The sequence below is a fragment of the Asparagus officinalis genome, chromosome 2 (genome assembly GCF_001876935.1).
Source record: "Asparagus officinalis chromosome 2, Aspof.V1, whole genome shotgun sequence".
Classification (NCBI taxonomy): domain Eukaryota; kingdom Viridiplantae; phylum Streptophyta; class Magnoliopsida; order Asparagales; family Asparagaceae; genus Asparagus; species Asparagus officinalis.
Window position 1 is genome coordinate 75,793,117 of NC_033795.1, and position 72,089 is coordinate 75,865,205.

The 72,089-nt window shown below is 42.4% G+C and overlaps 2 protein-coding genes and 2 long non-coding RNA genes across 9 annotated transcripts; 1 reads left to right on the plus strand and 3 right to left on the minus strand.

Annotated features, from left to right (window-relative positions):
- Positions 1,329-3,241, minus strand: LOC109831332. The gene is made up of 5 exons (XM_020398663.1): positions 3,164-3,241; positions 3,022-3,043; positions 2,837-2,919; positions 2,676-2,730; positions 1,329-2,265 (listed from the first exon to the last, which is right to left on the minus strand). The coding sequence occupies exons 1-5, from the start codon at positions 3,239-3,241 to the stop codon at positions 1,535-1,537; spliced, it is 969 nt and encodes a 322-aa protein (XP_020254252.1). The 3' UTR covers positions 1,329-1,534.
- LOC109831646 lies at positions 9,971-16,454 on the minus strand. The gene is made up of 3 exons (XR_002244494.1): positions 16,294-16,454; positions 15,438-15,515; positions 9,971-10,250 (listed from the first exon to the last, which is right to left on the minus strand). It is a non-coding gene; the product is annotated as an uncharacterized LOC109831646 (long non-coding RNA).
- LOC109831645 (NAC transcription factor NAM-B2-like) lies at positions 17,414-19,128 on the minus strand. The gene is made up of 2 exons (XM_020399007.1): positions 18,731-19,128; positions 17,414-18,531 (listed from the first exon to the last, which is right to left on the minus strand). Exons 1-2 carry the CDS (start codon positions 18,972-18,974, stop codon positions 18,305-18,307), a joined length of 471 nt encoding a protein of 156 aa, XP_020254596.1. The 5' UTR covers positions 18,975-19,128; the 3' UTR covers positions 17,414-18,304.
- On the plus strand, positions 20,291-26,578 carry LOC109831647. 6 transcript variants are annotated; one of them, XR_002244500.1, is made up of 6 exons: positions 20,291-20,378; positions 21,083-21,167; positions 22,770-22,949; positions 24,095-24,264; positions 25,606-25,696; positions 25,905-26,578. It is a non-coding gene; the product is annotated as an uncharacterized LOC109831647 (long non-coding RNA). The 6 variants fall into 6 exon arrangements; XR_002244495.1 differs by having other exon boundaries at positions 25,606-26,578; XR_002244496.1 differs by having other exon boundaries at positions 24,113-24,264; positions 25,606-26,578.

Consider the following 72,089-nt stretch of genomic DNA (forward strand, 5'->3'; position numbering starts at 1 on the left):
CATGCACAGGAAATCCATTCTCTCGGACTCTACTACACTACCTTGCTCTCTGTGGAAGAAATGTGTTGTCCGCGCCAGGTCTTCGGACGGCTCTACGCTATCGAGTCTCTTATGCGACGTTCACACGTGCCACAGCCCGGACGCATCACTGCCGGCAGCGTGAGTCTCCACCGGCCCGCCACGTGCCCCGCGAACACCACAGTGCAGGTCCACTGTACTGCCAACGTGGCCTCCCCACGTCGCGACACTATCTAGAGGACTGAAGCAACCGTGACAAACTGTTCGAGACTCTCCATCACGGCCCGAAGCGATCGACTGTCTCCCGCGAATCCCGTCAGTGGAGCTCGTCCTCGACCTCTGTGTCCTATCTCCCTGGACGGCCCAGACCGCCTGGCGATCTTCCTCCTGCGTCTCGAGCATGAGCTCAGCCTCCGCCCTCGTCCCCAAATCTGGCCCACTCCTCCCTCCCCGCCGCTACCCCTCCCTCTACCGCCCCTGCTCCCCTTCCTCAGGCGACCCCGCCACGTCTTCTCCTCCTCCAGACTCCTGCCTCCTCGGCCGCGCGCACTCCCCGCGCAATCTTCTCCGTTCCGACGTCGTCCTCTCGGCTCGACGTCTTCCTACGCGCAGGCGGCGGCGGCGGCGGCCACGTGCTCTCGGTGGGCTGGAGTATGGGCGGCTACCGTAACTGAATCGAGAAAGGGCGTTGGTTTTCGGTTTCGACGTGGAAGTCGAAAAGCGGGCGGTGCGGTGGTCCGATGCGGCTAGGGTAGATGAGGGTGGTGTGGAATGTTGTGTTTGATGGAGGGGTGGCGGGGCGGTGGCGGTGATTGGACACGGTGGAGGGGGAGGCGCGGTCGACGGCGGCGAGGACGAGATTTGGTTTTGCGAGGAGTTGCCGCCATGGGAATGGCGGGGTTGTTCGGTGTCCGGACCGGGGGTGCTCGGGCGCGCGCGTGTGCGTGGCGGAATTGGGGCTGGGGGCTGCATGGGGGAGGGGAGGGGGGTGGAGCAGGGTGAAGTTTGGGTTGATGAGCAGCGTGAAGGAGTGGAGGTACTTGACCGTTGAGGATGCTCTGCTGCATATGCAGCCTTTTCTTTTGCAATCAAATGTGTGGATATAATTATTAGAGGAGAAATGTAATAGAAATTAAGCAGTGTAATTCCTCAATGAAATAGTCTACATAATGCAGTTTATGCACTTAATACAAAAACAGAGAGGTGATAACAGAACCCGCAAAATTTCTTATTGAGCTCTTAATTGAGCTCTTAACAGAACCCGCAAAATTGCTTATTGAGCTCAAAATTGCTTATAGAGAGAGTGTGAGTAATACAAAATAAATTGTTCCTTGGACTCTTCTTGTCATAAATAAATTTGATCGTAGTACATATATTATGTGTACCTGTTCTTTTTCCACACTCTCCTTACATATGATTACATATGATAAAACAACCTACACATACGCTCTATGCTATCGGCAAAAATGATCTTACACTTTCACAGAAATGAAACAATAACCAAAACACTGACGGCCTAAGATACAGACTTCTCCCAATGCCATGCATTGCCTGATTCAGGTGACCGCCTATAATGAACAGGCCTACATCGCCTTGGCTTCGACTCTCGTGTCGATCTCTTCCGCTCATCACGCATCACCTTCTCATACTGATACCCTACGATGTTCTCCTCAGTGCGCTCGTTCATCTTCCTCGATTTTGAAGATACCGGTTCACAGTAGCCATCGCCATTTCTTTTCCTACTGTTTCTCGCACCCTGCTCATTCTTCCACAGATCATTACATTCGCTATTCCATAGAGTATCACTTCCCCCATCTTTTTCCACAAACTTATCCCAATTCACAGAATGTTGTTCTTCGGTATTTCCATCCACAGCCTTGCCCCATCCTGTAACTGGAATTACTTCATTCTCAAAGATGACTTCAGTTTTCTCATCAAACTCGGGAAGTGAGTGAGGACTTTCCAAATCTTCTATCAGTTTCGTATCAATCACAGCGTTGTGATCAACCTCATCGATACATTGATCTGGGTCAGGCAGAGGGATCTCGAAAGGGAGACCATTAATGTCTGCGTAGTAACGGGATTTTGAGTTCTGGAAAGCTTCGAACGCCGCAGAATCGTCCCAATTCAGTATGTTTTTATGTGAAGAAAGATAAAATTTGGCCCAACAAACTTTTTCCCAAGGAATTGAGCAAACCGATGTGCAGAATTTCTTCTCCCATAAGGAAGCTCCAGATTGTGACGATCCTGGAGAATGAATACAAAAAATAAGTATCAGTTTCAGTATCAGAACTCAGATACTCAGAACTCATAGATAAGTAAATGAAACATAGACTGTTGGCAACTCTCGGTGTATTGATAAAACATTAGAGCATGAATTCCCACTTCAAAGTTAAAAACTAGAGCAGACGAGCAATAATCTACTAACAAAATAGTGACACGCACAACACGGAAATAATGCTTTAATGAGAGGAAAGCACGAGAGGTGGGCAGCAGGAAAAGATGGCTATTATGATATGTTATTTACTTACCAGGCAAGAAACATCAAAAGATTATCCTGAAATGTTTTCAAGTTGGAGAAGAATCTGTGACTTCAAAAACACGGAACTATCAGTACTTAACGGCCTACTGTACATAAATAACAGTCTCAACCTAACGCAGCCAGTCACTGCTCAGTTTCTCATTCTTCACAGAATGAAATAAAACATGATCCTGAGAAATGAACAATTAGGAAGTAAATTAAAGAGCATCATTCCATCAGACAAACATTGCATTGTAACTACTAGAAACACGTTCAAATACAGAACATAAACTGAACCGAGGTCAAGCATTTGGTAGAAAACTTGACAGAAAGGGAAAATGGCAATACATCAGATATAACGAACAATTTTAGAAACCCATCTTATACGAAATTGCATGAAAAATGGTGAGAAATCTACATAATATAGAGGAAGTGTAAAAGCTCTTCTCCCACGAGGGAGCTCCGGATTGCGAAGAATTTACCATCCACATCATACTGATGATACTAGAAAAAAGAGCAGTAATAACATAAGTAAATCTTGATGCACACAGCATAACAATGCTTAACATAAGGAAGAAATACCATGATAGAAGCATAAACTAACTATTATGATATGTTATATACCTGCCAACGAAGAGACATATGAAATGAATTGCCAGAGAAAAGAACATATATCTGGAAACCTTCACAAATACTAAGCATTTAGTATTTTAGGAATCTACTATCCATCTACAAGGAGTAAGAGACTCAACCTAACAATTGTCAGAATTCATATTCTAGTTTTTTTAATACATGTGAAAAACTACCTTAACAAAACAAAAGCAATTGTTAGAATGTAGACTTTATAATCCTCATCCCTTACCACACAACTTAGGAGTTTCGGTGCAATGAAAGGATCCTTTGACATGGTATCAAAGCAATCTAGGAGAAACAGATACCTCTGCATGAGTCTATATTTTGACCCATAAAAAGGTTTTCAACCTGTAGAACCGTGTTAAAATAAAAATTCAATACCCTCAACTTACCATAATTTCAGAGTTTTGGTGCAGTGGAAAGGTGCTTCAACAGTAATCCTGAAATGAATAAGCAATCAGGAAATCTTAAGTCTCATACATGTAGGTAACATTCTAATGCAACTGCACAAAACACTAGGAACTGCATCTAGATCAAACATTTTATAGATCCTAGAAGAGAAAAACTATGATACATCAGTAAACTAATGGTACAAGAAATTTAAAAAACATATACCCGATTTGAAACTTCATGGTGACCAATGAGAAATCCACATAATAAACAAACCAATACCTAAAATGGAGAAGTTATACACAACATACCGCACGACTACTCAGAAAGAATTAGGACGCAGAGAGAGATTTACATAATGAGGAAATTCCTACATCGCACAGGGATTATGGATCTAACGATATATTAAAGGAAACTTCTATGGACATCCCACTTAACAACATACACCCATCACTCAAAAGACAGTATTACTTAAAAAACGAACAGCAAACATGGGCATCGTGTACAAGCACTAAATGGTGTCCAATATGGAACCTCCTACATAATTCACACGGTAACACAGTGAAACTAAAGATGCAAATGCTAGTATGTATGTTATATCTAAGTTCAAAAATAAACAGAGAACGGATCTGGACTCAACAGCCCAACATAACATCGCACGTGCTGTTTTAAAAGCGAAGCAAAATGTATGCCATACACAACGATGTAAATTGACATAAATCACAGTATGAACACTAAAATTACAATACATCAACAAAGACACCACACAAGATCCGATCTTTCATAAGTAATCATTGATAAACCCCAAAACCCACTCATATTCCCCCATCAAAGCAGGAACAAAACCCTAAAAGAAATCAACTTGAAGCCTAAACACAAAACCCATCACAATTCTCCATCAAAGTAGCAAAAACCCTAGAAAGCAATCGATTTCAGTTCAAAACCCCAAAAACCCTAAAAAAAACAATGGCTTCAACCCTAAACACACACACACAATGATAATCATTGATAAACACACACACACACACACACACACACACACACACACACACACACACACATATATATAGAGAGAGAGAGAGATTAATGGGTATCATTGTCAAGGAGGGGATTTCCCTCCTTGACAATGATGTGGCACAATCCCCATGGTGGGGATTTCTCTCTCCTACTTTATTCTTGTGTTGGAGATTTCTCTCCTATTTTATTCCCGTCATAGGGATTTGTAGACGTCAAAAATTGCCTATAGTTTCCCCCGCACGCAGCTTGAGATGAATCGAAGACGACGAACGCCATCATCTGAGTCAAATAAGATTATCCAATGCCGTAGAGAAGCTATCAAGTACATGAAGCGGGTCGGCGAAGCGTATGAGTCAACGGAACGACGAAATGCGCAAAACGGCGGAACAAGATCAAACCGGAAAGTCCGAAGAAGCCCCTGGCAGCCGAGTCGCATCAAAACAACTCGACCAAGGCCAGGTGGCTCGGCCTTGCCACTCTAGGGTGGCTCGCACAGTGCCAAGCCACCCTAGGGTGGCTCGCACAGTGCCGAGCCACCCTAGGGTGGCATAGAAACGCCCAAAACGCGTATTTCGACACTTTTCGCAGGATTTGATCATTCCAGAACCTCCCCAACAGTTTTGATATCATTTCTAAATATGGTTAAGTGGTTATTAACTGAAGATAAGATCAAATCATCATATCTTATCCGAAAATGCTGTGACCGAAGCCTATAAATACAAGCCTAGGACCCTATACACGGAGGATCTAAAATTAGAGGCGAGGCGTTGTCAAATTGGAGAGTGAACCACGAATTTCAGAGGAGGGCTAGCAGATCTTAGCGAACTCTAACATAAAGAGGGAGATATTCGAAGGATCTGAGGCTCTGTTTCATCATTCCTTGAGATCAAACTTTGTTTTGATCTCGAGAAGAGTAGTAATCTTACTTTGTTGAGATTATTTACTTCTATGATTATTTCCCTCGTGAAGCAAGAGCATTGATCTTTTATCTTATTAACTGGATCTGATCCACGATGGTCCACGGATAAACCCCGACACAGGCAAAAATCTCACGTAAGCAGCGGGTGATAAACGTCCTCTGCGTGTGTTTCTAGAGAGTAGTAATTTTTGTTTTATTCGTGTAAGAAAAGTCTTATAAAAAGAGTAACTCTTTCAAACTTATTGTAAACGATTGAAGTTGTATTGAGTTCCATGAATAAACCAACTTTCGATACAAACACGCTGGCGATCACAGTGGGAGGCAACAGTCTCGCTGTCGAGGTTGTCGTGTTACAACCGTTGATCAAGATCCTGGTTGAAGCAGAGGTCGAATACGAGTTCGACCGACAGAAGTTCGAGGAGTACGTCGCATCATCCTCCTCCAGATCCTCCCCTCCTTGCAAGCACAGGAAGACCTCTTCGTTGAAGAAGGTTCATTGGTCTTCGGATCTGATGCTGATAACAATTCCTCATCAATCAAGGAGTTGCTTATTAAAAGCTGTGCCAATTCTGACGAAGAGGGCTCGTCAGAGACGGCGCCAACGTCTTGCCCGTCAGTTCGCTAAAGTTCTGGAGCAGGTGAACGGACTTCGCTATCAAGCGAACTTAGAATTAAGGAGGCACCAAACAATGTCACGCCCCACTTCCCAAAATACCCAGGAATCGGAATGCGAACAAGCCCGCGACATATTAGGCCAAGGAGAAATAAATAATAGACCATTTCTACTCAATCTAATACGCTAAGCGCCAAACAATAAAGTGTGAAGTTACAAGTCCCCGATCACAATTAGCAAGAATATAATAAACAACTAAGAACAGAAAAGAGCCATGTCACAAATAGTATATCATCCGAGACACAAAATTTAGGTCAAACTTGCCCTTATTACAAAACAGTCCAACTAAAGAAATATGAAAATACATAGTCCAACAAAAATAGAAAGGAAATACTGTAAAAAAATAAACTAAGTCCATCAAATGACTAAAAGCGGTAAGTAAGCTTCGGCTTCTTCTTCAGCTCTGTTTGCAAAACACTCCTGCTGAGGGTACTCGGGCTCTGGCGTGTCTCCAACCTAGATTTGTCCGTCCTCTAAGTCTGACGTATAACCCAAAAAAACAGGAGTACGTCAGCGTGCATGGTACACGGCAAGATCCCGCAAGGGAGAATAGAAACGGTCGAGCGACCAATGCAAGAATAGTAATAACAATAAAAGAAGCATGGTATTGAAATTCTAACAATTTAAATGAAATCCACCACTATAATAATCAGTAGAATCTAAAAATCAACCGAGTAACGAGGTCATGCAGCTAGTCATCCTATAATAGATCACTGATCTATATCTCACATAGAGTCAACGTTCATATTCTCGGATAACTGACTGTTCATAAATCCTCTACCTGCATCCAATGCCGCTACACGAATCGATCAGAGGACTACACGCAATCCAATTTCGGCCTGATCCGAACTCAAACAAAACTCGGATGACTACACAAATTCACTGACCACATGAAAATAACAATCCACTGGCCCAACAGACTAACCCCAGTGCGAAACGATTCAACGGAGCGAGCTTGGAAGATACATCAATAGCCATATCCGATCACATGAACCAAGACTTTCCCATCCACACTCTTCTTGTTTTCTAAGTCAACAAACATGACCTATAATAGATCTCTGGTCCATCTCCTAAATTTAGTCAACCACACGTCACTAAGTTTTGTTCATGACGCGCAAAGTCACTAAGTCATGAACTACTAATGGTTCTCAATTACCACAAGAAATAATAAATACAGCAGATCATGTGTAATAATATCATGGCATATCACATAATCAGAATTAAGAATCATAAATTATGAATAGCCTCTATGTAATTCAGAAAATAATTTTTTTCCAAAATAATTTTCTTTAAATTATTTTCTCATATACTAATTCAACATAAACCCTTTTTCAAAATAACTCCTTTTAAATTATTTATTATTATAACAATTCAAAATAATCCCTTATTCCAAAATAAACTCTTTTAAATAATTATAAAAATATTCTTTAAATATAATAATCTATTAATTCAAATAATCTTTTTCTCTGAAAATAATGTTTATCCTTACAATATCAGTTATTCCCATCTATCATCAACCAATCCACGCAGATAATAACTAATCGCATTCTTATCTATGCAACTAATTTAATGACAGATATAAATATGAAATGACGAGTTAAGAGAAACAGAACCTTGCCAGCGAGGCCAAGGGGCCTCTGGATGAGGCGACGACGATGGCTGAAGGACTGTCGAAGACAGATCTGGACTGCGATCGGAGTGAAGAGGAGTTGAGGAGGGGCTGGTGGTCGGCGACGTGAGGCGAAGAAAGGTCGATGGGTTGGGGCTGACGATGAGTCGAGAAGAGGAGATGGAGGCGGCGAAGCAGGGGAAGGGGCGGCGTGAATTTGGGTTTGAGCGGGGGCGAGGCGATCGGAGGCGGCACGGGGCTAGGTTGACGACGACGGTGCAGATCTGGAGGTGATGAGGACGACGACATGGGGAGGAGCAAACAATGGCTTCAACCCTAAACACACACACACAATGATAATCATTGATAAACACACACACACACACACACACACACACACACACACACACACACACACACACACACACACACACACACACACATATATATAGAGAGAGAGAGAGATTAATGGGTATCATTGTCAAGGAGGGGATTTCCCTCCTTGACAATGATGTGGCACAATCCCCATGGTGGGGATTTCTCTCTCCTACTTTATTCTTGTGTTGGAGATTTCTCTCCTATTTTATTCCCGTCATAGGGATTTGTAGACGTCAAAAATTGCCTATAGTTTCCCCCGCACGCAGCTTGAGATGAATCGAAGACGACGAACGCCATCATCTGAGTCAAATAAGATTATCCAATGCCGTAGAGAAGCTATCAAGTACATGAAGCGGGTCGGCGAAGCGTATGAGTCAACGGAACGACGAAATGCGCAAAACGGCGGAACAAGATCAAACCGGAAAGTCCGAAGAAGCCCCTGGCAGCCGAGTCGCATCAAAACAACTCGACCAAGGCCAGGTGGCTCGGCCTTGCCACTCTAGGGTGGCTCGCACAGTGCCAAGCCACCCTAGGGTGGCTCGCACAGTGCCGAGCCACCCTAGGGTGGCATAGAAACGCCCAAAACGCGTATTTCGACACTTTTCGCAGGATTTGATCATTCCAGAACCTCCCCAACAGTTTTGATATCATTTCTAAATATGGTTAAGTGGTTATTAACTGAAGATAAGATCAAATCATCATATCTTATCCGAAAATGCTGTGACCGAAGCCTATAAATACAAGCCTAGGACCCTATACACGGAGGATCTAAAATTAGAGGCGAGGCGTTGTCAAATTGGAGAGTGAACCACGAATTTCAGAGGAGGGCTAGCAGATCTTAGCGAACTCTAACATAAAGAGGGAGATATTCGAAGGATCTGAGGCTCTGTTTCATCATTCCTTGAGATCAAACTTTGTTTTGATCTCGAGAAGAGTAGTAATCTTACTTTGTTGAGATTATTTACTTCTATGATTATTTCCCTCGTGAAGCAAGAGCATTGATCTTTTATCTTATTAACTGGATCTGATCCACGATGGTCCACGGATAAACCCCGACACAGGCAAAAATCTCACGTAAGCAGCGGGTGATAAACGTCCTCTGCGTGTGTTTCTAGAGAGTAGTAATTTTTGTTTTATTCGTGTAAGAAAAGTCTTATAAAAAGAGTAACTCTTTCAAACTTATTGTAAACGATTGAAGTTGTATTGAGTTCCATGAATAAACCAACTTTCGATACAAACACGCTGGCGATCACAGTGGGAGGCAACAGTCTCGCTGTCGAGGTTGTCGTGTTACAACCGTTGATCAAGATCCTGGTTGAAGCAGAGGTCGAATACGAGTTCGACCGACAGAAGTTCGAGGAGTACGTCGCATCATCCTCCTCCAGATCCTCCCCTCCTTGCAAGCACAGGAAGACCTCTTCGTTGAAGAAGGTTCATTGGTCTTCGGATCTGATGCTGATAACAATTCCTCATCAATCAAGGAGTTGCTTATTAAAAGCTGTGCCAATTCTGACGAAGAGGGCTCGTCAGAGACGGCGCCAACGTCTTGCCCGTCAGTTCGCTAAAGTTCTGGAGCAGGTGAACGGACTTCGCTATCAAGCGAACTTAGAATTAAGGAGGCACCAAACAATGTCACGCCCCACTTCCCAAAATACCCAGGAATCGGAATGCGAACAAGCCCGCGACATATTAGGCCAAGGAGAAATAAATAATAGACCATTTCTACTCAATCTAATACGCTAAGCGCCAAACAATAAAGTGTGAAGTTACAAGTCCCCGATCACAATTAGCAAGAATATAATAAACAACTAAGAACAGAAAAGAGCCATGTCACAAATAGTATATCATCCGAGACACAAAATTTAGGTCAAACTTGCCCTTATTACAAAACAGTCCAACTAAAGAAATATGAAAATACATAGTCCAACAAAAATAGAAAGGAAATACTGTAAAAAAATAAACTAAGTCCATCAAATGACTAAAAGCGGTAAGTAAGCTTCGGCTTCTTCTTCAGCTCTGTTTGCAAAACACTCCTGCTGAGGGTACTCGGGCTCTGGCGTGTCTCCAACCTAGATTTGTCCGTCCTCTAAGTCTGACGTATAACCCAAAAAAACAGGAGTACGTCAGCGTGCATGGTACACGGCAAGATCCCGCAAGGGAGAATAGAAACGGTCGAGCGACCAATGCAAGAATAGTAATAACAATAAAAGAAGCATGGTATTGAAATTCTAACAATTTAAATGAAATCCACCACTATAATAATCAGTAGAATCTAAAAATCAACCGAGTAACGAGGTCATGCAGCTAGTCATCCTATAATAGATCACTGATCTATATCTCACATAGAGTCAACGTTCATATTCTCGGATAACTGACTGTTCATAAATCCTCTACCTGCATCCAATGCCGCTACACGAATCGATCAGAGGACTACACGCAATCCAATTTCGGCCTGATCCGAACTCAAACAAAACTCGGATGACTACACAAATTCACTGACCACATGAAAATAACAATCCACTGGCCCAACAGACTAACCCCAGTGCGAAACGATTCAACGGAGCGAGCTTGGAAGATACATCAATAGCCATATCCGATCACATGAACCAAGACTTTCCCATCCACACTCTTCTTGTTTTCTAAGTCAACAAACATGACCTATAATAGATCTCTGGTCCATCTCCTAAATTTAGTCAACCACACGTCACTAAGTTTTGTTCATGACGCGCAAAGTCACTAAGTCATGAACTACTAATGGTTCTCAATTACCACAAGAAATAATAAATACAGCAGATCATGTGTAATAATATCATGGCATATCACATAATCAGAATTAAGAATCATAAATTATGAATAGCCTCTATGTAATTCAGAAAATAATTTTTTTCCAAAATAATTTTCTTTAAATTATTTTCTCATATACTAATTCAACATAAACCCTTTTTCAAAATAACTCCTTTTAAATTATTTATTATTATAACAATTCAAAATAATCCCTTATTCCAAAATAAACTCTTTTAAATAATTATAAAAATATTCTTTAAATATAATAATCTATTAATTCAAATAATCTTTTTCTCTGAAAATAATGTTTATCCTTACAATATCAGTTATTCCCATCTATCATCAACCAATCCACGCAGATAATAACTAATCGCATTCTTATCTATGCAACTAATTTAATGACAGATATAAATATGAAATGACGAGTTAAGAGAAACAGAACCTTGCCAGCGAGGCCAAGGGGCCTCTGGATGAGGCGACGACGATGGCTGAAGGACTGTCGAAGACAGATCTGGACTGCGATCGGAGTGAAGAGGAGTTGAGGAGGGGCTGGTGGTCGGCGACGTGAGGCGAAGAAAGGTCGATGGGTTGGGGCTGACGATGAGTCGAGAAGAGGAGATGGAGGCGGCGAAGCAGGGGAAGGGGCGGCGTGAATTTGGGTTTGAGCGGGGGCGAGGCGATCGGAGGCGGCACGGGGCTAGGTTGACGACGACGGTGCAGATCTGGAGGTGATGAGGACGACGACATGGGGAGGAAGCGTTGGTGGGTTGGCGACTGTGGTCGAGGTGGAGGGGGGTGAGGGTGGTGCTGTGTGATGGGGGAGGTGGCGAAGATGATGGTGGTCGGGTGGCGGATGGCTGTGGGAGAGGGCAGGAGGTAGGAGGAGGACGAGGGGCTGGAGTTGGGAGTGAGGGAGATGGAGATGAAGAGAGAGGGTGGGATCTCAGATCTGAGACCTGATTTAGAGAGAGGGAGAGAAAAAGTGAGAGAGAATGAGAGGGAATACGATTATAAACTGTTTCTTACATTTGACGAGAAGTTCCTGGAGGATATTACCCATAGTATTCTTAAGGATAACCCGGCCGACTCAAAGAGTATACGAGTATAAACTGTTTTCTACCTTTGACGGAAAGTCCCTAGAGGATATTACCCATAATATTCTTAAGGATAACCCGACCGACTCCAACGGGTATACGAGTATAAACTATTCCCTATCTTTGACGGGAAGTTCTTGGAGAATACTCTTAAGGATAACCCGACAACCTCTAACTGGTGTATGAGGCTAAACTATTCCCTACATTTGACGGGAAGTTCCTGGAGAATACTCTTAAGGATAACCCGACAACCTCCAACTGGTGTATGAGACTAAACTATTCCCTATATTTGATCGGAAGTTCCTGGAGAATATTCCTAAGGATAACTCGACAACCTCCAACTTGTATATGAGGTTAAACTATTCCTTACCTTTGACGAGAAGTTCCTATTCTTAAGGATAATCCGACAACCTCCAACTGGTATACGAGGCTAAACTGTTGGATAACTCTTGCAACCTCCAACTAGTACACATGGTGAAACTGCTCCTTTCTTTCAACTGGTGACCGAGATTAAACTGCTCCCTTTCCTCCAACCGATGCACGAGGTGAAACTACCCCCTTCCTCTAACCAGTGCACGAGGTGAAACTGTTCCTTTTCCTCTAACCGGTGCACGAGGCTAAACTGCTCACTTTCCTCTAATCGGTGCACGAGACTAAACTGCTCACTTTCCTCTAACCGCTTCACGAGGCTAAACTACTCCCTTTCCTCCAACCAGTGCACAAGGTGAAACTGTCCCTTTACTCTGACAAGTATACGAGTATAAACTGCTGCTCATTTTCTCTAATCAGTGCACGAGGCTAAATTGCTCCCTTTCCTCCAACCGGTGCACGAGGCTAAACTGCTCTCTTTCCTCCAACCGGTGCATGAGGTGAAACTGTCCTTTACTCCGACAAGTATACGAGTATAAACTGCTGCTCCTTTCCTCCAAACGGTGCACAAGGTGAAACTGCTTACTATCATCCAACCGGTGCACGAGGTGAAACTACTTCCTATCCTCCGACTGGTATACTGCTCCTACCCTCCGACTGATGCACGAGGCTAAACTGCTCCTACTCTCCGACTGATATACGAGGTTAAACTGCTCCATACGCTCTTAATCCAAACGCCTCAAATGGCTAAGAATAGAGGAGAAATCTTAACATTGAGCCTAAGAGAAACTCCTCGATAACTTACCATGCTAAGGGCAAGAGCATAACTAGTCCAACTCAAACGGTAATTGGTAAAGATAAATCAAGTCTGTTAATAGCTAAGGATTTGCTCAAAATCCTAGATGGCGATCATCAGCTGCGAGTGAAGAGGTCAAATTCACCGAGCTCGTTGAAAGGTTCCTCACTCCGTCTGCACAGTGATCACTTTGCAGGTCTTCATATCCAAATTGTTCCAGATCCCATGCGATCTGATTCAGGTCTGAAAACTTTGAAGGTGGTTCTATAGGTAATAAAAATTATCTTTAATCCCTATCAGAGAAGTTCAAAACAAGATTGCTAAAACCTCGCCTGAAATAGCAAAAAAGGAAAAAATATTGATCTCTCAAACCAGAAGGAATTTGACGAAACTAACAGAGGAAAACTGAACCCTTTGGGTCAGTTTGGTCAGCTCCGTCTCGTCGAGATAGGCGATTTTCATATATAATTCGTCAAATTCTGACTTACGGTTTGAAAGTTATGACATGTTTTTCGTAGCATGTTCTGAAGCTCGCCTGCAATAGAGTTTAGCTAGCCTGAATGAGGCTTGCTCGCCTGATAGTTAGAAGCTCGCCTGCATGCTTGAAGTTCGTCTACATAAGGCAAGCTCGCCCGACGGCTGGAAGCTCGCCTATATGACCCAAGCTTGCCTGTACGCTTGAAGCTGGCATGCTTGCTTGAAGCTCGCCTGTACAAGGTAAGCTCGCCCTCATCAAAAGTGACGTTTCTACTCAGCATAATTTTCTTTTCAACTGGATCCCAAAAGTTGTATCCTTTTACACCATATTTGAATCCCATAAATATAACCTTCCTAGCTCAAGGTTCCAATTTATTGTTTTAACATAATAAAATGCTGGCCACCCAAATACCTTGAGCTGATCATAATCACGTGCTGGTTCTCCCAATCACATCTCCATAGGGGTCTTCCCCTCGATCGCAGATGAAGACAGCCTATTAATGAGGTAGCTCGCATATGTAAGTACCTCAACCCAAAAGATCCAAACCACTCTGTGATAAAAAACATCAGATCTTCTCCAGTAAAGACAGATTCAACCTTTCTGCCACTCATTCTGCTGTGGTGTATGACTAATTGTGAAGTGTCTATTTATGCCTTCGTCTCGACATAGCTGCTGAAAGGGATCTGAAGTATACTCTCCATCATTGTCGGATCTCAACGTCTTGATCTTTCTCCCTGTCTATAATTCCAATATCCTCTTTCACTCTACAAATATCTCTGGGACTTTATTTTTCGGTCATGGTGTATACCCAACAACGCCTAGAATAATCATCTACAAAAGTGACTAACCAATATCGACCACCAAATGATGTCGTCTTGGTAGGACCCCAAACATCCGTGTGCATATAATCCAATATGCATGTCGTCCTATGAATGGCTGTCCCGAACTTAACTTTAGTTTTCTTACCAAGAACACATTGCTCACATAATTCAATCTTCTCACTCTTGGCTCCCTTCAATAGCATCTGCTTGTACAACACCTATAGTGACTTTTCTCATGTGTCCTAATCTGTAGTGCCAAAGTCAAAAGATTGAAATATCTTAAGTTTCTATATTGGTGGTCTGACTTCTTCTTGATAGGGACTGATATCTCACAAAATCATAAGATTGAAATATCCCAAGTTTCTATATTGACTTACTGGGACTTTGTGATATATCCATTCTGACACATAATAATTATTAGTATTTAAAATTAGAACCATGTCATGTGATATATCCATTCTGACACATAATAATTATTAGTATTTAAAATTAGAACCATGTCATAGACAAACATCCACTGGTTTCTAAATTTTGAAAACAATTATTAGTATTTAAAATTAGAACCATGTCATAGACAAACATCCACTGGTTTCTAAATTTTGAAAACCTTTTACAACTTCTAATTACAGGAAAAAGAACCGAAAACTAGGTCTTTTATGATGAGAAATTGAGAACAGAACAAATCTATGATACTAAAAGTGAGCACGCCAATCCTTTTGACTGAAAGAAAGATGCGAGGAATAAAAAGCAAGGAACCATCACATCATAAAATGAGCATAACATGGACACGGAGAGTTAAGTACATATGTTTGCAAGAATTAATCAAAATGAAAAAATTAGCTCAGGCATGTAGGTTTCCAATTCTTTGTTTCTGACTAGCATGAATGAACACAGAAATCGAAAGAAGTAAAGTTGGGAAAGCTAAAGCACTACCGACCTGAGGATAGTCTATCCGAGATATTAACCCAAGGAAACAGGGAACACCCTTTAGCCTACTCAATTCCTCAAACAAATGCTGCAAACATCCATACAAATTGATTATCAAAGTAGCATAATTTAATAAGAGGAACAAGAACATAAAATTCAAGTATACATGAGAAGATTTTTTTCAAAAAAATATAAATAAAAACATGTAACTTAGAACCAAAATCCACAGTCCAAATTGTGATATACTCTTTGAAAATTATATAACAACCACCACCAAAGCCCTTATCCCAAGGTTTTGGGGTTGACAATGTGAACTTCCTCATCAATTATCCTCTGATTATAACCAACGGCAACAAATCATAACGACAACTATCCACTTTTGAGTTTTACAACTACAATCTCTTTAAAATAAGAAACATTTGGATGCATTAATATATATTTCATTATGTGGTAAAGCAATAATAATTCAAATTATTCGAAGCAACTTTAATTTCACTAGTAAATGGTTTACTTGATTCATTGAACAGGAAAACATATTACATTCCGATTCATCCTCATATATTATTAGAAGTACAAATCACTATTACAAGAAGATTCTGAAAATTCAATAACTATAGGGACTATGGGTTATTTTCCTCACAGTATTCCCTTAATTGTGAAAATTTTATTCCAATCTAATTGCAGACGAAAAACTAATTAAGTTAGGGTATTAATCTCGAAAGAAATCTAGCCGATGTTAGTTAGGGTTAGGGTTCAGTCGCCACCAGAAGAAGGAAGATTAATCTCGAAAGAAATCTAGCCGATGTTAGTTAGGGTTAGGGTTCAGTCGCCACCAGAAGAAGGAAGAGGAGGGAGAAGGAAAATACCTCCAAGAAGCTCCCGAAGCTGAACCGATCACAGGATTTCTCGAGGGTCCAGAGAGGGGTTTTGACATTTTTTAACCCGAACCCGAAAATATCAAATGGGGTTTTTCCCCCTATAGAAACCTGCTTGGGATCCTATCGGGTCGGGTATTAGCGGTGACAATTAGCTTTTAGTTTAAGCTAATTGTCACCGCTAATACCCGACCCGATAGGATACCAAGCGGGTTTCTATAGCGGGAAAAACCCCATTTGATGTTTTTGGGTTCGGGTTAAAAAATGTCAAAACCCCTCTGGACCCTCGAGAAATCCTGTGAATTTTCATCATTGAGTTTCTAGTGTTGTGATGTCCATATTTCTTCATGTGCAGTTACTATCTGTGATAGTGATGAGCCTTGGATGTATTTCTTCGTGTACAAGACTAAGGAGAACTCAGACCGTTCCACCCTGAAAGGCTATTGGAAGTTAGATGTGAGCAATGAGCCCATCAATGATCCTGATACCAAAGATATCATCAGGTTAAAGAACACATTTTTCTACTATAGGAAAGAACTTTAACCAAATGGGCGGTACATGCAAGAATTTCGAGCAACCAATATAAAGAACCTTAAAGATCCCAAGGTGAGATACTATCTCTTCTTGCAGGTTAAAAAATTTATTCTCTTGTGATGTATAGTTTGTGCTAATGTGCGATTATTTTCTTCCTTGTAGATGAAAAATTGGGTTATATGCAAAATACGAACAGTGATTCCTCGGGAATATGAGGTGAAGGTTTCAAAGAGGGTAAAAAGAGAATTCGTTTACATAAGCAATAAGAAGTACTTCCCCCTTATTAAGAAGGGGAACCATCATATTTCCTTTTTTTGAGATTGGTCAATATTTTATCAAAGTCTTTCAGTTGATCATGAAATTTTGTAGTAGTTGAAGGAAATTCAAAGCCAGTTATCTTTTGTTTCTTTTTTATTTTCTTTTAGCATTTGTAGTTTGATGTTGATTGGGCTATTTGCCCATAGCAATTTAGTTCAATAGGATATTACATGTAACTGTTTGTTGCCCTTTTCTTAATCAATGATGAAGGCTTCAAGTCAAAAAAGGCGGTTATGTTTTTTTTCCCAGTTATCTTTTGTTTTTTCCCTGTTATTATTTCAGTGTTTATTGCTCAATTTTGAATTGCATTTTAATTTCTTGACTTCAGTAAAAAAACAGACTTTTGCCACCTCAAATCCTTCTTAAAAAGGTTTCTTCACTTCTGAACTTCCTCGAATAACAGTTTAGATATCTCGAATAAAAACTGTTATTCGAGATTTGATTGTTTAGATTCAGCAGAGCAGATCGACAGAAGTTCAGAAGTGAAGAACCTTTTTAAGAAGGATTTGAGGTTGCAAAAGTTTGTTTTTATACTGAAGTCAAGAAATTAAAATGCAGTTCAAAATTGAGCAATAAACGCTAAAATAATAACAGGGAAAAAACAAAGCTTTCATCCGGGAAAAAAAACATAACCGCCTGTTTTGACTTGAAGCATTCATCATTGATTAAGAAAAGGGCAACAAATAGTTACAAGTAATATCTTATTGAACTAATTGCTATGGGCAAATAGCCCAATCAACATCAAACTACAAATGTTAAAAGAAAATAAAAAAGAAACAAAAGATAACTGGCTTTAAATTTCCTTTCAACTACTATAAAATTTCATGATCAACTGAAAGACCATGATAAAATATTGACTATCTCAAAGAAAGGAAATACATGATGATTCCCCTTCTCAAAGAAGGGAAATACTTCTTACTGCTTATGTAAACGATTTCTCTTTTTACCCCTCTTCGAAACCTTCGCCTCATATTCCGGAGGAATCACTGTTTGTATTTCGCAAACAACCCAATTTTTCATCTACAAGGAAGAAAATGATCGCACATTAGCACAAACTATACATCACAAGAGAATAATTTTTTTTAACTTGCAAGAAGAGATAGTATCTCACCTTGGGATCTTTAAGGTTCTCTATATTGGTTGCTCGAAATTATTGCATGGTCCATTTGATCTTGTACCGCCCATTTGGTCCAAGTTCTTTCCTATAGTAGATAAATGTGTTCTTCAACCCGATGATTTCTTTGGTATCAGGATCCTTGATGAGCTCATCGCTCACATCTAACTTCCAATAGCCTTTCGGGGTGGAACGGTCTGAGTTCTCCTCAGTCATGTACACGAAGAAATACATCCAACGCTCATCACTATCAGAGATAGTAACTGCACATCAAGAAATATGGACATCACAACACTAGAATCTCAATGATGAAAATTCACTATGATAGAACAGGATACGTGTTCTCCTTTTATTTTGCTAGAAAAAGAGTTTTAGATGCCGATAAACAAATAACTACGAAAATTTATCAGATTAAACAAAAACCACTAAATCCATATAAAATGAAAAGAAAGAAATACTCACTGGGGAGTTCATCAGGTTCAAAGAGATAGACATCAATCTCTTTGATTGGGTTAATTGGTAATGGCGCTCCCAAAACTTTGTTGCGCAAAAAATGCCTGATGACGACATCGCCGGTCGGGTGAAATAGAAACCCTAACGGCAAACAAGGATGGGTTCCGTCTTCATTGTATGGAAGCAATGGCGACGGCGATTTCGAAGGAGGAGAAGAAGGAACTGCAGGCGAAGAAGAAGAAGAAGAATCCATGGGTTTTGATGTGAGTTAGGGGGGGTTTATATAGAATTGGAATCCGAGTAGGAGTAGGAGTCGGGGAGGTGAGCGACGGTGAGTTTAAGCTAATTGTCGCTAATTCATTCGAATCCGAGGAGGAGTAGGAGTCGGGGAGGTGAGAGGAAACGACGGTGAGTTTCAGCTGATTGTCACCGCTAGTGCCCGACCCGATAGGATAAATACAAGCGGTTTCTATGGGGGAAAAGCACGTTTGTTATATCCACTCCCAATCAGTAATTTTGGGAGTTAGATTTCCAAAAATGTTCTTTTTGTTACTCTTGTGTTATTAAATACCCTATGTAATTTGTGTTATTAAATGCCCTTGTGTTATTAAATGCCCTAAAATCCATCAATAGTCAAAGGTTGTTTGCCTTTTCAGAAATTCGAACTTTTTACTAATTTGATTTTCTAATAAATTTTATTATTATCCTTCATTATAGTGTAACACTTCAAACATTTCAAACACTTAAACAAATTTTATTAACGATTTTAAAAATTCAAATTATATTAAAATTAAACCAACATTTATATATGTTCTCAAAAAAAATTTAATTTTTTAATAACACTTCAAACATTTTTAACAAATAAAAATCATTAATAGTTTTCATAAAAAATCAATTAACGATATAGTTCCAAATCCTACAATTAAAATGCACAATTAAAATGGAATTAGTTAATAAAACAAAATAAAAAAATTTATAACCTACCGGAATTTACAATAATAACCTTTAACTAATAAATTGTATTATTTAAAACCACTTATGTTAACTCTAAATTAACATAACACTATAATACTATAACATTTATAATCATAATAATAACATTTCTATTAAGTTATAGTTAACATTTTCATATTTAAAACGAATTTATTAAATACAAATTAACATAATTCTACAATTTAACATAATTAAATCCGAATTAACATAAAATAACAATATTATTTTATAATTAATATCCGAATTAACTTTAAATACGAATTAACAAAATAAGACTATAATTTTAAACCCGAAATAACAAACTAACACTATTATTTAATTATAAAAAACGAAATTGACATAATTAAATCCGAATTACAAAATAACAAATACTAATGAAATAATTTTATAAATCTAATAATAAGTACTACTAACAACATTAATAATAATTGTAATATAAAATGAGGAAGAAATAAAGAAGATAACTTTAATGCCCAATCCGGTGGGAAAAGGACAATTTAGTCTTCACACACCCCCAAAGTTACTGTTTGGGAGTGTGAATAATTGGACCCGGGGAAAAGATAACCCATTTGATGTTTTCGGGTTCGGGTTAAAAAATGTCAAAACCCCTCTCTGGACCCTCGAGAAATCCTGTGATCGGTTCAGCTTCGGGAGCTTCTTGGAGGTATTTTCCTTCTCCCTCCTCTTCCTTGTTCTGGTGGCGACTGAACGCTAACCCTAACTAACATCGGCTAGATTTCTTTCCAGATTAATACCCTAAACTCAGTTTTTCGTCTGAAATTAGATTGGAATAAAATTTTTACAATTAAGGGACTACTGTGAGGAAAATAACCCATAGCACCTGTAGCTATTGAATTTTCGGAATCTTCTTGTAACAGTGATTTGTACTTCTAATAATATATGAGGATGAATCGGAATGTAATATGTTTTCCTGTTCAATGAATCAAGTAAACCATTTACTAGTGAAATCAAAGTTGCTTCGAATAGTTTGAATTATTATTGCTTTACCACATAATGAAACATATATTAATGCATCCAAATGTTTCTTCTTTTAAAGAGATTGTAGTCGTAAAACTCAAACGTGGATAGTTGTCGTTATGATTTGCTGCCGTTGGTTCTAATTAGAGGATAATTGATGAGGAAGTTCACATTGTCAACCCCAAAACCTTGGGATAAGGGCTTGGTTGTTGTTGTTATATAATTTTCAAAGAGTATATCACAATTTGGACTGTGGATTTTGGTTCTAAGTTACATGTTTTTATTTATATTTTTTTGAAGAAATCTTCTCATGTATACTTGAATTTTATGTTGTTGTTCCTCTTATTAAATTATGCTACTTTGATAATCAATTTGTATGGATGTTTGCAGCATTTGTTTGAGGAATGAGTAGGCTGAAGGGTGTTCACTGTTTCCTTGGGTTAATAACTTAATATCTCGGAGAGGCTATCCTCAGGTCGGTAGTGCTTTAGCTTTCCCAACTTTACTTCTATCGATTTCTGTGTTCATTCATGCTAGTCAGAAACAAAGAATTGGAAACCTACATGCCTGAGCTAAATTTTTCATTTTGATTAAATCTTGCAAACATATGTACTTGACTCTGCGTGTCCATGCTATGCTCATTTTATTATGTGATGGTTCCTTGCTTTTTTTTTCCTCGCATCTTTCTTTCAGTCAAAAGGATTGGCGTGCTCACTTTTAGTATCATAGATTTGGTCTGTTCTCAATTTCTCATCATAAAAGACCAAGTTTCCGGTTCTTTTCCTGTAATTGGAAGTTGTAAAAGGTTTTCAAAATTTAGAAACCAGTGGATGTTTGTCTATGACATGGTTCTAATTTTAAATAGTAATAATTATTATGTGTCAGAATGGATATATCACAAAGTCCCAGTCAGTCAATATAGAAACTTGGGATATTTCAATCTTATGATTTTGAGAGATTTCAGTCCCTATCAAGATGAAGTCAGACCACCAATTATCCTAAATGACAATCAAATAGAACCTAATGTGATGCACATTGCAGGTCCAAAAGGGTCGTAACCTTAACTTTTACAAAGCTGAACTCAAGACATCATAATATAAGGCTTTAACAACCGATGCCCAGATCTGAAAGGGAAAGAATGTAAATGCTTAGCAGTTTAATCTGTAAAGCCTGCTTTGGAAAATATTCTTTAGAAAACAGTTAACTTCATTGGGCATTCCATTCTTTATAATCTAAGCCTATACATCAAGTAGTCGGTTATACTTGGTTGGAGCAAAGAGTTTCTAATTCTTAGAACTTTTCTTCTTTGGTGGGGAGAATATGTGTGACCAGAATGATATGTTCACAGCTGATCAGCTATTTAGCTGATATTAATGACTCAGAAGTCCAAACCAAGAGTTTTCTAATTATTCTTTTTTATTTTGCAAATCCACTCATTTAGGTGTAGAGATAGTGGATATAATTGTTTGACACCATCCGAACAGTCCCCACAAAAAAAAGGAGAGAAAAAAGAGCCCTAGAGACAGGTACTTTGCTTTGATAATAAAATAATAAGAGATTAAACTAGAGAATCTACTTACTAAATATGACGCAGGATTAAATTTTGAAGTTTTCTGTTAAAGATGGAAATGACATGACTTAAGGATCACTAGTTTGAAAATCAAAAAGCTATTCTCTAACTTACAAATTTTGCAAATTGTTAGTTTTGGATTCAAAGTGAAGGCTTACCGGCACCTTGTTTCAACCTATAATTTGTGGAACTTTAATGTTGAAACCTAGTCAATTGTTTTTCATGCTTCAAATTATGTGCCACAGTGATTAAGGTGCTACAGTAATTAGGTATTGTCCATTCTTTTCTTCCTCATGAAGTGCACATAACTGTGATATCACCAGATAGTTTTCCTCATCGAAAGGGGATGACTCTGGAATATGTTTAGAAGTATCTAGAAAGGAATTAAATTCACATTTTCATAGTTGGTATCTTTTTTTATAACTTATATGCGTCCTTTACAATTATTTTGCTTTTATCTTTCTTTTTCTCATCTGTTTGTTGCCTTGTTTTTTTTTTCAATTACAGGTTACTTCTTTATCAACTGCATATGAAACCTCAACCTTATCCAATAAATTCCTTGTTAGAGCTCTTTCGGCTTCAGCCGATGGCAGCACGAACACTTGTTCAGTTGTTGCTTCAGGTGAAGTGAAAGGGGCTAGTGAACCAAATTTGTCCGATCCAACTAAAAAGGCTGTACGAGGTGGGGTAAGTCACAAGCCCACATGTTTCTTTTATATGCATGAAGCTTATTCTCATACTGATTTGCTTCTTATTTTTTACTCTATATGATTTTCTTTGTAGTCTCTTTATCATGTTTAACATATTACATGTTGATATCATATCTGTAGGAAAATAATAAATATTACTAGAATTTATTGGAAATCTGATATTTGAGCTGTAATATCCATGCTATATGAAGCATGATCTGGTGCAGCATGTCCTTAATATGCTAGTTCATCCTGGTGACTCTGTTCCTATTAAAAATATAGGATATACATGCTAGATGAAGCATGTAACATCCATGCTATATGAAGTATCAAGTATGATCTGGTGCAGCATGTCCTTAATATGCTAGTTCATCCAGGTGACTCTGTTCTCTTAAAATATTGGCTATACATACGTCGTGGATGTTTGGCAATTTATTTGATTTTTTATGCTTTCTACTGCTAGCAAGGCATTGGACAGTTCATTTCTTGAACACAGGCATATATTGGTATAGAAACCACTGCCATATACTGTTGTACGCAGGCAACTGTCGGTATTCCTTACAATTTTTGCGGCAGTATATCGGTCTATGTAATACTGGATAGTTATATTTAAGGAAGCAGACACTGTACTGCCTAGACTGCAGTTCACTTGCATGGTACTATAAAGATGAAGAAACTGGAGTCCCTTCCACTTGACTTGGTTTACACTATATTCCAGAAAGATGAAGAAAGCCATATTTCTTTATTCCACCATGCAAATTTGGTTACTAAATGTAAGAATTGTAGGCACCTTCACGTATTTCCGGTGATGCATAGATACTCTTTGGCTCTTGCAGAATGCCATTCATTGTGACCTCTGCATTGACATGTATTTTGTTCACCAATGCTTTTGATTTCTACCTGTATTGTGCCTATTTCAGTTTGTTGACTGTGGCACTTGGACACTTGATGACTGTTCATTGACACATTAAATCAGCGAATCATGTTGATAACATAGTTTTTTTTCAAGTGTTCTTAATATAAAAGATGTCACATTGGTAGTTGGTACCTGAATAAAAGGTTTTAATTATTTCTGTCAATCTTATTATAGATAACTATTATGGCTTACACAAACATTTTTACTTGAACATCTGGAATGTATAGATTTATTCTAAATTCCAGATCATTGGAGGTTGCCTTCTCAAGAAGACCCGCAAGAGGCCTCCACAAGGCTACCAAGACGACTTAAATTATTGTTTGAGGTCAATTTTCCTCCAACCGCTGGAGAATTGATAGAGAATCGATAAACCTGCTTAACAACTTTGGACTTATTTGTACGTATCATTTTAGTATACAGGACGTATCAATTTTCTTAAGTTTCTGTTTTGACTTTATTTTTTTAATTATTTGAATTTGATATCAAGGTAGAGGTTATCTTTGTTTGAAATTACATTTTATATTTTGTGTTTCTTATTAGTAATTTTGATTGGTGGATGACCTACGAAGCACGGCACGGTTACTTCATAATAGAGAATTACCCACATTGGTTACTCCAGATAGAAACATGTTTGGTACTTCTACTAACATATCCTAAAAACTGATAACGTATTCTGATATGTATCAAGGACAACAAATAAAAAAATTCTAACGCGCAGATCAGGGTCCAGCAGCTGCTGGACTCCAGCTTTCTAAATAAAGGAAGATAAATCAACTGCTGGTTTATTTGACTTAGAGAGCTTCTTTTATAATATCAGAGATATTACTTTCTGTTAACCATGATCTCGTATCTTGCTGGCTAGCTATTATATCCAGGATGTATCTGTATTCTTAACTTTAGTATTTGTCATATCTGCATGCCCATATCCTTATCAGCACTCTATTACTGTATTCATCATATCTGTACCTTGAACTTTAGGGCTTGTCATAGCTGTTTTCTGCATCTGATTCTGCACATAGTAGTTGATGCTTGAGTTGATCGAATCTTATGATTTCCTCTGTCCTTTTGATTTCATTCACCCTCTGCGTATTATATTCTTCTTTATTCTAACTCTTTCCTTTACTTCATAAAGTCCTCTGCCTGTCAAACATATCAGCAGTATAGGGCCATAGGAATTTCAATAGATGAGGAAAGTGGTTTGATGCTGAGGATGTTTTCCAATTTTTAAGGGCTCCCAGTCAGATGGGTTTTCAAGAAGAATTTCCGTTTGATGCTGAGGATGTTTTCCAATTTTTAAGGGCTCCCAGTCAGATGGGTTTTCAAGAAGAATTTCCTTTTCCCCTTTAATGCTTTGTTGTTAATGTGGATAATCTTCTCATTTTGGATACGACTTATTTACCTTCTCTGGTTCTATATTTCTGTTACTATTTTGCTTATCAAACTTTAGCTGACCTAAAATATGGGATAAATTCTTCATAGTTGCTGTGATTCTGTTGTATTTCATTATCTGGTTCTACTACTGGTGCTGCATTCTTCTCCACAGTTGACTAGTTATATTATATAGGAAAAGAACCTTTCCTGTACTTATCTCTCTCATGTACATACGATCTAGACATCGATATGAGTTTCTTGATTTGTTAATTATTAAAGTAACTTTACTGAATGTAGCCTGTCTCGTGGTTGAGCCTTTTGTTGCTTATTGCCACCGGAAGTGGGATAACTGTATACTATGACAAAGCCTGTCTCGTGGTTGAGCCTTTTGTTGCTTATTGCCACCGGAAGTGGGATAACTGTATACTATGACAAAGAGAAGAAACGGCACATAGAAGGTGAATTATTATGCCTCTTCTAGAGACTTCTTTATTTTCTGATTTTAAATTCAGTTTGGTTTCCCCAATTAATCTCTATTATCTTTTACCGCAAACATTTTCTTTTTGATAAAGCTATTAGTGGTGATATATTAAGGAAATTTTCCTGTTCTTTGTATGCATTTATCTGTTTTGATCTGTTAGGTCATTCTTGCATTTTTATCATCAGTATATCCTGAGAAGCACCAACACTAACAGCAGGACATTGATGCAACTTGCCATAAATATGCAAAGATGGAAATATGCAAAGATGCAAAGAAGGAAATTTTTACTCGAATTAGTTTGCTGGTATGGGAACCATCATAATAGCTGCATTGTCGATGATAAGTTGGCAAGTTTATTAGCCAACCCTCGACACAGGTTTCAGCTTTGTCAGCCTGTGGTACAAGAAGCTAACAGTAATGTATACATTCCGATGGTTATGTCTAATTTGGTAGATATCATCTTTCAGGTACTTGATGGATCCGAACATGAAGTTCGCTAAATTTTTTGGTGAAAACCATGATGTTGATTCACTGGCTGAGGGCATAATCAAAGAAATATCAGAGCACAAAAAGCAAAAGAAATGATAGTTAGCTGGGCTTGTTCCTTTGATCTCCGTTTTGAAACATCATTGTTCTTGTAAAACATTTGTACTGTTTTCTTGAACGATGTGCGGCATAAATTTTTGATATTGCTGAGGAATCATAATGCCAAGATAGTTTTGACACATAACTGGCAAGTGAAAGGATATTATTAACAGTCCATAAGAATATAGAATTTTGCCAACATGTATTGTTGCAAGGATTGAGTTCATTATTTTCAGAACATCAATTTTGCAGTATTTGGGGCTATATAGGTACACTTAACCTACTTGTAATGGAGATGCCTTTTTCTTTTTAGGAACTTTTTGCTTGTCATAACTTTTTCCTTTTCGGAACATCAATTTTTGTTAATTTTAAGCAAATGCAAACTGGTTATGTGTAGTAAAAATATCCTTGTTTTTTATAATTTATAACCCATAATTTTTGTCAATTTTGGTTAATTTTGAAGGAAAGCAAATTTATGGTATGTACATTAAAATCATGAAAATTGTTAAAAAAATATGATTTATATAGCTCATGAAAATTGTAAACTTTTACCTGCACACAATAAATTTGCTTTCATTTAAAATAAATCAAATTTGTCAAAAACCATGGATCATTACTTATAAAAATCATGATATTTTAAGCACACGTAATAAATTTGCATTCGCTTGAAACAACAAAATTTAACAAAAAGCGTTGGTTGTAGCCCATCAAAATTCATGAAAACTATGTGTTATAGCTCACAACAAATCATGAAACTTGTATTAATTCAAATCGATCAAAGATTTTCAAAAATAAAAATCATAAAATGTCTAAAACATGCTCATGAAAATCTTGAATTTTTATGTACACGTAATAAATTTGCATTCGTTCTAAATGAGTAAAATTATAAAAAATCATAGATTCTAGCTCATGAAAACAGAGAATTTTCATGTGGTCATAATAAATTTGCAATTTTTCGAAACTAACAAATATTGATAAAATTCATGGATTATAGCTCTTGAATATCACAAAATTTGATGTATATATAATAAGTTTGCATTCGTTAAAAATGAACCAAAATTATTAAAAAAGTAGTTTATAGCTCATGAACTTCATGAATTTTGATGCACACATTTAACATTTCTATTCATTCAAATAGAAACACCAGTGAGTTATAGAGTATGTAAATTATGAATTTTGATGTATACATAATAAATTTTTCTTCACTGAAAACAAACAAAAAATCATGGGTTATAGCACATAAAAATCGTGAATTTTAATGTACGCATAATACAATTGTATTTATTCAATATAAGCAAAAAATTTAAACAAAAACTCATGGATTAGCCCATGAAAGTCGTGAATTGAATTTTAATGTACACTTACTAAATTTGCATTTGCTCGAAAATGAATAAAGGTTGATAAAAATTATTGGTTATAATTCATCAAAATAAAAAATTTTGATATACACATGAAATGGTTATTTGTTCTAAAGGGACAAAAATTCTCAGTACCATGGGTAGGGCTGTCCATTTTACCCGCTGGCCCAGGCCCGGCCCGGCCCGGCCTCGGCCCGGAAATCCGGGCCAGGCCGGGTTCCGGGCCCGGGTCCGGGTTGCCTCAACGGCGCCCGGCCCGGGCCCGGCCCGGCCCGGAACAGTACGGCGCCGGGAATAACCTCACAAAATAGCCGTTTTTTGACCGTTTTGGGGGCAAAACGGTCAAACCGCCGTTTTTGGCCGTTGTGGCCGGGCCGGGCCGGCCCGGCCCGGTAACAACGGCCAGATTGGCCCTTTGACCGTTTTGCCCCCAAAAACGGTAAAAAACGGCTATTTTGTGAGGTTATTTTGGTCATTTACCTAGGGGGCTGGTTCTATAAATAGAGGGGGGTTTTCATTTGTTTTCTTCACACCAAAAACTCATCTCTTCTCTCTTATACTCTTATACTTTCTCTTATACTCTTATACTCTATTATTTATACTTTCTAATACAATCCCCAAATGGCTTCCGGATCTGATTATGAAGAGCAAAACATATCTCCCGATCCTGAATTGAGTCCTCCTACTATGAGTCCTCCTACTATGAGTCCTCCTACCGAAGTTAATCCCGAATCCGTTGGCGACGAATCTGCACCAAGAGCTCCTAAACGGCCAAGATTCGATGTGTGGAATTTTTACGAGAAGATGACGTCACCAAGGATGAACACGGTAGGATCCTCACCCAGAAGGCTAAGTGTGCTTTGTGCGGCAAGATTTTTCAAGCTCATCATAAGAGCGGCACCAACCACCTCAAACGCCATTTAGATAAACACAACAAAGGCCAGCCTCCTCAATGTGATATCCGACAATTTCTCAATCCCCCTCTTCTGGTAGTCTCGGTAGTTGGAACTATGACGCTGCCAGAGCCAGGAAATGCGTAATCAGGTTTATCATTCTTAAAAACCTTCCTTTTAAATTAGTAGAAGATGATGAATTTGAAGATATGTTTAGAGATGGTTTTTATCCTGCATTTAAAAAAATTTCTCGTCAAACCTGCCAACGTGATATTTTAAAATATTATCAGGAGGAACAAGGAAAAATAATTTCTTATTTTAAAATTTTAAACTGTAAATTTTCTTTAACTTCTGATATTTGGACATCTAGAGCACAAACTGGATATTTATGTATCACAGCACACTGGATTGATGAAAATTGGCAAATGTTTAAAAGAGTTGTTTCTTTTATTGCAATAGAAGAGTCACATACTGGTGCTAATGTTGCAAATTTAATAATTGAAGAACTTATGAAATTAGAAATTTCACAAAGAATATTTTCTCTTTCACTAGATAATGCAAGTAATAACAATGTAGCTGTTGATTTTATCAGATCATCTTTATCATTGCCATGTCATGGTGATCTTTTTCATATTAGGTGCATCTGTCATATTTTAAATTTAATTGTTCAAAGTGCATTTACTGAAATTAAACCCATGATAGAAAAGGTTAGAACAGTTGCTTACATGCATAGTGCTTCTGAACAAAGACTTAAAAGATGGAAACAATTTTGTAAAAGAAAAAATGTAAAGCCTAGACTAATTCCAAAAGATGTTGACCATAGGTGGAATTCCACATATGCAATGTTAAGTGTAGCAATAGAATATAAAGACATTATAACTGATTTTATAAACTATTATGCTTCTAGTTCTAGTTCTGGTAGCACTTATGGAATAACTGAAGATGAATGGACAGTTATATGTAATTTAAATGAAATGTTACAAGTTTTTTATGATGCTACCATGTTATTATCTGGCTGTTATTATCCAACCATTACTTTAGCTGCTTTACAAATTTTAAATATTCAAAATTTTTTTGATAAATATCGTTTGGATGCTACTTTTGGACCTATGGTTTTTGAAATGGAGAGCAAATTTAATAAGTATTTTAGGCCTATTCCTCATATTTTTGGTTTGAGGGTTCTTATTGATCCATGCTTGAAGGATATTGGCCTTCGAAGTTTGTTACAGTCATTGTATGGTGGACAGGTTATAGACTTAGATGATGGAACCACCCTGAATGCTACTACTCATCATTTACTTATTAGAAATTATTTTCAAACTTTATATGATGAGTATGCAGCTAGACATGGTGTAGCTGCACAACAGTCTGCAGCTTCGGTTTCTTCGAGCTCATCCCGAGCCCGAGGTAAAAGTGTAAGTTTTGATAGGTATGCAATGGTAGCCGAGCTAACTGGTGGATCTGGACTTGGATCGTCATCATCGGAGGTTTCTGAAATAGATGAATATTTTTCTGCTTCTTTAGTTAGATGTCAAGGAAATGCTTTAGATATTTTGCAATGGTGGAAAGTATATGGATCAGTTTCATATCCTATACTTTCCACCATGGTTCGTGACTTACTAACAGTGCAGGTTTCGACGGTAGCTTCGGAATCCGCCTTCAGCACAGCAGGTCGTTTGATCGACGATCACAGGACATGCTTGGATCCATATACTGTACAAGCGGTGATGTGCCTACAAGATTGGTGGAGGTACGAGAAGCGAACGCAAGGCATCGATCGGATGGCTGGAATTGAAGATAAATTTGAAGAATTGGGACTAGCAGATAGATATAAAGAATAGATTGTAGTTTTTATATCTTAGCTTACAATTTGTAAAGAATTATTTTGGAAATAATTGCAAATGATAGTGATATAGGTGAGTATGTGCCAACCTAGTTGGGATTTACTTATCTATTGTGATGCGATTAATTCCAAAATAAATTTGTACTTGTAATTTGTAACTGGTTTATCAATTATTAATAAAGAATATGTTTTTATCATTTCTTATTTGTAATTTATGTCATTTTAAGTAATTAATAAAATTATTGTTTTTGTTATTTTTCTTGTCTTTTTTTTATAATTTATAAGTTAAAAAACATTAAAAAATTTTGGAAAAAAATAAAAAAAAATAAAAAAATAAAAAAAAGGAAAATCACCCGGGCCAGCCCGGAACCCGGCCCGGTCGGGCCCGGGCCCGGGCCCGGACCCGGCCCGGTGTACCCGGGTCCGGGTCCGGGTCCCGGTTTTGCCCGGCCCGGGCCCGGATTTGGCCCGGCCCGGATGGACAGGCCTAACCATGGGTATCTTGTGGTTTTTGGGCATACTTCTTCAGTCGAGAGGGGAACCCAAGAGCGAAATGTCCGGTCTGCCATTGGATCAGCGAACGCTATGCTCGTGTCCACCACATAATTGAAATGCGATCAAGCGTTTTGCTTCCTTTTCCTCTAGCAACCAATAAGGATCAGGAGGGACAGACACTCCCCAAAACTAGCTCATATAAATTGTGAATATTAATGTACACATAATAAATTTACACATTCAAAACGAGCAAAACTTGAGAAAATTCATAGATTATAGCTTATAAACATCAAAATGTTAAGTACACATAATAAATTTGCATTCATTCCAAATGAAAAAAAAAATTGCCAAAAACAGTGAGTTATAGCTTATGAAAATTATAAATTTTGATGTACATATAATAAATTTGTATTTATTAAAATTGAACCAAATTGTGGTTTTATTTCCATGAACTTTGTGAGTTTTGATGCACAAATTTAAAATTTCTATTTCATTCAGGATAAAATATAGCGAGATTATGCAAATTTTGAATTTTGATATACATAATATTATTGTCTTCACTGGAAACGAACAAAATTAGTTAAAAATCTTGGGTTATAACTCATGAAAATCGTAAACTTTAACGTACATATCATAAATTTGCATTTGTTCAAAATGAGCAAAAATTGACAAAATTTATGGATTACATCTCATGTAAACTGTGAATTTTGATGTACACTGAATAAATTTGCATCGCTAGAAATGAAAAAATTTGACAAAAATCATGGGTTATAGCTCATAAAAATTAAAAATGTTGATGTACACATATGAAATTTTTATTCGGTGTAAATGAACAAAAAATCTCAATACCTGTGTGGTTTACAGCTTACATAAATTGTGTATTTTGATGTACACAAAATAAATTTATATTCATTCAAAACTAGTGAAAATTTTCAAAAATCGTAGAGTATAACTCATGAAATTGTGAATTTTGATGTATGCATAATAAATTTACAATCGTCCAAAATGAACAAAAATTGAGAAAATTCATATGTTATAACTTATGAACATCAAAACTTTGATGTAACACATAATAAATTTGTATTCGTTCAAAACGAACAAAAATTATCAAAAAACGTGGGTTATAACACATAAAATTGTAAATTTTAATGTACACATAATAAATTTGTCTTCATTTAAAATTAATAAAAATTGATAAAAATCATGATATTTCATGGCTCATAAAAATCATGATATTTCATGAATGCATATGAAATTTTTATTTGTTTGAAATGAACAAAAACTATAAAAAATAATGGGTTTTAGCTCATGAAAAATCATAAATTTTGATATATACACAATAAATTTGCATTCATTCACAGTAAGCAAAAATTGACAAAAAGCATGGATTGTAGCTTATGAAAATCATAAATTTTAATGTGCACATAATAAATCTACTTTTATTCAAAGCAAAATAAAATTGATAAAAATCATAGGTTAGAACTCATAAATATCATAATTTTTTATGCACACACTTCAATTTTTTATGCACACACTTCTATTTGCATTCGCATGAAACGAACAGAAGTTGACAAAAATCATGGGTTATAGCTAAGGAAAATCAAATTTTGATATACGCACAACAAATTTTATTTAGTTCAAAATGAACAAGACAATAACCATGGATTATACATTATAAAAATGATGATTTTTGACGCACTTATAATAACTTTGCAACCACTTCTAACAAGTAAAAGTTGATGAAAATCATAATAAAATTTATGGTTTACAGCTCATGAAAACCACAAATTTTGTACACATATTAAACTTGTATTCGTTCAAAACAAACAAAAATTAACTAAAATCGTGGTCTACAGCTCATGAAAATCATGAATTTTGATGTATACTTATGAAACTTGTATTTGTTTGAATCAAATAAAAATATAAAAAACTGTGGATTATATCTTATGAAAATAATAAATTTTGATGTACCAAAAAAAATTATTCGTTGAAAATAAACAAAAATAATGAAAATTTTATGGGTTATAACTCATAAAAATCAAGATTTTCCATGTATACATATAAAAATTGCATTTGCTTGAAACGAATAACAATTAACAAAAATCTTGATGTATAGCTCATAAAAATCATAAATTTTGATGTACATACAATATATTTTCTATTGTTCAAAATGAATCAAAATTGAAAAAATGTGGATTATAGCTTATAACAATCATAATTTTTAATGCACACATAATAAACTTGCATTCACTAGAAATGAACAAAAATTAACAATAATAGTGGGCTATAAAACATAAATTTTGATGTACACGCATGAAATTTGTTATCATTCAAAATGATTTTAAAAAAATCATGGGTTGTTGCTGTTAGACCCTAGAGGGGGGTGATTGGGGTCTTATGCTAATCTAATCCGATTTAAATGCCAATTAAAATTAATTAACAAGTTATCCTAGCAACTATGAAATACAACAAGTTATATGAGCTAGGATAAGCAATATGAACAACAAGAAATATCCTAGCAAAAGAGATATAAGCAATATATGATATATGCAAGGATATAAAACTAACACAAGGGGATATATCCTACCAAAGAGATATACAATATGATATATGTAAGGATATGCAAACACAAGGGTAACATAAACAAATGAAATAGTGGATGAATTAAACAATGAGAGAAAGGCTATAAAGATGAACAACTATAAGTGCTAAGCCAAACTCAAACAAGCAATATGATCACGGAGTTCGGACCTTCCGTCCTACGTCTCCGCTCCCCACTCCCGGGGAGAAATCCACTATCACAACCGGGTTTTCTACGTTCACCCGAATAACGTTTACACCTCACACTCGGTTTTCTAGCTAACCGAAAACTTTACAATCGACACTCTTGCAATCACACTCTACACCCTCACAAGTATTGGACCTAGCCGTGTCTCCATCAAGTGCTCGGTTACAACCTCTCCCTAGGCTCGTCAACCGACGCCACTCCTCTTGGGACGATCCCCGACTCTCACCATACACTCCTCTTGGTGTACAAGTGTATTACAAAGTGAATCTCACAATTAGGCTCAATATAACAAATGATTGTTCTCTCTAACAAGGTGAGAACTCAATTAAGCACAACTCAATGTTACAAGCTCTCACAACCCTAATATACTATGTATGCAAATACAATAAGCTCAAGTGGGTGTGTGTAACAATGAGATATAAATAAAAACTTAACTCAATAAGAACTAGCAATAAGATTGATATGAACTACAATAGTAGAAATGCTAGGAAATAGAGTTAAGAAAACTTCTCTATAAAACACAAAGAAGATGGTGAAGAAGATTGAGAAAGAATCCCTCAATCTGCAGTGAAGCTTCCTCCTTTGTAATCAGAAACCCAAACTTAAACAAACAGTAAAAACCCTAAACCCTTGTTTAAAAACTTTGTATGAAACTTTCTTAGATGATTTCTTTAAAACTGAGATAAAAAAGGGTATTATAGCCTCCAAAACCCCAGCTAAAAATCCCCAAGCAAATGACAAAAACAGCCCCAGAAAATAGCCGTTGGGAACCAACGGTTATATTAGCGGTCGACCGGAAATTCTCGCGGTCGACCGCGATCTAGATCCCAAACAAAGAAATCGCGCAGAGACTTCTTCGGTCGACCGGTGCGGTCGACCGATGGAAATATCGAGCTCTCGGTCGACCGCACCGGTCGACCGACAAACTCTCTGCTGCCCACTAACGAATGAACACAGGTGCGGTCGACCGGTGCGGTCGACCGTATTCTGATACATTCCAAAAAACTGATTTTGACACACTTTAACAATTTGTAAAATATTCATTTGACTTCAGAAAATAGTAAAACTTTGTAAAATGTTTTTAATACTAAAAACAAATTGTTTAGAAAAGGAATTTTACAAATAGGTCCTCATTTTACAAAATAGTCCAAAACATGAAAATATGAGATACTTGAATTTTGACGTTTTGACATAAACCAATTTTTAAAACTTTATGAAATATTTTTATAGACTTAGTAAAACATGTATAAACTAATATTGAAGTCTATAAACTAATAAGACAATTAAAAACATAAGTATGAAAACGTGTGTGTGATATCCCAATAGCTTCAAGTGAAATCGATAACTCTTTGCTTACATTCTAGCACTAGAGAGAAAATAAAAACTAGCTAATATCCTCATATAGAATGCAATTCTTGAGTCTTAATATAGCTTGAATTGGATGAAGCTTCTATTTGAGTTTGTTGTTCTTGAAATAACGTTGCTTCATCACTATGCCTCCTCCTCCTTTGGATATCATCGTTATAGCGCATATTCCATCCAACCCTCCATTAGTGGCACTAACAAGCTTGATATATGAATTCACTATATTTGTACTCAATAAGCCATTAGTACCGATAATGGTGGTTGTAAAATATCATCAAAACATAAGGGTTAACAAACATCACCCTCAATCTCACCCTCACCTAACCCTAACCCTAACACCATAACCCTAACCCTAACCCTCACCCTCACCCTAACCCTCACCTAACCCTAACCCGTACTAAATTTAAATTTTTTATATTATAATTTCATCAAGATGAATAATTTTTATTAGGGTTTTGGTTTTTTCCACAATTTTTTTGTTTTGAAAAAATTAAACTATAATTAGAAAAATTAAACTCTAATTACAAAAATTAACAAATCTCTCTTTCTCTCTCCCCGACATTCTCTCCGCCTCTCTCTCCATAATAAGTTTTTATTTGTTGGAAATGAACAAAAATAGACAAAAATCATTGGTTATAGCTCCTAAAAAACATGAATTTTTATGTATCTATCAAAAATTTTCATCCACTTGAAATAAACAAGAATTGAAAGAAATCATTGATTATAGCTCATAAAAATCACAAATTATATTGTACACGTTTAAAATTTGTATTCACTCAAAATGATCAAAACATAAAAAATGGTGGGTTATAGCTCATAAAATTATGAATTTTTATGTATACATAATAAAAATGTAATTGTTTAAAATATGTAAAATTAGCAAAAATTATGGATTATAGCTTAGAAAAACTGTGAATTTTGATGTACATATAATAAATTTGTAATTTTTCAAATTTAGCAAAAATTGACACAATTTAAGGACTATAGTTCATGCAAAGTGCAATATTTTATGTATTCATAAAAAATTTGTATCCGTTCAAAATGAACCAAAATTTATACAATCTTAGTTTATAGCTCATGAAAATCACAAATTATGATGTATTCATAATAAATTTCTATTCATTCTAATAACATAAAATTGGAAAAAATCTTGGATTACATCTTATGAAAATCCTGGGTTTTGATATACACATAATAAATTTGTATTGTCCAAAATGAATGAAAACTAACAAAATTCTAATTGCTCAGCAAAGTCAGAATTTTGATGTACACATAAATTGACAAAAATTATGGGTTATTGCTCATGAAAATAAAAAATATTTGTGCACATGTTTGAAATTTGTATTCATTCAAAACAAACAGCAATTCTTAAAAATTGTAGGTTATAGGTCATAAAAATAAGTAATTTTTATGTAAATATAATAAATTTGCATTAATTCAAAATGAGCAAACTTGTTATAGCTCTTGAATTTATAGCACACAAAATAAATTTTTATTAATTGAAAATGAGAAAAATTGACATAATTTATGGGTTATAGTGTTTGTTGGAAAATTTACAGTAAAAAGAAACGAAGGAAAATTGATTTGTATTCCTTTAATCTCAATTACAATTGGATTTCCTGATTACAAAAGAGAGGAGAGTGATCTGTATTCTCCCCTTTGTTTAATTCTGGGTTCTTCACGGTGGCGATGAGATGCCTCCCTCGAATGCTCGCGTCGAGTTTGCTTCTCGTTGACGATCTGACGTCTTATATCAATGGAACATGATCTTCTCCTCACGATTTGACGTTACGGAGAACTTGCGTGGTAAGTTTTAGAACTCTTGATGAGTTGATTGATCTTAACCATAATTGGTTAGATAAGCCGATGATCTCTTCTTTGCTGCCCCATAGCCCGATCCAAAAGCCAGCCTCAAAGATTCAGGATTCGCCTCCGAACTAAGCTGATTTCTTAGTTATTTATAAGGGATTAAGGGGTGTAACCACCTCCTTAATTCGCACCTAAGTAGGGCTAATGGGATTGTTTGTGGAAAATTTGCAATAAGAAAATGAATGAAAGAATTGTATTTGATTTTATTCTCTCTAACTGCTTAGAAAAAGAATGTTTACAAATCTCTCAACTCTCGATTACAATTGGATTTCCTGAATACAAAAGAGAAGAGGATCGACAGAGATCCTCCCCTTTGTTTAATTCTGGGTTCTTCACGGTGGCGATGAGATGCCTCCCTCGAATGCTCGCGTCGAGTTTGCTTCTCGTTGACGATCCGATGTCTTGTTTCACTGGAACGTGATCTTCTCCTCATGATTTGACGTTGTGGAGGACGTGTGTGGCAAGTTTGAAACTCTGAACGAGTTGATTGATCTTAACCGTAATTGGTTAGACAAACCAAAGATCTCTTCTTTTCTGTTAAGGAGAAGGATCCAAAAGCCAGCCCGAGATCTCTTCTTTGCTGCCCAAAAAGAAGGATCCGAACTAAGCTAATTTCTTAGTTATTTATAGGGGATTAAGGGGTGTAACCGCCCCCTTAATTCGCTCCTAAGTGGGGCTCATGGGATGTAACCGCCCCTTAAATCACTCTTGAGTAGAGTTGTGATCTCCTCAGATCATGGGAAAACGGTTTTGAAACCGTTTAGCTCGTGTTTGAACGAGTCAAACGCAAATCCTGTATTCTAGAATGAAATATGCGTTTGAACGAAGTGTTTGTGAGCTGCGTCTGGCGGCGGTTAGAGTTGCGTCTGGCAGCGAGTGAAGCTGCGTTTGGTAGCGGTATAGAGTTGCGTCTGGCAGCGCTTGGAGCTACGTTGGGCAGCGATTGGAGCTGCGTTGAGCAGCAGTATAGAGCTGCGTTGGGTAGTGGTATAGAGATGCGTTGGGCAGCGGTATAGAGCTGCGTTTGGCAGCTCTTGGAGCTGCGTTGAGCAGTGGTTGGAGCTGCGTTGAGCTGCGGTATGAGCTGCGTTGAGCTGCGTTCGTGGCTATGAACGCGATGCGTCTTGATGCTGGTGTGCGGGGAGGACTTCCGCAGCTTGATTTGAAGAGACCGTCGATTTGTAGTCTCTTTCTGTCGAAGTTTTGCAAAGATCGTCATTTTGTAATCTTTACTTTAGCTCTTTGATATGCAAGAGTCGTCAGATTGTAACTCTCGATGTTGATGGTGAAGGCTGTTTGATTAGAGCTTCCATCAGTTGTCGTGAAGGTCGTAAGATTGTAACCTTTAGCGATCTACGTGAAAGTCTTCAAATTGTAACATTCTGGAAGTCGTCAGAGTGTAACTTCCATCATCGGTGTTTTGATGGGGATCAGCTATCTATTGTGATTTTTAGACAGCCTACAGAACCCCCTCCAAAGTTTTCGAAAGTTCGCGGTTGACTGAGACGAATTTTCGGAATACTTTGGATCTCAACTCTGATCTTGGAGCTGTTGATTCCTTGTGGTAAAGGATTTGTTCTCTGCACTTGCTTCGAAGGCATCTTGGTTGAAGGGATTTACCACGTAGGACCTGTGTGAAGGTATGCGCCATAATCCTGCTTCTGGACTGTGGGGGTGGACCCTGCATTTTGAACTTGAGATGCGAGTCTCACCCTTGCATGTTGAATTTGGAACATGGGTGTGACCTCAGCGTTCGGTTTTTGCATCGCGGGTCTGACCTCAACGTTTTGACTTAAGACATAGAAGTGGCTTCCGTGCATTTTTGACTAAGTCTTTGAGACTTGTCTTTGGCTCATCTGTTTTAAGTCTCGGCTCACATCCATTAAGCTGATGGACCTGCAAACGTGCATAGGATTTTTGGCAAACCCTCAGCCATCAACGGATTTGATAAGCCTTTACCGACTACCGTTTGAGTCGGGCTAGCATGTGGATTGTCTAAGTCCGTTCCACATGTAACGTTGTGCTAAGAGAATGAACCCTCTTAGACTTGATGCTATGATTTTGAATACATAGACTTTGTCATTTTTACGGAAAAAGACTAACCGGCAACGCGTGTTAGGCGTAGGCTTATCTCTAATTAGGGATCGAGATAAAGTCCCCCATGCGTGTGAGGCATGGATTTTGATGTCCTTTTCACGGTAAAAGACTAACCGGCAACGCGTGTTAGGCGTAGGCTTATCTCTAATTAGGGATCGAGATAAAGTCCCCCATACGTGTGAGGCATGGATTTTGATGTCCTTTTCACGGTAAAAGACTAACCGGCAACGTGTGTTAGACATTGACTTATCCCTACTTAGGATTCAGGATAAAATTCCCCATGCGTGTAAGGCATGGATTTTGGCGTTATTAATAACGACCTGCTACGATATTGAATACGTAGGCTTTTGCTATTATTACGGGAATAGGCTACCCGGCAACATGTGTTAGACATTGACTTATCCTTACTTAGGATTCAGGATAAAATTCCCCATGCGTGTAAGGCATGGATTTTGGCGTTATTAATAACGACCTGCTACGATATTGAATACGTAGGCTTTGCTATTAGTTTGTAGACCTATCGCTCTATTGAAGAGAGTCGATAAGTTGATTTGGTCGTCAAAGGTGTGATATTAACTTGACGGGGTGAATATTGCGTACTTGTGACTTGCACAAGATTTTGAGAATTAGCGTCTCGCTGGGGAAACTTGCTAAGTGAGTTTATCATCAGGAACGATGAGTTCTGATCCTTGTGATTTGAATAAGATTTTGAAGACTTAGTGTCTTGCTGGGGAAGATTGCGATTTGAGCAATTTCGAGGACCTATCATCCTATTGAAGATGATTAATAAGTTGATTGTCTGTCAAGGATTGATAAGTTGATTATCAGAGGTGTATTGTTAACGTGACAAATTGGGAGTGATGCAAGCTGCATTCATACTCTGTGGGGGTGATGATCGTCAGAAGTGTAATGTTAACTCGACGATGTGAAAGATTCATTACTCTTAATCCAATGGATTCCAAGGCACATCACCTGGTAGGCTAATATCTGATGAGTTTGACTATCAGAGGTAATTGTTAACGTGATAGTTTTGTGGACCTGCCATCATATTGAAGAAGATTGGTAAGTTGATGGACTATCAGAGGTAACTGTTAACGTGATAGATTTATGGACCTGTCATCCTATTGAAGAGGATTGGCAAGAGAATTTGGAGGGAATGGACATCCTACTTGAAGAGGATTGGCAGGAGAATTTGGAGAGAATGGACTATCAGAGGTGATCATTAACGTGATAGTTTTATGGATCTGTCATCCTATTGAAGAGGATTGGCAGGAGAATTTGGAGAGAATGGACTATCAGAGGTGATCATTAACGTGATAGTTTTGTGGACCTATCATCCTATTGAAGAGGATTGGCAGGAGAATTTGGAGAGAATGGACTATCAGAGGTGATCATTAACGTGATAGTTTTAGTGGACCTGTCATCCTTTGAAGCGGATTAGCAGATTGATGGACTATCAGAGGTAACTGTTAACGTGATAGTTTTGTGGACCCGCCATCCTACTTGAATAGGATTGGCAGGAGAATTTGTAGAGAATGGACCATCAGAGGTGATCATTAACGTGATAGTTTTGTGGACCTGTCATCCTACTTGGAGAGGATTGGCAAGTTGATGGACTATCAGAGGTAAATGTTAACGTGATAGGTTTGGTAGATTTTGTGGTTGACAGAGGTATTCTATTAAACATAACAACTCAGAAAATTTATTACTTATAATCCAATGGACTACAAATAAACCAACCCCCAGTCTTGAACAAGTGCAGGGGGGAAGGGTAGACGTGACACATTGCCTAGTGAGCCACTGTCTAACGAGTTTGACTATCAGAGGTAATTGTTAACGTGATAGTTATTGGACCCGCCATCCTACTGGAGAGGATTGGCTTCAGCAGCCGTAGTATCTTCTTCTTCTGACTGAAAAGATTGGGTTTGGTCCGATTGCTCAGGAGAAGATTGGGCTTGGTCTGATTGCTCAGGTTGATCATGCGTACTTTATTCTTCAGCTTTGATCCTGGCAATAATCTTTTGAGCCTGTTCGCCTTGAGAAATTAGTTATCTCCAGGAACGGCATTCTGTAACCCTCATTTGTGCTAGAAGGTCAGTTTGCAAGTTGTGTCGACGGGTCTCCACTAAGGTAGAGTGTGTCATACATATCGGGCATTGAAGAGCCATGTTTCGAAACCTCTTGACGAAGGCTTTAACGGACTCCCTCTTCTTCTGCTTAGTGGCAAGAAGGGTATGGATGGAGACTTCTGTATCCTCTTCAAAGAATCTTGACAGGAAGAGTCTCTCTAGATCCGCCCACTTTTGGATACATCGAGCAGGCAGTTTCCTGAATCATTCAAAGGCAACTCCCTTGAGGGTGCCAATGAACAATCGAGCCAGTATGGCGTTGTTTGATATCACATTCCCAGTCTGTGACTTGAAGTGATAGATATGTTGGTTCGGTGAACCCGTGCCGTCAAAAATTTGTAACGTCGGGACCTCAAACTTGGGAGGATAAGGGGCTGTATCCCATTCGGCAGGATAGGGCCTGACAAGTCCCTCATCTTGGAGCTCACTTCTGTCAACAATGGCATTGAGGCGGGCTTCCAATTCTTCCATTTTGGCAGACTGGAGATTATGCTCGTTCTCCATCTCTGTAGACGGTAAAAAAATGCCTCTATGGGCTTACAGGAAATTCGCCTACGAGAAGAGTTCGCGCGCTAGATGTCAGATATGCTCGATTCTAGGTTCGCCTAACGGTCGGCTCGCCAGCACGAGTTAAAATCGATCAGGATGACGGAAGTTCGCCTTTCACTCAACTCGCCTGCCCGAGTTCAGGGTCGAATCCGCCAGCAAGCCCCAAGACCGTCAGTACAGCTGGGTATCTGCTACCCCACGTGCTGAGATGGACCTTCCCATCCCTCTCGACCCGAGGGGAGAGAGCACAGTACCCCAAGACCGTCAAACGACCGCTCGCAGTACGCACAGCACGAAGGCCTGGACAGGTGTCGAGTCAACCTGAGCATTCATAAATGCAACTCACCTCGGCTGTCTGAGTCAAGTGCTGGATCCGCCGGCACTCGGCAAGTTAGCTAGACCTACTCGAGTACTGTGCACCTACTTCACCGCCTCTCCTGACCGGAAAGGAGAAAGCACCATGCTCAAAGCACGCCGGGCGGTCGCGTACAGTACGAGTGATCGGACAGACGTCTCATCACTCTGCGAACTCATAAATGCGGTTCATTAATGCTGATTTATCCACTCGGATAGCAGACGGCCATTGCCTCATATACAAGGATGGGCCTTCCCATCTTAGGTGATAGGACATAAAGTACAATCCCTCGAATGACCATTCATGGTATCGAGGAGCAGCTAGACGTCTCTGGAGAAGATGTGGTCACATCCCACAATTCAAGGATGAGTCAAGCTTCCCTTCTTCCATTTAAAAGCCCCTTCCAGCACACTGGAAGAGAGGTCGCAAACTTAGAGAAAGGAGTTGAGACTAAGCTCTCTACATAATCTTTGCATTGCAGCATTACTGTTTAGTTCCGAGCTCCGATCGCCGACGAACTAAGCAGACCCGAACTCCCTCGAGTTGAGCTCCTACTGCGAACTGAAGCTCTCCAGCAACCTCGATCGAACGGTCCAAGGGAAGCAGACTCGACACGAGCATCGAGCGAAGCATCCTGTAGCCACCTAAAGTCCCCACAAAAAAAACAAAGAGGGCATTCCCTCTGCTTCTGTTGTAACCATTTGATTTGTTAGTTTGTAATAAGCCTTCTTATTAATACAAACGAACACTCCCTGTTTTCGGGAAATCAAATATTCACCCTACAGAAGATGGCGACCACAGTGGGAGAAGCTGTTTCATCGAACGAAATGGTGGTGGCTCAGTTTGATGAGGTTACTATCGGGACGACCGTGGAGTCCCTAGAAATCGAGTTCGACCAGGCCAAGTACGAAGAGTACTTGTCTTCCTCCTCCTCTGGTGGCGATGCGTCCCGCAAACGCCACAGAGCTGTGCGCCGAGGCCGACCTCAGACGGTCAAAGCCTCTGCACCTGAGGGCTCCACCCGAATATCATCGGAGGAGCCCACTCCCTCACAATCGATCAAGGCCAAACCAGAGATCGAGCGCAAGAGGCAAGGGTCTGCCAGATGGATTGCCAAACGGTCCACGCAGACGCCCGCCTCGGAGGAAGCGCCGGTTCACTCCGGCACAAACCACACTGCCACAGCTTACGGTGATGTTCTCCCTGCTGGGAGAGCTAACCAACAGCGACGACAAACGCCCGTCAGACAGGAGGTCCAAACCTCCATTTCTCACGACGGCCTGAACCATTATACAGGCCCGCAAACGCCCGTCAGACAGGAGGTCCAAACCTCCATTTCTCACGACGGCCTGAACCATTATACAGGCCCGAGAAACACTAGACGGGAAGGCAAACTGCCCGACGTCGGAAGGCCCTCCAAATCAGGAGCGCCAACCGAGGACGGCAGAGCCAGCCGCCCAGGAGGAATTCGCTTCTCAGGTCACATCCCTGATGCGAATAGATCTCCTCGCGCGAGCAAGCCTACCCAAGTAGGCGAGTCCTCGAAGGCTGGCGAGTCTCGCCATAATCACTTGGCGAATAAATGTAAAGGTAGAGGGGTAGGCGACTCCTCACGAACCCGCCCTTCCAAACGAAGGGTTGAAACCCGCCTGAGTACTGGAGCTCGCTCAAACGCGAAGACTCGCCATTCAAGGCGAGATCGCCCAACTCTAACACCAAGGCGTTCCACCCAACGCGCACCAGAGAGAGCGCCCAAAAATCTCTCATCAGCTCACCAGAGCGACTCTTCTGAGGCTAGGGGTGGTCACCAGCCACCCGTAGAAGACCTAAGAGAATTCTTGACTCGCAAACGCACTATCCATGAGGCGAGCCCTCAGTGCCACTACGAGAGACTCATCCACACGGTCCTCGCCGACTGCCAACGCGTCGGAACGGCGAAACCTTCAGTGTTTGAGAGACTTTCTCAACAGTCCTCTCGACCAGGGCCCTCCCGTCGAAGACGCTGTCACCAGAAAAGACGCGCTGCTGACGACCTGGAGCTCTCATCCGCCACAGTTAACATGACAGATAAGGAGAAGGCGGTACTCTCCGACTCGCCAGACTCGGACTCCATCCTGAGACCTAACACCCGGTTCGCTCGACGCCGGCAGGAAGGCATATTCCAGCGAACCCGTAGTCACAGGGGAGTAAGTATTGGGTTTGACTATTCCACCTTAGTACCTCCCTCCTACGGCGAAGACGAGGTTCATTCGGCAGCGGCCACCTCCCAGACATCGCAATCAAGTCAAGACGCGCAGGCAAGAGTGCACATGACCGGACTCGATACCGAGCAGACAATGGCTCAAAAGCTGGAGGAACAGCAGGCGACCATCGACTCTCTAAGAGAAATGATGGAGCAACTGCTAAACAAGAACAAGAAGAAGAAGAGGACCCAACGTCCCTTACCCCGGCAAACCAGGGACAAGGAGTGGGTACCTCCTCACCGTCCAGCGGCTGAGACGGAGGATGATCGACAGTCCAATTACTCCTCCAAAACATCGATAGGAACGTCGCACACCGTGGATAGCACCCGTGACAAAAGATTCGACGAGTTCCAGGACCAACTCAACGCGCTGAAGCTTCAGCAAAACATGAACAAGCTGGGGGTGGTACGTCCCTACCCCATCGAATGGGACACAGTCCCATACCCAGCGAAGTTTAAGTCCATCAGCTTGGTACAGTTTAATGGCAAGGGATCACCCTCACAGCACATCTACTACTTCATGGCGCAGACCGGATTCCTTATCGGGAACGACGCCATTCTCACTCGACTATTCATAGGTACCCTAAAGGGGGTAGCCTTTGAGTGGTTTCGCAAACTGGAGCCCGGCTCTATCAAGGCATGGGCAGATGTCGAAAAGTTCTTCCTCGCCCGCTTCTTCGATGACGACACGGAAGTGTCAATGGCCACTCTCCTCGCTGAGAAGCAGCGGAAGTCGGAGTCGGTCAACGACTTCGTGAAGAGATTTCGGAATCGATCAGTCCACTGTCGGGACCAATTTTCCGAGGCGACGCTGATTGAGATGTGTCGCAACAATCTGTCGATCCATATCCTGTCCAAAATAGGGGCAGTAGAGACCCGAACTTGGAAGGAGCTTGTTCGTCAAGGCGAGCAAGTCGAAAATATGATCAAGAGGTTGGAGGCCGAAGAGCCGCAATCCAAGAAGGGAGCAGCGGAGCCAGCTGCACCAAAGAACCCTCCACGGTCGAGGGGAAAAGAGATCATGGCGGTCGACTCTGCCCCGGCACCCAAGGCTGCTCAAAAGCCTAAACCCAGGCAGTTTGAGCCACGCCCCCAGCGGCAATATGATTTCAAAGAAGACCAGGTGGTGGCAACCTTCGACACTCTACTCAAGAGTGGACGAATTAAGTTGCCAGAAGCCGCCAAGCCTGAGGAGGCGGACAAAACCGGTGACCCAAGTTACTGTGCATATCACAGATTCCTTGACCATCACACAACCAAGTGCTACGTCCTCAAGGACAAACTCCAGGCTCTCTACGACGTGGGGGTCTTGAAGAAAGAGAATGTCCAAAAGCAAGTGACGGCAAACATGGTCACTTTGAGCTTTGGGACGGGTCTCCCGGAGGTTCAAGCCCCGGCGGGGATAATTCCTATCCCCAAGGCGGTTTTGAAGATCACTAATGACGATCCTCACAACCAGCGGGAAAAGGGTTTGGTTCCACAAACTCTGCCATCAGGGCAGGTGATGTGGGTCCATCCGGACCTCCTCAATGACGAGCAGTGGACTGCACAGCCTTCCAAAGAGGCTAAGAGGAAGCATTGCAACATTGTCTCCGCCATCCTGGATAGAAATGACGCGGCGATGACCGCCTTAACCGACTCTGAAGAAGACACCAACATCTTCGCCACGAGAGTCGGAAAGGAGTTCGCGAAAGAATATCCTGCGAGGGCGGAAAACCCGGCAGGACCTCCAGCGAGGCCAGCCGCAGCAGTCCCTCCCAATCCAGATGGACCAAGTTCAAGCCGCCAGCCTTACCGGTTCAACGTGCTCGCGCAACTAAAAAGTATCCCCACGCGAATCACCATGTACGACCTTCTCCGGTTATCCAGACCTACCCGGGAGGCCCTACAAGAGGCGCTGGCCGATGCAGAGGCGTTCTCAACCCATTTCTCAAAAGAAACAGGGACCGAACAGGGCTGTACGACTTGCTGCCAAGTTTCAGAGAGAAGGATCCCCTGCATCACTTTCACCCCTGAGGACATGCTCATCAAGAGCACGTCCCATGACCGGCCGCTGTACTTCACAGGATACGTCGGCTCGGCGAAAGTGGATCGGATCCAGGTTGATCCGGGGTCTGCACTGAGCATCGTGCCCCTGAAGTTAATCAAACACTTAGGGATACCGTCGAAGCGCCTAGCCTCGACCTCGACTACCATCTTCGGCTTTAACGCCACAGGGACTCGGCCACTCGGCAAAATCCGCCTGAAATGTCGGATAGGCGACATGAAGACGGAGGTGACGTGCTACGTCATCGATGCCGAACCCTCCTACAACATACTCCTGGGGCGTCCGTGGATTCACGGCAACCGGATCGTGCCGTCTACACTACACCAGTGCTTGAAGTACGTGGACGATTATGAGCGGGTAAGAACAGTAGTGGCCGACAAGCATCCCTTTAAAGACGTCGAGAACTACTTCGCGGATTTTCTGCTGTAAAGGGATGCTTGTCACCGTATTCAGGCTCACTGTCAGGCTCACTGAACAGTAGTGGCCGACAAGCATCCCTTTAAAGACGTCGAGAGTGGCAATGAGGCAGACAGTGAGCCTGAATACGGTGACAGCTTAATTCTGAACGACTTTGAGTCAATTGTAATTGGTTACGAGAGTCACCATGTAACCAACGAGCGCCCCAGTTTTCGCAATACAGTCGAGTGGCGAAACGCATGATGAGCGACATGGGGTATGACCTCACCCGCTTGGAGGGCCTGAATTACGGCCGAGGACGTAAGACGGTCATCAAACCCGCCTATGTCCCCAAAGGAAAGCCCTCAAATTACTTCAACAGGACTAGGAGAGGCTTAGGCTACTCCTCCTCCTCATCGGAGTTGTGTTTTTACGTCGACGAGGATTCCGATTACGCATGTTCAGGGGATCAATCGTCGACAACCTCGGCTTGGGACTCAGACGTCAGCGTAAGGGATTTATTCGATGGCCTTACAGTCAACATGGCCACAGTAGACCCCGCCGGAATGGCGGAGGACGAACAACTTCTACTTTACGACGAGACATGGGATCGCCATGTTAGCGCCCAGTGGAACAGTCGCTTCGAACAGCGCGAACCACCAACTGAAGACGAAGTCCTCCAGGTGAACATGGGTACTGAGGCGAATCCCAAACCCATATTCATCAGCGGCAGTCTGCCTCCTCAAGAAAAAGAGGATCTCATCGCCCTCATACGGGAATACATAGACGTCTTCGCCTAGAATTACGAGGATATGCCTGGTCTGGATCCGCGGGTCGCCACGCATCGCCTCAACATCAGCCCTGACGCTAAGCCAGTCAAACAACAGCAGAGGCATTTTCGCCCCCAAATCATGGAGGCGATCGAAGCTGAAGTAAAGAAGCTGATCGAATCAGGCTTCATCAGAGAGGAGCAACACCCCGACTGGGTGGCGAATATTGTTCCAGTCTTGAAGAAGAATGGCAAGATCCGCATCTGCATCGACTTTAGGAACCTCAACGCTGCGTGCCCTAAAGACGAATTCCCTCTACCCATCACGGATGTCATCATTGACAACACGTGCGGATTCGAGAGGATGTCCTTCATGGATGGCTTCTCGGGGTACAACCAAATCAAAATGCACCCCGAGGACGAGAAGCACACTGCATTTAGAACTCCCATGGGGGTGTACTGTTACACCATCATGCCTTTCGGGCTCAAGAATGCCGGCGCAACCTATCAGCGCGCCATGAGCATGATCTTTCGAGATCATCTGCGAAAGACGGTCGAATGCTATGTAGACGACTTGGTCGTGAAGAGTCGCCGCAAGGAGGATCACCTCCAAGACTTGAAGGCGATGTTCGAACTCATGAGGACTCATCAAGTCAAGATGAATCCTACTAAGTCATTCTTGGGAATGTCTAGCGGTAAATTCCTCGGTTTCGTCGTCACGACGAAAGGGATCCGAATTGATCCAGACAAGGTGCGAGCTATTCAAGAGCTCCAACCACCCCGAAATCTTAAAGAGCTGAGAGGCCTTCAAGGACGACTGGCTTATATCCGAAGATTCATCTCGAATCTCTCGGGCAAGTGCCAACCCTTCTCTAAGCTGATGAAGAAAGGTACCTCCTTCGTCTGGGACGAGCCATGCCAAAGGGCCTTTGAAGAGATCAAAGCGTATCTCTCAAATCCGCCTGTCCTTGCGGCGCCAATCTCAGGGAGGCCATTCCTCATATATATACGGGCTATGAAACACTCTCTAGGTGCCCTCTTAGCTCAAAACGACGATGCAGGCCACGAGCAAGGCATCTACTACCTCAGCAGAACCTTGCAGGGCGCCGAACAACGGTACCCAATGGTCATGAAGGAATGCCTAGCCTTGGTGTTCGCTATCCAAAAGATGCGGCACTACTTGGTTGGCCAAACCATCCATGTCATCTCCCGGATGAATCCCATTCGGGTCTTCATGACACAACCTGCAGCGTTGAACTGGCGCCTGGCCAGATGGGCGCTTCTGCTCTCTCAATACGACATCCACTTCATGCCGCAGAAATCAGTCAAAGGACAAGCCATCTGCGATCTCATGGCTAGTCACCCGCTGGGGGTGAAGACCGATCTATTCGAAGATCTGCCAGATGAACCTCCTGAAGCCCATATGACTTCGTCGCCAGAGGTGTGGTAGGTATTCTTCGACGGCGCGTCTCGCGCTGGCGCGAGCGGCTCTATTTCTACAGGAGTGGGGGTGGTCCTCACCTCTCCGCATGGTCACGTGTTACTCCGGGCCTTTTCCCTGACAGAACCGTGCACCAACAACGTAGCTGAGTACAACGCGTTGCTCATAGGCCTCGAATTGGCTAAAGAATTAGGGATCAAGCATCTGGAGGCTTACGGCGACTCCCAACTCATCGTCAAACAAATGACTGGCGAGTATGAAGTCAGGAATGACGATCTTGTCCCACTCCACAAAGCGGCCCTCAGACTGGTGGAATTATTCGAGAGCTTCCGCATTGAGCACGTGCTCCGTTCAAAGAACACCCATGCGGATGCCCTCGCATCCTTGGCAACCAATTTGGCCCAGCCTTTGGGAACGACCCAAAGGGTCACAGTCGCCAGCCGAAAACTTTTTCGACCCAGAGACGTCCCAGAGGCGAACATCACTCATCAAGCCTTGGAGCAGCCAGATCAGGAAGACTGGCGTCTCCCGATCATCGATTATGTCCTATACAGCATATTGCCCGAGGACTCGAGGGAACAAGAGTCTATCCGACGACGTGCCTCGCGGTTCTACTACGATTCAACCACTAAAACGTTGTATCGGAGGTCATACGACGGCTTGCTGCTTCGCTGTCTTTCAAAAGCGGAGGTGCAAGAAGCCGTACGCGAAGCACATGACGGCGTGTGCGGAGATCATCAGCCTGGACCCAAGCTTTGGGATCACCTACGGAGGATGAGCTACTTCTGGCCGGGGATGGTTACTGACGCAGTCGCTTATGCAAAGTGGTGTTACGAATGCTAAATCCACACCAACTACATACACCAGCCTCCTGAGGATCTGCATCCGACGAGGGCGTCTTGGCCCTTCGAGGCATGGGGGATGGACATAGTGGGGCCAATTTCTCCACCGTCGACGAAAGGCCATCGCTTCATCCTCGCGATCACCGATTACTTCTCTAAATGGGCCGAAGCCATCCCTTTAAGAGAAGTCAAGACTAGCGACGTGGTCAAATTTATCAAGCACCATGTCATATACCGAAACGGCGTACCCTGGCGTATCATTCATGACAATGGCACGCAATTCGTTAGCCATGCCTTCACCAGGTTCTATGACAAATTCCGAATACAGAACCTCTCTTCCACGGCCTACAACCCTTCAGCGAACGGTTTGGCCGAAGCTTTCAACAAAACGATCATCAAGATCTTGACCAAGCTGACTTCCACTAGCAAGCGCGACTGGAACGAAAAGCTAGGTGAGAGCCTATGGGTGTATCGCACGACGGTTCGCACACCGACCGACACCACGCCCTACTCATTGGTATACGGCTGTGAAGCCGTATTGCCATTAGAGATTCAGATTCCGTCCCTCCGCGTCGCCCTAGCAACAGGGATGACGGCCGAGGAAAATCACCAACTTCGACTCGCAGAGCTCGAGGCGTTAGATGACAAGCGACTGGAAGCTCAGCAGCACATTGAGTTTTATCAAGCTCGGATAGCCAGGAGCTTCGACATGAAAGTCAAGCGTCGAGCCTTCAAAGAGGGAGAGCTCGTGCTCTCCGTTCGCCGACCAATGATCCTCACTTCCAAGAAGAAGGGGAAGTTCCAGTCCAAATGGGAAGGACCGTTCGTGATAGAGACAGTCTACACGAACGGCGCCTATCGCCTCGTCAAACCGAATGGCGATAAGATCATGATGCCCATCAACGGCAAGTATCTGAAGAAGTATTACCCCTAGTTCTCCTTCACAAACTCCCACGAGTGCAAGAGTCTAAACTGGCCCTCACACCCTCCAGCTGGTACACGAGGCTAAACTATTCCTACTTTACCCGCTCTGGCGAAAGCCTCTGGCAGAATTCAATTCGCCTATCTTTTCCAATGAGATGGCGGATCCACTAAAGTCGTTCATATCACGACAAACACATTCAATTCGCCTATCTTCTCCAATGAGATGGCGGATCCACCAAAGTCGTTCCAATCACGACATTCCCTGTCACGTTAACATTAAACCTCTGACAAAATTCACTCGCCAATCCTCTTCCAAAGGATGGCGGGTCCCCAAAGTCGTTCCAATCACGACATTCCCTGTCACGTTAACATTAAACCTCTGACACAATCCACTTACCAATCCTCTTCCGAAGAATGGTATGCCCCCACAGTCGCTCCAATCGCGACAAGACCTCATCAAGTTAATGATCACCTCTGATGATTGGCGTCGTTATTCTTACGAATAGCACAGCCTAAGTAATGGCCAACCATGCGACGTGCTATTACTTCTGTCAATAGTCACACTCCTACGTCCCTGGACTATTATACCTATTCCAGATGTCCTAACATTGCTTTAGGATAACTGATGGGTAGAGTCTACCAGGCGATGACTCCTACCACAATCAATTGTCACATTCACAAATGACGACAATTGTCGAAGGCGGTTCGACAGACAACCTGTCTCGTCGAAAGGCGAGTCGAAGTCGAGTTCTTCAGTTGGCCGCAAAGGCAAACGTTCGTTCTTTGCTACAAGCTAAGGGTTACTCTCTCGATCCCATTGGAAATACAACGCGAAGATCGGAGTTAATCCGATCCCACACTGTGAGCAACAGAAGGCAAAACAAGAGCCTAAAGTGACTAGGTCCTAATCGGGACATTCAGAGGCTCGTCAAGTTCAATACAGAAGCCAAAAGCATCCACTGCAAAAAGAATGAAATAGTGCATGCAAGGCGGAAAATGATTAAAACATGAAGCCATTACAGACCAAAGTTGCGCATACAGTGTTCAAGGTTGTCGTGCAACCGACATCAAATTACAAAAAAAAGGGGGGTTCAAGAGGACAGAAGGATAGACTTGAACAAGGCATTACAAAAACTTCAGCAGGCTGAACGAGCCGATCTTAGCTTTGATCTTCGCGCGCTCCGCCGCACGTTGGATCCTCGCCTCCTCCTTCCCCCTCTGTTGCCGCTGGAGGACAGAAGATAGACTTGAACAAGGCATTACAAAAACTTCAGCAGGCTGAACGAGCCGATCTTAGCTTTGATCTTCGCGCGCTCCGCCGCATGTTAGATCCTCGCCTCCTCCTTCCCCCTCTGTTGCCGCTTGGCCAAATCCGCCTTACTGGCCTCTTCCTCCTGGTGAAGAAGCTGAAGTGCCTTCTCCACCTCCCTGGCAGTCTCGCCGAGTCTCCTAGCCTCGTGCCCGCGCTCCCGCAGCTTCGCCTCGCCGCGAAGAGAACCAGCGTCCTCAAAGAAGGCTCTGTCCAGATAGGCGTCCATCCGGTCCAAAACAGCCCGGTGCCGCTTCCGCAGACGCCGGAGCTCGGCCTCTTTCGCCTGGATCCGCTTCGCTCGCTCTTCGCGCTCGAGCAGTTAACGCAAAGAAGGGGGTGGGGGCACGTCAGAGGAATCTTCGTAGGCCAGTTCCTCGAGGCGGTACATCCACCCCTCCACGCGCTCAAGCTCCCGCTCACATCGCCGTGTGAGCGAGGCATCACCAGCGCGGCGAACTGCCTCCAAGCCTGCTTCCACAGCAGGAAGCGCGTCGTAGTATCGCTCGTCGCCAACACTGACCGAGATGGCGATCCCGTGCACCAAACCCACCAACTCCTGGAGGGGCACGAAAGCGGGGTGAGCCACGGGGTCCGGAATCGCAGGGACGGCAGCCGGAGCGCCAACGTCGACGACGGTGGCGGAAGAGCCGACACCCTCCGAGTCACTGTGATCGGAAGCAGAGGCCATGGAACAGAAGAAGTCGCTGCAGCGGTTTTCTTAGCAGATTTTTTTTCTCGAAGCAGGAAGAACTCTGCTAAAGAGGGGCGCCTGCGAATATATATGCCGAGAAATCCAACGGCTGGGACTCATCACCCCAAACGATCGAGCGGTCTGAACGCCCTGCGACGCTTCGAACTCGACGCCATTAAAGGCTACTCTCGAGACCCCAAACCGACAGATCGGATTGGGCACGAGGGGCGAAGCGACCGGTCGCTTCACCATAAATAAGCATTAATGCACCTGCAGAGTCTTGGCTGGCAAGCACTTGGGCCCACCGACCGACACGTGGCGTGAGTTTCGCTCGTAGTTAGATCTCCGACTGTTGGACAAACTTGCTGACTGCTCAAGTTTCGCCTACAGTTCAAACTCGTCGGGCAAATCGAGTCGGGTTTCCAACACAAGCCCATTATCATACAGGTTTCGCCCGCAGCATAAACTCGCCAGCCATTGAGTTCCGTTGCCAAGCGAAACTCGCCAGCAAATGAGCTTTGCCATCTACTTGGAATCGCCAACAGTTAAGATTAGCTTCCAAGCGAACCCCGCCGCGATCAAGTCTCGCCTGGAAACAAACTCGTCAATCAATTGAGTTTCACCAGCAATTCGAATTCGTCAGGAGACGAGTTTCACCATCTTAGCGAACTCGCCGTCGCCCTGGTTTCGCCAATAGCATAAACTCATCGGAGCAGAGTTTGGCTTTGAAAGTAGACTCGTCATCGCACAAAGGACTTCGCCCGCAATATGAGATCGTCTGCGATAACAGGGCAAAATACTGGAAAGCGACGTATCCAAAGGGTATACGCACGATGAGCGGGCACAAACCTCATTGATACTTTAAGACAGTACATTTGAACAAAGTTATGGTTTTTGCAATTGCGAAAGTCATAATGTTACGTTCAAAGAAACAAAACATGCACCCAGTGTTTAAGACAATACATTTGAACAAAATTATGACTTCATAAACAAACAAGTCATAAATAAAATGTCTTAACACTACCACAAAGCAGAGGTCTTAGTCGAACACGCTAAAAGTCGAGATCTCTTCTTTGGCCGCCTCCACCTGGCTCGCGTGGTCTTCCCGAGCCTTGTTTTCAGCAGCCTTTCGAATCCGGTCCTCACGGTTCGACTTGGCGGCGGCATCCGCCTGGCGCAAGGCTTGCAGGCGTCGAGTTTCCGCCTCAGCTCCATGTTGGCTTCCGGACCTTGCCGTAGCAAGGTCTCTAACCCTATCATGCGTGGCTCCAAGAGACGGAGTTCACGCACGCAACGGGTAGCAAGCTGATTTTCACCCGATCGCCATAAATCAGCCACGCGATTATAGAGGGACTGCCTGAAGCTGTCGAAACTACCCATGCCGAGTTCGACAAGGGAGATCACCTGCCTCACAGCGCTCTCGAACTCTTCGATGCGAGCCTGCCAGGACAAGGACTCGATCGGAGCAGGCTCTTGGCCCGGAGCGAGCGCCATAATCGGCGGAATTTCGAGGCAGGGTTCGGCTCCCGGTTGAGGAGCGGGATCTGAGGCAGCGGGGGTCGCGGGACCCTCAGACTCGTCGTCCGAAATTAAGATAGGCTCGGCCGCATGTTCCTCAGCAACCGGCTCTTCCCCTCGATCTGAAAAACGCGACAATAACACAGAAAGGAGTCAATGGAAGAATACCTACTAAGCTCACGCGAAAGTCGAAGCAAGAAGGTACCTTCAGCCGTGGCGGCCTCAGCAACGCCTGAAGAAGACAGCTCCTTCCTTTTCCTGGAAACGACCCTCTTCACCTTCGGTGCTATCAGGAGAAGGAGGAAAGGGAAAATTCGGATTTATGAGGGAAGATGATGAAGAGGCTGTAGATCCTTCTAATAGAGGGTAGGGGCGTTAAATACCCTACGAGTCCTAGACGGTTACTCAATATTCGATTAGACCGTTCGGGGCTAAAGTAGTTGAAGGGTAAGGACGAACAAGATCTGACGATTCACGACCACGATCTGCAACAACGGCCCGAATCGGGCGCGAGGGACGAAGAGGCCCACTACCTCGCATTTAATGCGAAACGGCTAGCCCACGTCTCCGTAACCGGCGCACACATGGATTAACACGTGGCCCACTGAAAGCGGAACCCGATCAGAGCCAGGTTCGCCGTTAACCCCTGCAAATCCGCCTGCGAATAAAATTCGCCTGCAGATGAGGTAAACTTGCAGTAGAAACTCACCGGCAAAAATTCCTCTATAGTTGAGGTTCTCTTACAGCTAAATTCTGACCAATGCATGATTACGAAAATGGAGCACATCCACAAATGACAATAGGGACAATTTCATTCATGAAAAAAGAAGTCCCATTACAAGCGGAAAATTAAAGGCGAATTACAGGGATTTCAATCTCAGTTCCGCCTCACGAATTTCTTCAACATGGCGAAGCTCAAGCCTCCTTAGGGCCTCTCGACGAATATCTTCCTCTGTGCATGAGAGCAAATCTTGAATAGCCTCTCTGACATCCTTGAGAGCTCAATCCTTCTCCGCAACAGAGCCAGTGGTCAATCGCCGGCGAGACTTAACACCCTCCAGCTCTTTCACCACGTGAACCCGAGCCTTCTCTTGAGCGGCCAGGGCAGCCTGTGCCTCAGCTACAACCTGTTTCAGCCTCTCTACTTCGAAGGAGAGTCGGGAAAACTGGCTATCGACCGTTTCTTCCTCGCGGGCCACCCGTGCATCCTCGGCTTTGACCTGCTCCGACTCTGCTGACAACTTCAACTCTAGCGTCATGTTCTCGTTCAGGCGGCGATCACGATCTGCTATAGCTACTCGAACTTCGCGGGAGGCGAGATCAACAAGAGTGGAACTTTCCGCACGAAGAGCGAGCAGCTGCCGAACAGCCCCCTCCACTTCGTTCAGACGCTGAAAATAGGGCCTCGCCGCGGTAGCGCCGAGCCTCTTACGCAAGAAGGACGCATCGTGTTCAAGAACTTCCTTGAATTCTTCGAAGGGGCAATTCTCCTCCAAGACCAGCCGGGTGCAGTGGGCCAAAGTATCTTCAAAATTGGCCAGAGCTCGCGCCACCTGCGTCTTTCGCCAGCGTTCCAAGGGAGAGAGAACGGCATCTTCGACAGAGGACGATGCCACAATCGGGGTACCAGTGGTCATGATCGCGGAAGCAACGATTGGCGCCGCCAGAACAGGAGCAGTCACTGATGCCGCCAGAGCAGCAGTAGCGGAGTCGCCGGTCACCACCGATAAGGAAGTGGCCATCAGCCCCATAGGGGTGTCCCCTCGAGCTGGAGACTCTCGCACCGACCGCTCACCCCCAACCGGTGCTCCCTCGAAAGGGGAGATTCCCCTTTGTTGGCCTGCAGAAACCAATACTTCCTCTTCGCTCGACAGGGCCTCATGTATTGAGGCGTCGTCGTCATCCGCCTCCGATTCGCTTGGATGACTCGCCCAAGTGGTTGGGCCCTCCTACTTGTAGCTACGTCAGAAAGTTCGGCAGCGGGTATAAGGGGAACGTTAACAAAAAAAAGGGGGTAAACCCCTAGCACAGAAAGGCCAACAACACTAGGGCCCACGCTTACCTGAGCCCGTAAGCCCCTCATCGTCTCCAGCTTCTTCCTCTTCGTCAGAAAGAACGGAGATCACCTTCTCGACCGCACCTGCGTAGATCCAATACCAATGTCAAAAGGTGGAAGATCAACGTTGCGGCCAAGGATACTATCGCAAAGATTACCTCCTGATGCAGACGCAGAAGCTGTCGAGACTCGTCTGTGGCCTCACGCCAGACTGCAGAGAAGCGCCCTTCGGAGTCTCTTGAGCTGCCCCCGATGCGGCAGGAGAGGCGGGCGGCACGGCTCCAGACCCAGACGGAGCCATCGGAGAAGTCATCCCGACCCCCTGTCGCTCGGACGGTCTCGACCGTCTCATCACAGCGGGTCTTCTTGGCCGCCTCCACACGGGAACTCTCGGCCACTGCTTCCCGCTGACGCTTCGAGAGGAGCGAGCTACTCGGGGATAGCAGAGGCGCCCCCAGTTGTCCGATTGTCGGACTCTGGACTGGAGCTCGAACCTCGGGAGCCTCAGATTCGTCTAGATTGGCGTCAAGGCTCTCAGGGTCCTCCACTAGATCCTCCGAGAACAACTCCTTAGTAGTTTGGTGGCCCCATCGCCTTGAAGAACGAAGGGAACCCCTGATAGAACGATCGCGTTTCACTAGACATGAGCTCTGGAACCAGAAATTAGCAGGAGTAGCGCTAGCGCCCCGATACCACCGGCAGTATAAGAGCGTGTGGTGTAAATCGCGAACCTTCGCGGGCAACTCAAAGCGAGCCTGAGTACCTCCAGCATGGGTCCAAAACCATCCCCGAGCTCCGTCAACTAGTCCTCCTTCGAAGTGTAGGCGGGGGTTGGCGTTGCCCACATACAATTGATCATACCCAAACTGGCGGGAAAACCTGTAGGGGATGTATGGCTCGAGATAGCATGTAGGGCCCATTCTCAGAATGTGATACCCCGGTCGGATGTTCACCAACCAGCGAAAGGCACCACGAGTGAGGACCGTGCAGTGATCCGCCGTCGGCGCATCCCTGAGAGATTCTCCATATCTGCCCCCGCTGAAATAAGGGAAGGAGCGGCGAAAATTATAATGCCCGAAGTGGGAGAGCATCTTCCTTGCATCAGGGATGTCCTTGCATTTCCAAGAGCACCTCTCCAAGCGCTGGACGAAGGGGACAAACTTATCGTCCTGAAGCGCCGCCGGGGCACTCATCAAACATTCACAGTGATATACGAACCATGCCATCAAGTAGGTGTATGGCAGCCCCACCCTAGGATTGGGGGTTCTGATAACTTCTCCTTCCCCCTCGTCGAGGACCGACACACGGCAGAATTGGCTCGTCAGAGTACGGAGCCCCCGATGGATGCACGCTATCGTCGCCGATACCAGGGAATAAGACTTCCCGTGAGCTAGGCAGACTGCCGGATACACGACCTCCACAGGAAGAGCCTCAAAGGAGTGAGTGGGGATTACGCACCTCTTCAGCCATAACATGAGGTACCCCGCGAGCAGCGCCTTCCCCGAGATGAGAAACTTCGCCTGATGATGGAATGAGTGAACGACCGTACCAGACTTAAACCCGCCCTCGTCACGGTCAAGAGTCATGGTGCTTCCTCCTTTAGCTGTCCTCGCCTCCACTTCGGGCTGGTCGCACACGCCTAACGGGAGAGCGGGATTCCCCTTGACATCGTTCCCCGGGAACAGATAGTCAGCCCAATTCTTGTGGCTGATCCTCGGGGTCTTCTTCTTCTTCCCCTTATGATCCGAGGCCCCTAAGGTACTGAGGCATATGTGGTAGTGGCAGAGTAACTCCCACAGAGTTTCAACCGCCAAAGGGGAATGGTCCGACAGCTGATCGATCTCATCTTGATCGGGGACGTACTCCTCGTAAGGAAAATCTCCCAGAGGCAACCCCGACACGTCGTACATCTCGTGAGGGGTGATACCAAGCTCACCATTGGGGGTGAAAAATGTGCCGTTTTCCGCGCAATACAGTTTCAGGATGCTATGGAACTGAGAAGCGTTGATCCGCAGGCCATGTCGAGTGGCCTCGATGGCCACATACAGCTCTGTGCCCTTGAGGTCAGCGTTTTCGACCAGAACATAGTCGGTGATCTTGGACCACCACGTGTCACTGCCAGGTGCAGAGTAAACCCACCCCGGGGCTCTAAAGTCCTTCGGGGGAAAGCTTCCACCGACTCGGAAGAAGCGGTGACGGAAGGTAGCGGACATTAAGCCAGGGCGCAGACCCGTCACACGCTTGCATGAGCTCTCCACTCCATACCCAGCCGTAGAGCCCGTAAAGATGCCACAAGTGACCCCGTCCTGAGTGGGGGTCAAATCCCAGTTCATCGTCCGAGGAATTGCGAGGGATCGCAGCTCGACAATCAAAAACCCTCTCGACATGCTGGGGAGGTAGTAATGAGTCCCCTCGACCGTGCTGAACCACCGGCTCTCTTTGAGCAACAAGACGGAAGGGTCGGTCATAGAGTCGCCGAACAAAAATTGAGGTTTCGGCAGCTCTGCCCTGGCCTCATCTGTCAGCGCCGCATTGGTCGTCAGCTCGCATAGTGTCAAGTGATGAATATCTGTGACCCTCTGTATCAGACCATGCGGCTTATCAGTAGTGAACACGGGTACTGGAGCCAAAGAGGGAAATCGAGAAGGTGCCGTGTAACTCATAGCCCCGGCATGGCCAACGGCCACACCCTCCGGAAAGGCCTCATTGGAAAAGATCGCTGCAAGAAAAGAATAAAAAAAAAGAGGGAAGAAAGTCAATTGAGACAAATTCCGCTGTAGGGGCAAAATTGCCCATCAAACAGAGGAGGGCGAAATCGCCTGTCGAAAGGGGGAACCCATTTCGAACGAGGTCTATCCATACTCCCCTCTAACAGAAAAGGGTCGAACTCGCCTTACGAAAAGGGAGTTCGCCTCCTTCCCGCTGAAGGATTCACCCGCGGAGACAGTAATCATCCTCTAAGGGCAAATAGGGCAGACTTTGCCCCAAATCGGGGAAGCTACCAAGCATAATGAGTAACCCTCATCTCCCTAAAATCCGACGCCTAAGACCTACAAGAGATCGTCCAACGAACCCATCAACATACCTGGGCGCAACTCCAGAGCACCGGCAGGCATGCCGGCGGAGAGACGGTCGGAGTAACGTCCGGGGCCCGCACCCCTCACTTTGCACCTCTTAGATTTCGGAGCCATTGCAGGATGAAGCGGGAATTCTTTACTTGGAGGTTCCTTTCGAGATTTGAGAGTACGATAACTCCCAATGGAGGAAAATGGCTGATTTAGAAGGGCGGAGTTATCCACGTGGCCACGATTGCCCTCGAAAGGCGAAAACCCTAACGGACAGGAGACGTGCCACGATCAAATTCGACGGCCCGGATCACCCTCGGTATATCGAAGGAACCGAGGTTGGCGGTTGCATCCGACGGTTGAGTTCGAAAACCATGGCCACGATGCGTCGCGGGGTGAAACACACGAAAATCGTGTTGTCAAGTCACGATCGCCACGACCCGATGAGACCGTGCCGCCTTAGCTGGGAAGCACAAAGCCCTATCGGCAGACAAGTGGCTCATCTCCCGTCAGATCTGGGTCCGCCTCAAAAAGGAAGGGTTTCGCCTGCAAATACTTGGCATGACCCTGCGAGTTGCACGAAACTTGGCTCCCCAAAGATTAATTTCGCCTGAACGATTTACTCGCCACTGAAGATAAAATTACAAACGAAGCCAATAGAATGACCTCGCTTAAACGGTTAAAACCCACGCCTCAGACGGCTAAGGGTTAGAGCGGAAATCTTAGCATTAAGCCTAAGAGAAACTGTTCGACAACTCATCATACTGAGGGGAATAGTATGGCTAGCCCGATTCAAACGGTAATCGGTAAAGGCACATCAAACCCGTTGATAGCTGAGGATTTGCTAAAAATCCTAAAAGAAATCAAGTGCGCTTACTTCGCCGAAAATTTCTTCATTCAAAGTATTCCAGACCACACGCGAGCCGGTTTAGGTCTGAAAACTTTGAAGGGGGTCTTGTAGACGGTAAAAAAATGCCTCTATGGGCTTACAGGAAATTCGCCTACGAGAAGAGTTCGCGCGCTAGACGTCAGATATGCTCGATTCTAGGTTCGCCTAACGGTCGGCTCGCCAGCACGAGTTAAAATCGATCAGGATGACGGAAGTTCGCCTTTCACTCAACTCGCCTGCCCGAGTTCAGGGTCGAATCAGCCAGCAAGCCCCAAGACCGTCAGTACAGCTGGGTATCCGCTACCTCACGTGCTGAGATGGACCTTCCCATCCCTCTCGACCCGAGGGGAGAGAGCACAGTACCCCAAGACCGTCAAACGGCCGCTCGCAGTACGCACAGCACGAAGGCCTGGATAGGTGTCGAGTCAACCTGAGCATTCATAAATGCGACTCACCTCGGCTGTCTGAGTCAAGTGCTGGATCCGCCGGCACTCGGCAAGTTGGCTAGACCCACTCGAGTACTGTGCACCTACTTCACCGCCTCTCCTGACCGGAAAGGAGAAAGCACCGTGCTCAAAGCACGCCGGGCGGTCGCGCACAGTACGAGTGATCGGACAGACGCCTCATCACTCTGCGAACTCATAAATGCGGTTCATTAATGCTGATTTATCCACTCGGATAGCAGACGGCCGTTGCCTCATATACAAGGATGGGCCTTCCCATCTTAGGTGACAGGACATAAAGCACAATCCCTCGAATGACCATTCATGGTATCGAGGAGCAGCTAAACGTCTCTGGAGAAGATGTGGTCACATCCCACAATTCAAGGATGAGTCAAGCTGCCCTTCTTCCATTTAAAAGCCCCTTCCAGCACACTGGAAGAGAGGTCGCAAACTTAGAGAAAGGAGTTAAGACCAAGCTCTCTGCATAATCTTTGCATTGCAGCATTACTGTTTAGTTCCAAGCTCCGATCGCCGACAAACTAAGCAGACCCGAACTCCCTCGAGTTGAGCTCCTACTGCGAACTGAAGCTCTCCAGCAACCTCGATCGAACGGTCCAAGGGAAGCAGACTCGACACGAGCATCGAGCGAAGCATCCTGTAGCCACCTAAAGTCCCCACAAAAAAAACAAAGAGGGCATTCCCTCTGCTTCTGTTGTAACCATTTGATTTGTTAGTTTGTAATAAGCCTTCTTATTAATACAAACGAACACTCCCTGTTTTCGGGAAATCAAATATTCACCCTACAGTCTCTCTTTCTTCATCAGAGGAAGATTCCATGTTATGGGCTTCTTGGTCAGAAGCAGCACCATCAACCACTTTTTCCTTCCCTTTGCTTGTGTGAAGTCGGGATGAAGACGCTTTTCCTCTCCGGGAAGATTCTTGCCTAAACGGTGAATCTGTCTCCTGAGATTTGGCATTGTCTGCGACGAGTTGAGTCAACAAAGGCCTCCTGCTCATCAAGTCTCTTCGCGAGATCTTCATGGTTTCCCGTCATATAAGCGGAGCTCTCATGTTCAACAAAAGAGCTTGATGATTGGGACTCTGCAATGGCTGAGTGTTCATCGTCGGAATTGGTTCCTCTGGCCAAACTTCGATAGTTGACAGAGGGAATGGCTCCTGTTCGAGTCCGAGTATGTTGATAAACTCCTTCAAACTCGTCTGTGATTTCTCTGACGGTCAGTGAACGCCTTGTCTCTGAGTCATTGGAACTAGGACCTGAGGTTTTCCCTCTGCCGATCACATTAATAGTGACCTCGGGATACTCGGTCTCTGGAGACTTCTTCCTGTGAGAACGTCGTTGTTGGTTGGGCAATGCAACATGCATTAATTGGTCGAACACCAATTGTTTGGCCGCAAATGAACAACATTGACATCCCGAGAGGACCGTAGGAATCAGTCGTTCACATTGGAATGAACGAATGACTTGTTGCATCGGTCTTTCTTTTGATATGAACTCTCTCAAATCTATTGTAAGGACTAGAGAATTACTCACTGATCGTGAGGTTTGAATTGGAACCCCCAGTCTATGATTAGACAGGACTGGCTCTTGGTGAACATGGATCTGGTTGAGATGCCTTGACTCCATGGACTTCTTATATCCGCCCCTCAATCTAGTCGCGCTACGCAGAGTATTCGGCAGCTCTCGGTCGACCGCACCGGTCGACCGACAAACTCTCTGCTACCCACTGTCGACTGAACATATGAGCGGTCGACCGGTGCGGTCGACCGAAATCTGATACACAATAAAACAGGTTTTTAAAGCTGATTTTAAGCCTTTGGAAAATATGTTAAAAATAACAAATGAAGTCCAAAAATAATAAAACTTTGGGAAATGTATATAAACATGTAAATAAACATGTTACAAAAAGAATTTTCCAAATTGCCTTTCCCATTTGTGAAAAATCATCATTTTGCAAAATAGTCCAAAACACGAAAATGTAAACATGTGAATTTTGATATTTTAGCTAAACTATGTTTTGAAGCTTTGCACAATGATTATGTAGACTTAATAAATTATGTATATGATTATTGTTAAGTTCATAAACTGAGAAAACAATATTTTCATAAAATTGCATATTCTATGCAATATATAATAATGAATATGAAACATGTGATTTCATATTATAAACATGAAAACTCAAAAACACATGTATGTATATATATAACTATATATATGCATAGAAACCAAAAACTTATGTATATATATATATAACTATATATATATACGAAGAAACCAATAAATGTGTGTGTATATGATATTGAGCTTAGAGTATCTAACACACATAATATAAAATCTAAACTAAAGTTACCCAAGTAATGATCTTGATCTTCATTGTAGCTCAACTTGGTACACTTCATTGTAGCTCAACTTGGTACACGTTGCGAATGAAACTTGAACTTGATCTTTAACTTGAATTGTATGTTGCTTCACCCCGACATTCCGCCAACCTCCTTTGGATATGATCGTTGAAGCTTTGTTCCATCCATCCTCCAACACGTTGTTTGTCTATAATAAATAAGAAAACATAAATACTAGACAAACAACATTAGAAGTAAATTGTTTGTTAAACATCATCAAAACAAGAAGGCCAACAGTTGCTTATGAAAATTGTAAAATTTGATGTATACATAACAAATTTATATTTGTTCAAAATGAAAAAAAATTGACAAACACCTTGTCTTATAGCTCATGAAAATTGTAAATTTTGATGTATACATAATAAGTTTTTATTTGTTGGAAATGAACAAAAATAGACAAAAATCATTGGTTATAGCTCCTAAAAAGCATGAATTTTTATGTATCTATCAAAAATTTTCATCCACTTGAAATAAACAAGAATTGAAAGAAATCATTGATTATAGCTCATAAAAATCGCAAATTATATTGTACACGTTTAAAATTTGTATTCACTCAAAATGATCAAAACATAAAAAATGGTGGGTTATAGCTCATAAAATTATGAATTTTTATGTATACATAATAAAAATATAATTGTTTAAAATATGTAAAATTAGCAAAAATTATGGATTATAGCTTAGAAAAACTATGAATTTTGATGTACATATAATAAATTTGTAATTTTTCAAATTTAGCAAAAATTGACACAATTTAAGGACTATAGTTCATGCAAAGTACAATATTTTATGTATTCATAAAAAAATTGTATTCGTTCAAAATGAACCAAAATTTATACAATCTTAGTTTATAGCTCATGAAAATCACAAATTATGATGTATTAATAATAAATTTCTATTCATTCTAATAACGTAAAATTGGAAAAAATCTTGGATTACATCTTATGAAAATCCTGGGTTTTGATATACACATAATAAATTTGTATTGTCCAAAATGAATGAAAACTAACAAAATTCTAATTGCTCAGCAAAGTCAGAATTTTGATGTACACATAAATTGACAAAAATTATGGGTTATTGCTCATGAAAATAAAAAATGTTTGTGCACATGTTTGAAATTTGTATTCATTCAAAACAAACAGCAATTCTTAAAAATTGTAGGTTATAGGTCATAAAAATAAGGAATTTTTATGTAAATATAATAAATTTGCATTAATTCAAAATGAGCAAACTTGTTATAGCTCTTGAATTTATAGCACACAAAATAAATTTTTATTAATTGAAAATGAGAAAAATTGACAAAATTCATGGGTTATAGTGTTTGTTGGAAAATTTACAGTAAAAAGAAACGAAGGAAAATTGATTTGTATTCCTTTAATCTCAATTACAATTAGATTTCCTGATTACAAAAGAGAGTAGAGTGATCTGGATTCTCCCCTTTGTTTAATTCTGGGTTCTTCACGGTGGCGATGAGATGCCTCCCTCGAATGCTCGCGTCGAGTTTGCTTCTCGTTGACGATCCGACGTCTTATATCACTGGAACATGATCTTCTTCTCACGATTTGACGTTACGGAGAACTTGCGTGGCAAGTTTTAGAACTCTTGATGAGTTGATTGATCTTAACCATAATTGGTTAGATAAGCCGATGATCTCTTCTTTGCTGCCCCAGAGCCCGATCCAAAAGCCAGCCTCAAAGATTCAGGATTCGCCTCCGAACTAAGCTGATTTCTTAGTTATTTATAGGGGATTAAGGGGTGTAACCACCTCCTTAATTCGCTCCTAAGTAGGGCTAATGGGATTGTTTGTGGAAAATTTGCAATAAGAAAATGAATGAAAGAATTGTATTTGATTTTATTCTCTCTAACTGCTTAGAAAAAGAATGTTTACAAATCTCTCAACTCTCGATTACAATTGGATTTCCTGAATACAAAAGAGAAGAGGATCGACAGAGATCCTCCCCATTGTTTAATTCTGGGTTCTTCACGGTGGCGATGAGATGCCTCCCTCGAATGCTCGCGTCGAGTTTGCTTCTCGTTGACGATCCGATGTCTTGTTTCACTGGAACATGATCTTCTCCTCACGATTTGACGTTGTGGAGGACATGCGTGGCAAGTTTGAAACTCTGAATGAGTTGATTGATCTTAACCGTAATTGGTTAGACAAGCCAAAGATCTCTTCTTTTCTGCTAAGGAGAAGGTTCCAAAAGCCAGCCCGAGATCTCTTCTTTGCTGCCCAAAAAGAAGGATCCGAACTAAGCTAATTTTTTAGTTATTTATAGGGGATTAAAGGGTGTAACCGCCCCCTTAATTCGCTCCTAAGTGGGGCTCATGGGATGTAACCGCCCCTTAAATCACTCTTGAGTAGAGTTGTGATCTCCTCAGATCATGGGAAAACGGTTTTGAAACCGTTTAGCTCGTGTTTGAACGAGTCAAACGCAAATCCTGTATTCTAGAATGAAATCTGCGTTTGAACGAAGTGTTTGCGAGCTGCGTCTGGCGGCGGTTAGAGTTGCGTCTGGCAGCGAGTGAAGCTGCGTTTGGTAGCGGTATAGAGTTGTGTCTGGCAGCGCTTGGAGCTACGTTGGGCAGCGGTTGGAGCTGCGTTGAGCAGCGGTATAGAGCTGCGTTGGGCAGCGGTATAGAGATGCGTTGGGTAGCAGTATAGAGCTGCGTTGGGCAGCGCTTGGAGCTGCGTTGAGCAGCGGTTGGAGCTGCGTGGAGCTGCGTTGAGCTGTAGTATGAGCTGCATTGAGCTGCGTTCGTGGATATGAACGCGATGCGTCTTGATGCTGGTGTGCGGGGAGGACTTCCGCAACTTGATTTGAAGAGACCGTTGATTTGTAGTCTCTTTCTGTCAAAGCGTTGCAAAGATCGTCATTTTGTAATCTTTGCTTTAGCTCTCTGATATGTGAGAGTCGTCAGATTGTAACTCCCGATGTTGATTATGAAGGCTGTTTGATTAGAGTTTCCATCAGTTGTCGTGAAGGTCGTCAGATTGTAACCTTTAGCGATCTATATGAAAGTCTTCAAATTGTAACCTTCTGGAAGTCGTCAGAGTGTAACTTCCATCATCGGTGTTTTGATGGGGATCAGCTATCTATTGTGATTTTTAGACAGCCTACAGGGATGTAACCGCCCTTTAAATCACTCCTGAGTGGAGTTGTGATCCCCTCAGATCGTGGAAAACGGTTTTGAAACTGTTCAGCTCGTGTTTGAACGAGTCAAATGCAAAATCCGCGTTCTGGTGTGAATTCTGCGTTCAAACGCAGTGTCTGGAAGCTTGAAACGCGGTGTCTGAAAGCTCGGATGCAGTGGCTAGAAGCTGCTGTTGGCATCTTGTTGGAACTGTGTTTAGCGGCTTGGAAGCTGCGTTTGCAGCGGATGGAAGCTGCGTTTGGCAGCGGATGGAAGCTTTGCGTTAGCAGCTTGTTTAGAAGTTTGCGTGGCAGGCATTTAAGAGCTGCGTTTTGCCAGCGGATAGAAGCTGCGTTGGCAGCTTTGGAGGCTGCGCTTGAGCTGCGTTCGTGGCTATGAACACGGTGCGTCTTGATGCTGTTACGCGGGGAGGACTTCTACGTCTTAGTTTGAATAGACCGTCGATTTGTAGTCTCTTTCTGTCAGAGCATTGCAAAGATCGTTGTCTTGTAATCTTCGTCTTGGCTCCTTGAGAATATGAGAGTCGTCAGATTGTAACTCCCGATGTTGATTGTGAATGCTGTTGAACTAGAGCTCTCATCAGTTGTCGTAAAGGTCGTCAGATTGTAACCTTCAACGATCTACGTGAAAGTCTTCAAATTGTAGCCTTTTGGAAGTCGTCAGATTGTAACTTCCATCATCGGTGTTTGATGGGGAATAAACTATCTATTGTGATTTTTAGATAGCCTACAGAACCCCCTCCAAAGTTTTCGAAAGTTCGTGGTTGACTGGGACGAATTTTCGCAATACTTTGGATCTCAACTCTGATCCTGGAGCTGTTGATTCCTTGTTGTAAAGGAGTCGTTCTCTGCACTCGCTTCGAAGGTATCTTGGTTGAAGGGATTTGCCATGTAGGACCTGTGTGAAGGTATGCGCCATAATCCTACTTCTGGAATGTTGGGGTGTATCCCTACGTTTTGAACTTGAGACGCGGGTCTCACCCTTGCATGTTGAATTTGGAACACGGGTGTGACCTCGGCGTTTGGTTTTTGCATCGCGGGTCTGACCTCAACGTTTTGACTTAAGACATGGAAGTGGCTTCCGTGCATTTTTGACTAAGTCTTTGAGACTTGTCTTTTGGTCATCTGTTTTAAGTCTCGGCTCACTTCCATTAAGCTGATGGGCCTGCAAACGTGCATAGGATTTTTGGCAAACCCTCAGCCATCAACGGATTTGATAAGCCTTTACCGACTACCGTTTGAGTCGGGCTAGCATGTGGATTGTCTAAGTCCGTTCCACATGTAACGTTGTGCTAAGAGAATGAACTCTCTTAGACTTAATGCTATGATTTTGAATACATAGACTTTGTCATTTTCACGGGAAAAGACAAACCGACAACGCGTGTTAGGCGTAGGCTTATCTCTAATTAGGGATCGAGATAAAGTCCCTCATGCGTGTAAAGCATGGATTTTGGCGTTAATAACGGCCTGCTATGATATTGAATACGTAGGCTTCGCCATTATTGTGGGAATAGGCTACCCGGCAGCATGTATTAGATGCAGACTTATCTCTAATTAGGGATTGAGATAAAGTCCCTCGTGCGTGAAAGGCATGGATTTTTGGTGCTACGATGTTGAATACGTAGGCTTCGTCGCTGTTTCTTCCTGTGTTACTTGAAGCACTGAAAGAAAGTTGAAAGGGTCAGAGGTGTAGTATTAACTTGACATGAATTTTCACTTAGAGTGAAATTCAGAAATTTTCTTCACTATCCCTAGGATAATTCCAGAAAATCTTTAATCCTCTGGGGATTTTATAATGAAAACTTGCTATTCTTGTTGAAAAATGATTAGCAAACTCATTAGGGGGTTTGACTGTTAGAGGTGCGATGTTAACCTAACAGTATTTTATGGACCTATCGTACTATTGAAGAGAGTCGATAAGTTAATTTGGTCGTCAGAGGTGTGATGTTAACTTGACGGGTAAGCAGACCTATCGCTCTATTAAGGAGAGTCGATAAGTTGGTTTTGGTCGTCAGAGGTGTAATGTTAACGTGACAGGAAGAATATTACGATCAGGACAATTTTGAGGACCTATCGCTCTATTGAAGAGAGTCGATAAGTTGATTTGGTTGTCAGAGGTGTGATGTTAACGTGACAGGAAGAATATTACGATCAGGGCAATTTTGAGGACCTATCGATCTATTGAAGAGAGTCGATAAGTTGATTTGGTTGTTAGAGGTATGATGTTAACTTGACAGGTTTTTGTGTTGCGATTGGAGCAACTTTATGGACTTATCATCCTATTGAAGATGATTGATAAGTGAATTGTCAGAGGTATGGTGTTAACATGACAAGAGAACATGTTACGATCAGAGCAACTTTGTGGACTTATCATCCTATTGACGAGGATTGATAAGTAGATTATCAGAGGTATGGCGTTAACATGACAAGAGAATGTGTTGCGATTGGAGCAACTTTATGGACTTATCATCCTATTGAAGAGGATTGATAAGTAGATTGTCAGAGGTATGGTGTTAACATGACAAGAGAATATTGTTTTGTTCAAAAGTTGGTTTTGTCATGGAATTCATTATATCTTCGGTCGATTACAATAAATTCAAATACGTTCTTTGAGGGTCGAACGAGTCTTTTTGACAATAGTCCATTCCTCCGTCGTTGTTTTAGCAGAGGTACGAGTGATTGGTTGTTGAGACAACAGAACCACTCGATGTCTCCTCGACTCTAGGTCCGCGTGGTAACGAACCCCGTCGGTTTGTTCCAAGGCCTTAGCCATTTGGCGAGCGCGGCGTTGGCGTTGTCTCTGACGAGCTCTTTTCATCAATGCCGACGGGCTTTGATTCGATGACTCTTTAACTAGATAAGAGCCATTGTGAGCAGAGGTGTTGCGAGGGAAATTCTCAGCAACAATCAAGTGAGAGTCTTCATTTTGTGCCTTCTTTGGCATATAAGTCTTCCTCAATTGTGAGATCCTCTTGTACTTGCGAGATAATAAAGATCTTGAAGAGGATGATGAGAGATATTCCTCAAACTTGGTTTGGTCGAATTCGTATTCGACCATGGATTCAACTGGAATCTTGATCGGTTGCGACACGACGGTCTCGGCAGCGAGACCGTTGGCTCCCACTGTGGTCGCCAGAGTGTTTGCGTCAAAAGTTGGTTTTGTCATGGAATTCAATATCTTCGGTCGATTACAATAAATTCAAAAAAAGAGATAGCCTTTTTATAAGACTTCTTTTACACAACAAAATGAAAATTACAACTCTTGAGAAACAAACGCAGGATCGTTGTTTGGATCACTGCTTGCGTGGGATCTTTGCCTATGCCGAGGGTGCGTTAGCCCGTGAACCACCAAATCACAGATTCTGATCGAATCGTGAGGGGTTTATGATTCTGACTTCGTTTATCGAAGTGAGAACTTGAAACGATATCTTATCGAAGTAAGATAGTCGTTCTTCTTGCGTTTGCTGTCTCGCTGGCCGAGACAGTGTTTGCTGTCTCGCCCAGCGAGACAGTAAATTTGCTGTCTCGCCCAGCGAGACAGTAAATACTGTCTTGGAAAACGAATATTCTTGACAGTTTCTTGCTGTAACTGTCTTCCCACGTTTTAAACTCCGTTATTCTGGCAGTTATCAACGTGATTCTCGCCCACGACGTTCCCCACGTTCTTGAACAGTTGGTGGCCACGTGTCGGCGATTATAATGTGGTTTCTAACTTCTTTGAAAACTGTCTCATGGGCGAGACAGAGAATGCTGTCTCGCGGGCGAGACAGAGAATGCTGTCTCGCCTGGCGAGACAGTAAAGACTGTCTCGCATGCGAGACATCCCAAACTTGTGTTCTTCTGCCTTTTTGGATGATTTCCTCTTGAGCTGTATTTGGATATCTTTCAGCATTTTTTGATGCCTACAAATATGTTACGATCAGAGCAACTTTGTGGACTTATCATCCTATTGACGAGGATTGATAAGTAGATTGTCAGAGGTATGGTGTTAACATGACAAGAGAATATGTTGTGATCAGAGCAACTTTGTGGACTTATCATCCTATTGACGAGGATTGATAAGTAGATTGTCAGAGGTATGGTGTTAACGTGACAAGAAGATGTGTACTTGTGACTTGCACAAGATTTTAGGAATTAGCATCTAGCTGGGGAGAATTGCTAGGTGAGTTTATCATCAGGAACGATGAGTTCTGATACTTGTGATTTGAATAAGATTTTGAAGACTTAGTGTCTTGCTGGTGAAGATTGCGATTTGAGCAATTTTAAGGACCTATCATCCTATTGATAAGGATTGATAAGTTGATTATCAGAGGTGCATTGTTAACATGACAAATTGGGAGTGATGCAAGCTGCATTCATACTCTGTGGGTGATGATCGTCAGAAGTGTAATGTTATCTCGACGATGTGAAAGATTCGTTGCTCTTAATCCAGTGGATTCTAAGTAACCAACCCCCAGTCTTGATTAAGACTTAACAAGGGAATAACAAGAGGTAGACAAGGCACATCACCTAGTGAGGCACTATCCATGAAGTCGGAATAGAGGCACATCACCTGGTAGGCCATTATTTGATGAGTTTGACTATCAGAGGTAACTGTTAACGTGATAGTTTTATGGACCCGCCATCCTACTTGAAGAAGATTGGCAAGTTGATGGACTATCAGAGGTAAATGTTAACGTGATAGTTTTGTGGACCTGCCATCCTATTGAAGAGGATTGGCAGGAGGATTTGGAGAGAATAGACTATTAGAGGTGATCATTAACGTGATAGTTTTGGTGGACCCACCATCCTATTGAAGAGGATTGGTGGGGTAATTTAGAGAAAATGGACTATCAGAGGTAATCATTAACATGATAGTTTTGGTGGACCCGCCATCCTACTTGAAGAGGATTGGTGGGGGAATTTGAAGGAAATTGACTATCATAGGTAACTGTTAACATGATAGTTTTGATGGACCCGCCATCCTACTTGAAGAGGATTGGTGGGGGAATTTGGAGAAAATGGACTATCAGAGATAACTGTTAACGTGATAGTTTTGATGGACCCGCCATCCTACTTGAAGAGGATTGGTGGGGAAATTTAGAGGAAATGAACTATCAGAGGTAACTGTTAACATAATAGTTTTGGTGGATTTCGTGGTTGACAGAGGTGTTCTATTGAACATGACAAGTTAGAAAATTTATTGCTCATAATCCAACGAACTACAAATAAATCAATCCCCAGTCTTGAATAAGTGCAGGGGGAAAAAAGGATAGGCATGGCACATCGCCTAGTGGGCCATTATCTAACGAGTTTGACTATTAGAGGTAATTGTTAACGTGATAGTTGTTGGACCTGCCATCCTACTGAAGAGGATTAGCTTTAGTGATCGTGGTATCTTCCCCTTCTGACTGAGAAGATTGAGCTTGGTCCAATCGTTCAGGTTGATCCTGCTTACTTTGTTCTTCAGCTTTGATCCTGGCAATAATCTTTTGAGCATGTTCGCCTTGAGAGATTAGTTGTCTCCAGGAACGGCATTCTGTAACTCCTATTCGGGCTAGGAGGTCGGTTTGCAAATTGTGTCGACAGGTCTCCACTAAGGTAGACTGTGTCATACCTGTTGGGCATCGAAGAGCCATGCTTCGGAACCTCTGGACGAAAGCTTTGACGGACTCCCTCTTCTTCTGCTTAGTAGCGAGAAGGCTATAGATGGAGACTTCTGTATCTTCTTCAAAGAATCTTGATAGGAAGAGTCTCTCTAGATCCGCCTACTTTTGGATACATCCCGTAGGCAGTTTTCTAAACCATTCAAATGCAACTCCCTTGAGGGTGCCAATGAACAATCGAGCCAGTATGGCGT

What these genes read in the sequence shown, in the direction of transcription:
- LOC109831332 (XM_020398663.1), bottom strand. Translation starts at nt 3,241, where the DNA reads ATGCTTAGTATTTGTGAAGGTTTCCAGATATATGTTCTTTTCTCTGGC. An exon ending in ATATGTCTCTTCGTTGGCAG is followed by an intron (nt 3,044 to 3,163) that starts GTATATAACATA and finishes TCTTTTTTCTAG; the next exon opens with TATCATCAGTATGATGTGGA. An exon ending in CTACCAAATGCTTGACCTCG is followed by an intron (nt 2,731 to 2,836) that starts GTTCAGTTTATG and finishes TTCATTTCTCAG; the next exon opens with GATCATGTTTTATTTCATTC.
- LOC109831645 (XM_020399007.1), bottom strand. Translation starts at nt 18,974, where the DNA reads ATGGATTCTTCTTCTTCTTCTTCGCCTGCAGTTCCTTCTTCTCCTCCT. An exon ending in TGAACCTGATGAACTCCCCA is followed by an intron (nt 18,532 to 18,730) that starts GTGAGTATTTCT and finishes CTTGATGTGCAG; the next exon opens with TTACTATCTCTGATAGTGAT.